This window comes from Pisolithus orientalis (assembly GCF_024613125.1).
Source record: "Pisolithus orientalis strain OTSU chromosome Unknown F5J12scaffold_54, whole genome shotgun sequence".
NCBI lineage: Eukaryota > Fungi > Basidiomycota > Agaricomycetes > Boletales > Pisolithaceae > Pisolithus > Pisolithus orientalis.
In genome coordinates this window covers 120,786-191,185 of record NW_026260835.1, presented here as the reverse complement: position 1 = coordinate 191,185, position 70,400 = coordinate 120,786, and the positions used below count along the sequence as shown (strand labels likewise).

At 46.5% G+C, this 70,400-nt stretch overlaps 11 protein-coding genes across 11 annotated transcripts; 5 read left to right on the top strand and 6 right to left on the bottom strand.

Moving 5' to 3' along the window:
- Positions 1–18,642: 18,642 nt before the first annotated feature.
- F5J12DRAFT_786335 (uncharacterized protein) lies at positions 18,643–19,573 on the top strand (the record flags this gene model as incomplete). Its single annotated transcript, XM_051743421.1, has 5 exons — positions 18,643–18,729; positions 18,790–18,915; positions 19,086–19,109; positions 19,133–19,339; positions 19,445–19,573. The coding sequence occupies 5 exons, from the start codon at positions 18,643–18,645 to the stop codon at positions 19,571–19,573; spliced, it is 573 nt and encodes a 190-aa protein (XP_051595480.1).
- Positions 19,574–20,173: 600 nt separating this feature from the next.
- Positions 20,174–22,064, top strand: F5J12DRAFT_786334 (uncharacterized protein; the record flags this gene model as incomplete). Its single annotated transcript, XM_051743420.1, has 8 exons — positions 20,174–20,300; positions 20,355–20,828; positions 20,884–20,958; positions 21,032–21,156; positions 21,249–21,410; positions 21,528–21,566; positions 21,814–21,891; positions 21,975–22,064. The coding sequence occupies 8 exons, from the start codon at positions 20,174–20,176 to the stop codon at positions 22,062–22,064; spliced, it is 1,170 nt and encodes a 389-aa protein (XP_051595479.1).
- Positions 22,065–40,812: 18,748 nt separating this feature from the next.
- Positions 40,813–41,409, top strand: F5J12DRAFT_727279 (uncharacterized protein; the record flags this gene model as incomplete). Its single annotated transcript, XM_051741793.1, has 1 exon — positions 40,813–41,409. A coding segment is annotated over one exon (597 nt), but the record flags the coding sequence as incomplete, so codon positions are not given.
- Positions 41,410–42,559: 1,150 nt separating this feature from the next.
- F5J12DRAFT_727248 (uncharacterized protein) lies at positions 42,560–42,986 on the bottom strand (the record flags this gene model as incomplete). Its single annotated transcript, XM_051741788.1, has 2 exons — positions 42,560–42,740; positions 42,793–42,986. The coding sequence occupies 2 exons, from the start codon at positions 42,984–42,986 to the stop codon at positions 42,560–42,562; spliced, it is 375 nt and encodes a 124-aa protein (XP_051595477.1).
- Positions 42,987–47,836: 4,850 nt separating this feature from the next.
- On the top strand, positions 47,837–48,151 carry F5J12DRAFT_966059 (uncharacterized protein; the record flags this gene model as incomplete). Its single annotated transcript, XM_051750006.1, has 1 exon — positions 47,837–48,151. One exon carries the CDS (start codon positions 47,837–47,839, stop codon positions 48,149–48,151), a length of 315 nt encoding a protein of 104 aa, XP_051595476.1.
- A 2,349-nt stretch (positions 48,152–50,500) lies between these two features.
- On the bottom strand, positions 50,501–54,128 carry F5J12DRAFT_466648 (uncharacterized protein). The gene is made up of 11 exons (XM_051739569.1): positions 54,112–54,128; positions 54,047–54,053; positions 52,217–53,993; positions 52,023–52,160; positions 51,583–51,973; positions 51,398–51,518; positions 51,228–51,339; positions 51,089–51,170; positions 50,856–51,028; positions 50,745–50,800; positions 50,501–50,694 (listed from the first exon to the last, which is right to left on the bottom strand). Exons 3-11 carry the CDS (start codon positions 53,981–53,983, stop codon positions 50,652–50,654), a joined length of 2,883 nt encoding a protein of 960 aa, XP_051595475.1. The 5' UTR covers positions 53,984–53,993; positions 54,047–54,053; positions 54,112–54,128; the 3' UTR covers positions 50,501–50,651.
- Positions 54,129–54,609: 481 nt separating this feature from the next.
- F5J12DRAFT_861411 (uncharacterized protein) lies at positions 54,610–56,864 on the top strand. Its single transcript, XM_051746876.1, has 5 exons — positions 54,610–54,647; positions 54,705–54,789; positions 54,841–56,459; positions 56,518–56,588; positions 56,644–56,864. Exons 3-4 carry the CDS (start codon positions 55,102–55,104, stop codon positions 56,576–56,578), a joined length of 1,419 nt encoding a protein of 472 aa, XP_051595474.1. The 5' UTR covers positions 54,610–54,647; positions 54,705–54,789; positions 54,841–55,101; the 3' UTR covers positions 56,579–56,588; positions 56,644–56,864.
- A 318-nt stretch (positions 56,865–57,182) lies between these two features.
- Positions 57,183–60,017, bottom strand: F5J12DRAFT_466558 (uncharacterized protein). The gene is made up of 2 exons (XM_051739568.1): positions 59,878–60,017; positions 57,183–59,828 (listed from the first exon to the last, which is right to left on the bottom strand). Exon 2 carries the CDS (start codon positions 59,815–59,817, stop codon positions 57,454–57,456), a length of 2,364 nt encoding a protein of 787 aa, XP_051595473.1. The 5' UTR covers positions 59,818–59,828; positions 59,878–60,017; the 3' UTR covers positions 57,183–57,453.
- On the bottom strand, positions 60,018–61,940 carry F5J12DRAFT_966053 (Mmp37-domain-containing protein; the record flags this gene model as incomplete). Its single annotated transcript, XM_051750005.1, has 4 exons — positions 60,018–60,596; positions 60,648–61,209; positions 61,278–61,777; positions 61,814–61,940. The coding sequence occupies 4 exons, from the start codon at positions 61,938–61,940 to the stop codon at positions 60,451–60,453; spliced, it is 1,335 nt and encodes a 444-aa protein (XP_051595472.1). The 3' UTR covers positions 60,018–60,450.
- Positions 61,941–62,260: 320 nt separating this feature from the next.
- Positions 62,261–64,365, bottom strand: F5J12DRAFT_727283 (uncharacterized protein; the record flags this gene model as incomplete). The annotated part of the gene is made up of 6 exons (XM_051741794.1): positions 62,261–62,542; positions 62,621–62,769; positions 62,837–63,750; positions 63,829–64,026; positions 64,112–64,203; positions 64,279–64,365. The coding sequence occupies 6 exons, from the start codon at positions 64,363–64,365 to the stop codon at positions 62,261–62,263; spliced, it is 1,722 nt and encodes a 573-aa protein (XP_051595471.1).
- A 533-nt stretch (positions 64,366–64,898) lies between these two features.
- F5J12DRAFT_897480 (uncharacterized protein) lies at positions 64,899–69,140 on the bottom strand (the record flags this gene model as incomplete). The annotated part of the gene is made up of 11 exons (XM_051748030.1): positions 64,899–66,421; positions 66,475–66,619; positions 66,677–66,858; positions 66,911–67,021; positions 67,081–67,249; positions 67,308–67,439; positions 67,492–67,596; positions 67,648–67,794; positions 67,849–68,043; positions 68,097–68,129; positions 68,181–69,140. 11 exons carry the CDS (start codon positions 69,138–69,140, stop codon positions 64,899–64,901), a joined length of 3,702 nt encoding a protein of 1,233 aa, XP_051595470.1.
- Positions 69,141–70,400: the final 1,260 nt, after the last annotated feature.

Here is a 70,400-nt window from a genome sequence, read left to right as displayed (position 1 = left end):
TGTCCTGAAGCATCCTGGTACATCCCATCCTTGTCTGCCCCCTTTCAGCCCATCCAGCTTGGACAGCATGTTCTTTTTGTCAGTATGACCTCTAGGAGGACATTCTTTGGTTGCCTCAGGTCTGTCATTAGCTTGGAAAGGTCTTCTGTGGTTGTTTCAGTCTCTCCTGTCCAAGAAGCATATGGATCCTTCCTCCCTGCTCCCTGCAACATCTTCATACCAGTCTTGTCCATCATTCTTCCAAAATTGCAACAGCTACAGTATAATCTACTGTTCTCCACTCTCCCTGATCACATCCATGACAAGTATGATGCACATCTTGCCTCCTTATTGCAAGATACAGAAGAAGATGCTCCCCCTTAATCCACTCTTCCAACAGAGCCTCATACATGAAGTTTTTATTTGCTTCACTGAGAGGACAGTTAGGAGGGGAAAGTTGCAATCCCCTATGCTCCTGTCACCCCACAGACCCCCAAAGCTTGACCCCTGTTGACATCTGACTCACCCTGTCTGCTTTTGGATGTACTATATCAGCATCAGATCAGTGCTGCCTCTCTGTCATCCCACTTTGGCCCAGCAGCAATCTCTTTGAGATGTGACATGCACAGCCTCCCCCTAATGCAATTCCAGTGCACTTTCCCAGTTTCTGACATTACATTCTGACTGTCTTTGACTCACATATTGCCAATACTTACCAATCTTTTGACCTTGCTTACTGATTCTTTGCTTTTTGGCTTACTTATCCTTATCAATGCTCACCAATGTTTTCTAAGACAATTACCCACTGCTTACATTCCTTACTTATCACTTACCAATCACTTACCAAGTGTTTGCACCTTGTTTTCCATAGGCAATGCCCCTGTACTGTATATAAATCATTGTACTTAGATAGCTGAAAAAGAAGGAGATGTCAGAGAGCCCCTCTTGCTCACATATCATCATCACTCAGTAATTCATTCAGCAGCTTTGATAGTTGAGACTTTATTAAGGGTCTAGCTATCATCTACTTTGCTTATCACCATCTATCATCAATATACTTTGCTCCAAGTCCTCCCTGAGCTCAGTGCAGCTCAGAGTATCGAATTAAGTCACCATCCATCCTTCTGTAGGCTGACAGCAGTCTACCCTATCGCATTCTATCACATTCTTGCTCCCTCTTTGTCAGGAGCACCCCTAACCCTCAGCACTTGTCTTTGAGTGTTGTAGCTTGCAAAAAACCCTCCCAAATCAAAGGTTCTACCATCTAGGTACTGCATAGGCACAGTTTGACTCACACCAGATTGTGAAAGAGGTGTTTGACCACCTCAAGGCCATCATGCCAATAAAGGACAAGCAGATCTTTCATTTGATAAGACTCTACTTTAATTTCTTGAAAATGCCAACATGGGACTTCAGGCAAAGATTCAATACATGCATGGAGATCCTTGGCAGTGTTGAATGAAACAGGGAAGTCTTTCATATATTTAACAGTGAGTATTCACACATGTGCTGGATGAGCACACTCACACATTGTAGATGTAAGTAAGCATCAATCTCCTTCTGTGATAAGGCACCACTTGCCAGCCAGTTGGCAAGTTCCCACTCACCCTTTGATGCAAATGGATAATAAATGTTTTCAGAGTCACATATATGTGTGAATTCATCTTGGTCAATGTGCTGAAGATGATTCAAGCCTCCTTTGAGGCTCTCACCCTGATTTGGATGATATGTTCATACATGCAGAGCTGACACCAAAGGGGGGAGAGTTTCAGGAGATTTGTAGTGGGTGTCATCTTCAAGGGAATGGTGAACATTTGTGCAGTTGCTGTTCTTGCTGTCATTGTCACTATCATCAAATGGGTTGTCAAAGTTCCTGTTTGTGTCAACTAGAGAATTTAAATGTTAACTGCATAAAGATTGTTGAATGCTACACACCATCATTAGCAACATCGACATCATTGAGGTATTCATCTCCAAAGGGCAACCCTACAGGCTCCATGCTGGGTAGGATTTGAACAAGCCACTGTCCACATGGCCCTGGCCCAGACAGATGCTGCATCACAGCATCCCCTGCAGTAAACAGTGTAGTGCAGTTAGGGCAAGTGAAGCCAGTATTAGCTAGGGCAGGAAGAGTGATTGAGAAGGGATCCGAGGCAGCCATTCTGATACTGAAGTCCCAGGTTACTGTTCTGCCTCTTTTTACATGGGTCATGAAAATTTAAAAATGGATAATGGGCAAACTTACTGGGGGAATAAGTGACAAGGATCATTGTAGAGATGGGGATCTGCAGTCAGTGGTTTACACATGTCCCCAACCCATGAGTAGTGATATAGGATTAGGGTTAGGAGTTGTGCTCCCTCAAACCACCTTCTACTGCTAAGTGCACTAATACTTACTGGTGCCAATATGTCCATGCAGTCATCAGGAAATCACTCAATTAGCACATCACAATCCAGTCGATTTGCCCTTCCATCGACCCCCCCTTCATTGAAAACAAATATGACAAGCCCTCCACCAACTAAGTCAAGGGAGGAAGAGGTTTTGGATCATGTTGTGTTATCACCCAAAAGTCTCAAGCACACTCACTTTCAGCTGGCCTTGCCATCTGATAAAAATAGTGGTTCTCCATGCAAAAAGACCAAGAAACTGGTCACAATGGTCAGGAAATCTTGTAAACAGCTAGACTTGATATTGACAATGAGATACAGACTACAGCCAACATATCTCCAGAGGTTGAGAACCTTTGCTCTCATTGGATGCTGCAGCTTGCTCAGGCCAGCCAAGATGCATTTGCCACAGGTGTCAAGTATCAGCACCTCCACCTTTGAGAGATTGAATTGATGCAAATGATCACTATGGATGACTTTGAGGAGGCAAAGACCTTTCTGAAAGTTGCTGACCATCAGGTTGGGGAGGTCAAGCATATCCTTAGCTGTGAAGGAAGCTTAGGATTATTTAACCCTGGCATCAAACTTTTACCAGTAGACAACAGTAACACTGGGGACAGTGACTTTTCTGGGTCAGAATGTGAAAGTTCTGCCTCCCCTATCCCTTCCAATTTTGATAATGCTTGAATTCTTCATGCCCATCATACGGTGTAGTATACTTGTTGTTTGTTCTATATGTCTATGTGCTGTGTTGTGCTGTAGCCACACAATGTCCATCTTATGTCTGTACTAAGCATTGGCATGTTGGTGTGAATGCAGTGATTTAAAGGCACACCACATGTTGCAACTTCTGCACCTCACCCCAAAGTTGGCATCCTATATGGTTCATTTAACTACAAATACTTTCTCCAGGACAAACTGAATATCAGTCATATTCATGGCCTGCCATTTGCATTTGGCATGCTTGGCCAACCTCAAATACATCATCCTCTGCCTCACTGCATAACACCACACCCCAGGAGCTCCAACACTGCTGCTTCCCATCTGTATCTTATGCCATTTGTTTGCTTGAAATCTGAAGAAACTTATAGCCCATTAAAATTCTGATATTACGAGCTCTTCCTCTTCTTCCCAATGATCTTTGATGGATTTTTCTCACAGCCAATGAATATGATAAACTAATTGAAGAAAGTTCATCAACCTTAAAGCACTGTTGAACAGTAAGGTCAACATACATTCAGACATCCAACTCTTTGATTCTGTGTCCTGTGGGATGTTGATTGACCAAAACCATGGAAGATGAGTTCCACAGTGCTCCTGTGCATTTTGGGAGAAGGCCACTGTCTGCACAGCCAGGTCTTCTTTACAAAGCTCTTGATAATGCCCTAAGATATCTGCACCTGTGCCAAGTACAACCATGGCATCTCTGCATCAATTATAAATCATGGCCTGTTTTTTTACTGAGACATTGATAGCATGGATCATATCCCAGGCCTGAGTTTTCATAGAATAGCTCTTAGCTGTGTGCACCCCCCCCCCAAAAGACAGCCACCTTGTCTGCCAACATAAGACAGAGGCCATGTAGCACATCATTAGCTTGACCTGTGTGAAGCTTCAGCTCCATTTCTGCAAGATTTTGAAGCCCTCAAGCTTGACATGCATCAATGCCAAGAGCAGATGGAAGCAGCAAATTGTCCTGCAGTCCTGCCAGGGTTCCATCTGAAGTGGGCAACTCATCCCCCACATTGTCCAGCCAACCATCATCTGAAGCATAACCCTGCTCTGAATTTGCATCAAGAAATGCAGTTTGCTGTATGGATTTGCTGGTGGAAGTGTTGGAGCCTGCTTCAAGGTGGAGCTTCAAGTAAATCATGGCATCCATGATAAAACCTGATTGTTCAGATGCAATGCAATCAGCACAGCATGCCATAGCCAATTTTTTCAATTCAGATGCCCATTCCCTGATGTCCTTTCTGTCCATGTGAAGTGAGGTTATGGCCTCTTCTAAGCATAAATCACATGCTAGCCAAATAGCTGCTCCATGTAGGCTTCTGCTGGGTCTTGGTTCCTCCAATAATACTAGTTTGATGGAATGCACTGTTGGTGCTTCTCATGATATGTCAGTCTGTTGCATTTATCCAAAAAGGCAGATGCCATACCTGCCCTTAATTGAACTTCAAAGATGTCCATGACAGATGGGTCATCAACATGATTGTGCAGTGTATGAATCTCTTGCATGTGTCAGCTGTTTTGCTGCTCTGCAGTCAAGGCTTCATCTAGTTTTATATATGCCTGCCTCACCAATGGCACTGCTGCTCAAGCTGCTTTGAGCTTCCATGATAGGCTATCCACTTAATCTTGGATGTCAGAGAGTGCACTGCAAGTGGATCCTCAGACTAACCAATCCAAATCATCTTCATGAAGTTGGAATCATTCATCTGGAAATCCAGCAGTTCTTGGCAGTGTGGTGAGGTCATCCCATGTGCAGATGCAGATGCCATGTTAAGGATGGACCACAACATTGCAATGATTTCTCCATCTACCCATCTGGCCCCCTTGATGATCAGCAGGGCATACCATGCATAATGTTCCTTCTTGTACCCATGCACATGCCATATGCCAGTTCCAGGGATAATCCAAAGTGACAATGGGATATCAATCATCTCACTTTGACCCACACACTTCTGCATATTTGTCATGTAGGAGCAGTTAATGTCATAGAAGCAAACCACTTGTTTGATCCCTTCCATATTGTATCCCAATGCATTTGCCAAAGAGTAGTCCATGTTCAACTGTCTGCAGTGCCATCAGCAGGTGTCAAAATCAATGATTCAACCTCATACCTTTCTCCTTTTCAGAAGTCAACAACACAATGTGGATAAAAGCATCCATGCTGTGTGCATGCAGTTGCCCCAATTCTGGTTGCATGAAGCTTTCCCAAGGTTGTGTTTGCCTGACTGATAGCTCTGTGGTTGTTGCAGGTGGATTTCTGTGCCTGAGCTCAGATCATGTTTTGCACAGGTTGAATGAATTCATACCTCTGCAATATGTGGAGTGGCATTCAAATAGTCTGCATAGTGCAGATTGGTCACCATATAACCTAGTCCATCCATCATCCACACTTGATCTTTGGATTTCCACTCATGCATGTGTTCTGCTTTAAAGTTTCTGTCCATTACTACTGTGTGGGTGAACTGCCAGCTGGAAAAGGTCAGCATATGAGGATTGCATTATTGGAGCTACTTACTGGTCCAAATCCTCATTGGTATCAACATTTATTCCAGGCTGGGGGCATGCTGTGCAAAATAATGCCAGTCTGCCTTTCTCTGCTGACCTGGTTGTCCTGCAGAACCCATTCCATTTAAGTAGCTTGAGGTATTGCCATTTCCATGCAACCCATAGAGGCTCATGGTATCATCCTGATTGACCCTTCAGACATTCCATCACTTGGAACCAAAATACCAAATCTTACTGGAATGAGGTGTGGAAACACACTGGATGTGATCTGATGCAACTTGCTGTAATAGTTCATACCCAATGTTCCACATTCCAGGTTGTCCCTCAGGAAGTCATCCAGAACTGCAAATGTGCATGCAGTGCTTGGCTTCTTGAATGTTGAGGGAAATAGTTTGGCTCTGAGTAACTGTATGTATTGGGTTTCTGCAGTCTCACATTCACACCAATTCACTACAATGAAATGAACACCTGTGACATCCATGATAGTGAGATATCTTGACCCCACTGGAGGACAGAGGTGCTTTTGGTTTTCTTTGATATCTTCCACATCTTCCCACTCTTGATCATCCATGGGCAGAGATTCACCTGCTGCTTTCTGGGCTTGTGTGATTGCATGGGGACAGGGTGCTCCACCATGTCCTAGGTGCAACTGAACACTAGTCTGTGGGTCTTGATGTGAATGTAATTCTGGGCAACCAACTGATCTCTCACCATGTGAAGGGCAGATTCCTCATAGAAGTCCCCTGTCCACTGTTGGATCCTGTGGAAAGGCAGGCTCTCATGACTCTTCCAGCAACATTCTGTGCAGAATAGGGGCTGATGCAAGCAATCTGGACATCTGTATACCCTGTCATTGCCACACCAGGTGCAGTTCCTTGGCTCTGGGGAGGCTTCCAGCTCCAGGAGTATCTTCAAGAACTCCCCCTTCCATGGAACCCATTCATGGATGTAATCATTCTGTGTCTGACACACCATGTGAAGTCTGCTTTTGGGTTGGTGAACTGCTGCATACCTTTTTCCACAGTAACATCAGTTGCTGGACTGGTGGGCTGATGCTTTCATATCCATCAAAGGCTGAATCCACCCATGCATCAAAGTACTTGTGGGAGCAAGACCCTGAATGCTTGGATGGTGAGGATTGGGGAGAATGGACAGGGGTTGTTGGATCTGGCTGTTTGATCATGACTTCTGCCAATCACAATCTATATCTACCTCCAGTTCTCCAAGTCTTGACTTCCAGCTACTTCACCTGATGGCCTGGGGTAGGACCAATCATTCTCATACCCTTTTGAGTGCTTCCATTGGCCATCTGGAGGTTGCTGATTTCACAGTATGAGGTCAGTTGTTAGAAATGCTACCACTAGTGCAAGTCACTTTATCATTTAGCTCTATCAATGTTGGTACCTTAACACATGTCAGGGCATAAATACAAATGAAACTACACTGGCCTTGCACAATGCATGGTGCTGCCTTCTTATTACTGCTCAATCCCTGCCCACACATTCCCTTCCTGCTGCAACATTACCTGGGTGCTTTGCCTGGATTACAATGGTGAATTTGGATGCTATATTAGCTGGTGAAGGTGAAACAAGATGTTCAGTATCAATATAAGTATGGATATGATTGGGCAAGCCAACTGACAGCCTGGATGCAAATCAGGAGCTAATCTGCCTTTGGGTGGGATCCTGTCAAAGAGATCAGCCTGATTGGATATTTCAGTCACTTCATGGAGCTCCCATCAAAGATATCAGCCTGATTGGATTTTTTGGTCACTTCATGGAGCTCCCATCAAAGATATCAGCCTGATTGGATATTTTGGTTGCTTCACAGAGCTCCCATCAAAGATATCAGCCTGATTGGATATTTCAGTCACTTCATGGAGGTCTGAACAAATTCCTTGGCATGACCACACTAGTACTGAAATGGATTGAGACCAAACAAGGGCACAAAAAAACTTAGTAGCCAACCATCCATTATACACCATTATACATCATACCACATCATACTCCACAGAGTCCCAGTATGAATCAGATGCCTGGGATCAGATGGAAAGAGATGATGCTGATGGTGAGCGAGATATAGAATGATCAGATGTGGGGGAAAGGGAGGAAGAAATGTTTGAAGTGGAAGAGTTGGAGATCCTTGGGTGCTGACACCAGGAATGGAGGCAAGCAGGGAAGAAGAAGAAGCCTGCAGTTCTGCTATCCATATTGGAGGAGATGCAGCAATTGGACAGGAACAAGGAGTTGAGAGGGAGCAAAGTCCAGACCAAGTGCAAGGTATGCTCTAAAAGTTCTGATTTGGATGCTCACAATTCAAAGCACCCTTGTAGCTAATACAAGATTGGTTGAAAAAGCCCCTCCATTCAAAGAAGCCCCACATTACCCTTAGATCCAGTTACAAATACTCTGTGTGGGCAGTGGTCTGCAAATTTTACCAAGAGCAAATACAGGAGAAGCTTGCAAAAATGAAAGTAGAAGAAGGCAATACCCATGGAAGCAAGCAGATCCAACAGTATCAAAATGCATTGACAGCTTTTATTCAGGACAACCTGACAGAGGAACAATTGGCTGCAGCTGAAGATATAGCAGAAAGGTGGAATGGGTGGGAAGGCCCCATGCCAGAGACAAAAGCAAGGTGTGATTGTATGAGGTCAACTTCCCAGTCTTCAATTTATCCTGGTTCCCAGGAATGCAGCCAAGTATGGGTACAAGTATGTCCAAAACTTTGCAATGGAGATGTGGAAGTATTGTGGAATGCACATAGTGTGTATGGCTGGGTGGAAAAATGAGGAGGGAACTATACAGGCATGCACATGAGTCCACCATATTCTCCTCTAGGCCTAGGTAAGACTCATGCAATGACAGTATGGACTTCAATAATGAAATTGCAGATGGGATCCCCTTCAATGATGTCTGCACACTGGAAGGAAGCTGGTGAGAGTACCTTGGGGAAACATTTGAGGAGCCAGGAACACCACCCAAGCATGATGGCAAGTCAAGTCCTGAACATGCTCAGAAAAAGACAGCAGCCAAAGCAATGAGGATGGGCAAGGTTGACTCCATGAAATTGGTGAAAAATGCTGATGGAGAGATTTGGATAGGAGAAATCATGGGCCTTAGCCAGGACCAACTACAATAAATGGTTTGTGGATTTGTGACTGCTCACTACTGTGAATGTCCAGAGTATTTAGTGTCCTCAATCTCTGATGAGTGCTATCAGGATTAGCATGCAGAAATCCCTTGTCAGCAGTGCTGTTCAAGAATTTTGGTCATCATCAAGCAGAAATGATAGCAGCCTGCCATCTTCCTGAAGGATTTACCTTTGACCATGACCCAAGTCACATCTGGATGACAACAGCTACCCAGCTGCTGTCCTTTTGGCACAAGCAACAGGAATCCCATCCATATGATGTGTTTGGATTTCAGAAATGGATTGATTGATCTGGTGAGCTGTGTCATAACCATGCATTCACTCTAGGTCCTTACTCACTCCACACCCTCTTCCACTGGTCATTCACTCACTCCACACCAACTCTGCCCAACTTCTGTTGGTTACAAACCATCTCCACTCCAACTGCTGTCAGACTTGTACTGCTCTCCTACCAGACCAAATGGTGTGAGTCAAAGTGTGGTTCAGTGGTGAAAACCAACCAAAACCAACACAAAAGACAAAAAGAGTGAGTGGTGGTGTGCCTATGCAGTACCTAGATGGTAGAACCTTTGATTTGGGTGGTTTTTTGCAAGCTACAACACTCAAGGACAAGTGCTGAGGGTTGGAGGTGCTCCTGACAAAGAGGGAGCAAGAATGCAATAGAAAGTGATAGGGTAGACTGCTTTCAGCCTACAGAAGGATGGATGGTGGCTTAATTCAATGTCCTAAGCTGCACTGAGCTCAGGGAGGGCTTGGAGTGAAGTATATTGATGATAGACAAGGATAAGCAAAGTAGATGATAGTTAGACCCTTAATAAAATCTCAACTATTGAAGCTGCTGAATGAATTACTGAGTGATGATAAAATGCAAGCAAGAGGGGCTCTCTGACATCTTCTTTTTTTTTTGCTATCTAAGTACAGTGATTTATATACAGTACAGGGGTGTTGCCCTTGGAAAACAAGGTGCAAACACTTGGTAAGTGATTGGTAACTGATGAGTAAGGAATGTAAGCAATGGGTAATTGTCTTGGAAAGCATTGGTAAGCATTGGTAAGCATTAGCAAGCCAAAAGGTGATGAATCAGTAAGCAAAGTCAAAAGATTGGTAAGTATTGGCAATAGGTGAGTCAAAGACAGTCAGAACGTCAAAGTATGAGTCAAGTAATGTTAGGAACTGGGAAAGCACACTGGAATCGCATTAGGGGGAGGCTGTGCATGTCACATGTTGAAGAGATCACTTCTAGGCCAAGGTGGGATGACAGAGAGGCAGCACTGATCTGATGCTGATATAGTACATCCAAAAGTAGACAGGGTGAGTCAGATGTCAACAGGGGTCAAGCTTTGGGGGTCTGTGGGGTGACAGGAGCATAGGGGATCACAACCTTCCCCCCCAAACCATCCTCTCAGTGAAGCAAATAAAAACTTCATGAACAAGGCTCTGTTGGAAGAGAGGATGAAGGGGGAGTGTCTTCTGCTGTATCTTGCAACAAGGAGGCAAGATGTGCATCATACTCATCATGGATGCAATCAGGGAGAGTGGAGAACAGTAGATTATACTGTAGCTGTCACAATCTTGGAAGAATGATGGACGAGACCAGTATGAAGACATTGCAGGGAGCAGGGAGGAAGGATCCATATGCTTCTTGGACTGGAGAGACTGAAATGACCACATAAGACCTTTCCAAGCGAATGACAGACCTGAGGTGACCAAAGAACATCCTCCTAGAGGTCATACTGACAAAAAGAACACACTGTCCAAGCTGGATGGGCTGAGAGGGCACAGACAAGGGTGGGATGTACCAGGATGCTTCAGGACAGAAGCTGGTAGGAACTCCTGGTAGATATATGTAGCCATGGTCCCTAGCAAAGGGGACAAGCAAAATGATTGATGTAGAGGTGGCCATATCAGAAGAATTTAGCAAAATGAGTGTCTTTTGGAGGGAGTTCTGTAGAAACATGTGGAGTGTGCAAATCCTTTCCAATCTTGGAAGGTAAGATTGCATGGCTGAGCACTACAAGTGAGTGTGAGAATGGTCTCGGTACCTGCAGAAATGGCAGAGATATGTCAAAAACCAGAATGCCATACATGGGTGCTTAAGAATTTTAGCCAGTGCTTAACTTGCTCCCTTTCCTTTTCTCTGGCACTGATGACTTGTTCTTGTGCAAGGGATGACTGCCAACATTTCTGGCTGTCCTTCTTTGCATGAGGGCTATGGTCTTCATCTCCATTCATCAGCTGTATCCATGTCCACCTCACCAAACACCTTCAGTGTGTGACAATGGACCATTCTCTGAGGAGTCATGTGACTACCTTTGGACTCCTCCCTGACAGCTCACAGTCAGGTACTCTGCAGCATGTGCACCATATGGTCCAGCACCTGGACTGTTTCCTTTTCTGGATGTTCTATGTTACCTGTTTGTATGTCCTCCATCTACCCTTTATTCATCATCTAGGAAGTTTTACTTGAAATTTTACAAGTCTCCATATGTCAGTGCTGATTCCGATTACTGTACCTCCATAGTAGTATAAAAGCATGTATCATACTCTGCTGTTCTTCAGTATGAATATTGACTTAGTTCCTACTCCCTCTGTCTCCATCTTCTGCCTGTCAGAGTTACCTCCAACTGTCCATCTGTACTCCCCCTCTGAAATATGAGGGCTGAGATTGTGCAAGGGGGTAGTGCATGAGCTAAACCTGATGCCCTTACCTCAGTGGATTTCATTCCTGCCAACACTCTGCCAGTTGGAGTTCTGCTCTTTCCATCAGACTTGCTTCTGAACCTCTCCCTGGACCTCATCCAGCATCAGAGTTGGTCAGAGTAGGCCCGGACTTGACAGTATATTTGTACTCACACTTGTATGATCTCGTTTTCTGTCTTCCGAAAAACTTACACCATTATGAGAACTCAGGCTCAATCCCAAAGAGAGGTCACTGAGAACCTCACTGTTGCACTAGCTAATCTGCATTGACTCCCTTCTGTTGTTGAACAGTTCCAATCATTCTCCACTCAATGCTGCTCTTGCACTGAAAGCAAAAGCACTCCACAAGCTGGTCGCTCTGACCTCCATCCAACCACTTTCCATACTCCATCTCCTCATAACTGAGATGATGGACCCGACCCTGATGACCCTGATGGTGATCCTGATGGCAGGGGCAGCAGTGATGGGGATATCCCCAAAGACCTGGCTGAGCTGCCAGATGATCCCCTCATGGCTCTTGCTAGAGCTGTCCATGTGCTTGTGCAGTCTAGTTCATGCACTGGGGACTCTGCTCTGAAAACCAAAGTCCACAAACCTGACACTTTTGACAGCTCTGACCCTAAGAAACTCTGTGAGTTCCTTGTACAATGTGAGCTGAACTTCCAGGACCACTGCTGTGTGTTCTGCTCCAACAGAGCGAAGGTTACCTTTGCTCAGTCTTATCTTAAGGGTATAGCCCTGGCTTGGTTTGATCCAGACCTACTAAACCCTGACAATTATGACTGCCCACTCTGGATGGATGACTATCATGAGTTCTTACAAGAGCTCACAACTAATTTCAGCCTGCATGATGCCATAGCAGATGCCATCCAACAACTCAAGAACCTTACTATGAAGGATAGCTCTCAGATTACCAAATATGTCATGGAGTTCAATTGCTGGGCTTCACAGGTCAAGGACTACAGTGTTGGTGCACTCTGCCACTGCTTTTATAGTGGACTTCCAGACCACATCAAGGATGAGATTGCTTGCATAGGAAAACCTTCTACCCTTGCACAACTCTGTGAACTTGCTCAGAACATTGATGTGCACTACTGGGAGCATAAAGCAGAGATCTCACACACCACCAAGTCTGCCACTGACAAGTCACAGCCTTCCAGCTCTGACAACAAGTCTAAATCATTGTCCTCTGCCTCTGCTCTGAAGTCCAATGCCAAGGGTAAGGGCAAGCAGAAAGATCTGCCCAAGTCTGATATTGCCCATCTTCTGGGCAAGGATGGCAAACTCACCTCTGCTGAATGCCAGTGTAGGATGAAGAACAACCTCTGCCTCTTCTGTGGTGAGGCTGGCCACTCTGCTAAGGACTGTCCCAAGTCTACCTCTCATGCAGCCAAAGCCTGTGCAGCTATGGCTGGAACTCTGCCTCCTCTGCCCATGGAGAAGGCAGAGCCAAAAAATTAGTCCACTCCTCCAGGGAGCTCACATAGCCTGGAGGAAGCATTGATCCCAACTGTGCACAACCAGACATCCAACTCAACATGTCCACTCTCTCCAGTCCCAATTCTTTCCTTCCAGCAATGTCAACTCTGTTTCATTTTATGTTACTCCATTGGATTCTTCATGTTCACTGGTATTAGGACACAACTGGCTCACCCACTTCAATCCATTGATTGACTGGGTACTGGGCAGTATGTCATTCAAACCATCATTACAGGGAATGCTGACACCCTGGGCACCTTTGTCACCTTCCACTGCAACCCCTGCTCCAGATCTGATACCCCCCACTCCATCTGCAGTTCCATCTGCACCTCCAACAGACTTGCTGCTCTCTGCTCTGCTCATCTCACTCATCAATGCTGCTGCATATGTCAGAGCCTGTGCTCTCCCTGGCTCTAGACAGTTCCACTTACAGCTCTCTGCTGATGATGTGAAGCTTCATGTGTCCTCTGCTTCCTCTCCACCTCCTGACCTCTCCTCAGTCCCTCCTGAGTATCATGAGTTTGCCAACATCTTTAGTAAAGACAAGGCTACTGAATTTCCACCACACTGCTCATTGAGGAAGGAGCTTCTCTGCCCATTGGCATGATCTACTCTCTGTCTCTGCCAGAGCTTGAAGCTCTCTGCACCTTCATTGATGAGCACCTTGGCTACAGTTTCATCAAACAGTCCACCTCTGCTCATGGTGCCCCTGTCCTCTTTGTAAAGAAGAAGGACAGTTCACTCTGCCTCTGTGTAGACTATTGAGGACTCAATAAAATCACAAAAGAAGATCACTATCTGCTGCCGCTCATCTCCAACCTACTTGACTCCCCAAGCTGTGCTAAAGTCTATACCAAGATCAACCTCCACCATGCCTATCATCTGGTCCGCATTGCAGATGGAGATGAATGGAAAATGGCTTTCTGCACTCGTTATGGTTCTTACAAGTGGTGAGTAATGCCATTCAGTCTGACTAACATGCCTGCAGCTTTCCAGTGATTCATTAATAGCATCTTTGCAGACATGCTCAATGTCTGCATCATGGTATACCTTGATGACATCCTAGTTTATTCACAGGATGTGGAGTTGCACTGCAAACATGTAAAAGAGGTACTCTGCCACCTTCAAAAGCATGGTCTTTATGCCAAGCTGGAGAAGTGCGAGTTTCACTCCAACTCCATCGAGTACCTTGGTTATGTTCTTTCTCCCTCCAGTCTCACCATGTCCACTGAGAAGGTTCAGGCAGTCCACAACTGGCCTGAGCCACAGAAGGTGCAAGACATCCAGTCTTTCCTTGACTTTGCAAACTTCTACAGATGATTCATTAACAACTACTCCGACATCATCATTCTGCTCACTTGCCTCATGCGAAAGGGTGCTCCTTGGAACTTTTCCAAGGAGTGTCACTCCACCTTCCTCCACCTGAAGGATGCCTTCAGCTCTGCTCCTGTCCTCACACACTGGGTTCCTGACGCTCTGCTTACAGTTGAAACCGACACCTCTGACTATGCCATTGCTGGTGTTTTGTCAATCACCTGCTCTGATGGTGAACTCCACCCAGTTGCTTTCTACTCCTGCACCATGGTCATGCCAGAACTCAACTATGATACCAATGACAAGGAGCTGTTGGCTATCTTTGAGGCTTTCTGCCATTAGCGGCATTACCTGTAAGGTTCTGCCTTACCTGTTGACGTGGTGACAGACTACAAAAACCTTGAGTATTTCTCCACCTCTAAGGTCCTCACTCATTGACAGGCCCACTGGTCAGAGTACCTTTCACAGTTTAACCTTTCCATCTGCTTCTGACCTGGCCACCTGGGAGCCAAACCTGATGCACTCACATGATGATGGGACATCTACCCAAAAGGGGGGGATAGGGACTATGCACAGGTAAATCCTCACAATCTCCACCCTATGTTTTACACAGGAGCAACTTGTGTTGTCCCTCTGTACCACTACCCTCATGGCACCTGTGCTCTGCACTGCCATGGTCTTCGATGTTGAGTGCTTGCATTCTGACATCACCTCCACCCTACCATCTGACCCTGTCTCTGCCAGCCATCTTCCAACTCTGACTAAGCCTCAGTGGTCCCTGGACTCCGATGGTCTACTCCACCTTGATGGTTGCATCTTTGTCCCTGACATTGATGACCTCCACCTTTGAGTGCTTCAGTTCAAGCATGACCATCCTCTAGCAGGCCATTTTGGGCAAAACCACACCCTAGAACTTGTCCACAGGGACTATGTGTGGCCTAACCTCCACTCTGATGTGAAAGAATATGTCAGGTCCTGCACCACCTGTGGACAGAGCAAAACTCCATGTCACCACCCTTATGGTCTACTGAAGCAACTCCCTGTCCCAGAGAGACCTTGGAACTCCATCTCCATGGACTTCATTGAACACCTCCCCAACTCTGATGGCTACTCTGCCATACTTGTGGTAGTGGACTGCCTCTCAAAGCAAGCAGTGTTCATCCCCACCCATGACTCCATCACCTCTGCCAAACTCACTAAGCTCTTCCTTACCCATGTCTTCTCCAAGCACAGAGTGCCAGCTAATGTCACCTCTGACAGAGGTCCTGAGTTCATCTCACACTTCTTCCACTCTCTAGGAGAGGCCCTTGATATGCATCTTCACTTCACTTTAGGTTACCACCCAGAAGGCAATGGCCAGACCGAGCAAATGAACCAGACCCTTGAGCAGTACCTTTGTGTCTACTGCAACTACCAACAAGACAACTGGGCTGAGCTGTTACCTCTAGCAGAGTTTGCTTTCAACAATGCACCAAGTGTGGCAACTGGGGCTTCTCCCTTCTTCACTAACAAAGGATACCACCCAAACCTGTCTGTGGTCCCTGACCAAGACTTCACCTCTCCAAGGGCTCATGACTATGTCATTGAGCTCTCTGCCCTTCATGACTTCCTCCACTCTGAAATGTCTGCTGCTCAGCAGTGCTATCAGGGTCCAGTGGATGCCAGATGCATACCTCCACCTGGGTTTAAGGTTGGAGAGCAAGCCTACATCAAAGCCAAGTACTTCCACTCCACTCATCCTTCAGAAAAACTCTCCAAAAAGTACCTAGGTCCATTCACCATCTTGGCCAGGCCAGGTATGCACTCTGTCACCCTTAAGCTCCCTGATTCTATGCACTTGGTACATCTGTCTTCCATGTCTCACAACTGGAAGCTGCAGTGGCTAACCCTTTCCCAAACCAACAACAACCTCTGCCTCCACCAGTGGATGTTGATGGTGACCTTGAGTATGAGGTATTGGAGATACTTGACTCTAAGGTGGACCACCATCACTGCCACTGTCAACTCCTGTATCTAGTCTGCTGGGCTGGTTATGAGAACACTGATGAAGAAACCTCTTGGTTGCTTGCAACTGAACTAGGTCACACTTCCAACATAGTCTCTGCTTTCCACAAACGATATCTGCACAAACCTGGCCCATGTCAACCTCCACCATAGTACTCTGCCTGTACAACCTTCCTCCATGGGCCAGCTCTGCCCCTTACTGAACTACCTTAAGTACTTTAGAGTTTTCTCCACTTATCTGTTTCACTTCTCAGAATCACAAACAAGGTTACAAGTCTATTTCATAGTAGTACAAAAACATACAAACTAAAATAAAATAAAAAATAAAATAAAAAAGAAAACTACCCTACTCTTCCATTGCTTGTTCTCCACCACCTCCCTGCTCTCCTCTGACTTCCTCCTCCTCCTCATTGTCCCCCTCCATGCCCTCATCCACTTCCTTGTTCCTGTCTTCTGCCACCTCTGACTGAGGCCTTTTCCATCCTCCTCCTGCATGCTTGAACTCAGCCATCCTGGCCTTGTGCACATCCTCCCTCCTCCTCATCTCTGCCCATTCTGCCCACTCGCAGTACAGCCCCCACTCATGGGCTGTCCACTCTGCAGCCTCCACCATCTGCTCTGCTGCCCTTGCCATCCTCTTGAAGGCAGTCGCAGCCTTCTTGTGTGCCTCTGCATACCTCTCCATGGCCTGCAGCTGCTGCTCCCACTCCTGCTCCACCCACCAGGAGGAGGCCCCCGCTCCTGAGGGTTCCTTGCACAGTGTCTCTGGCTCCTCCTCATCTTCTCCACCTACCTCCCACTCATCATCCACCTCTTCTGTCTCTGTTGCTCTCTCCTTCCCCTTCCCTCACAGCTTCTTCTTCTTCTCCCCTCAGGAACTCCCTGTTCCCACTCTCTTCCATGATGGTCCCACCACCACATCCTCCCTCATCCAGCTACACACCTTTTTCTTCTTGTGGCAGGGCATGCAGGCCCTGGTCTTGCCTTGTCCTGGTTCACACTGTCCTGCCATCAGACTCGCTACACAGCAAGTGCAGGGGGGCCACCTGGTCATGGTGACCACCACAGAGGTCCCTGGGACCCTCTGGGCAGTGTTGATGTCATACACCATGCCACATAGTCTAAGAAAAATGAGGCTGCAAGTCAGTTCCGCCTGACTCATGGTACTCCACCACTCACCTTTGTGTGGCCTCATCCCATCTGGCCTGGGCCCTCTGCCTCTGTCTTTCTGCCTCCTCCTCTGCTGCCTTCTTCCTTCGAGCCTCCTCTTCCTCCTCTGCTCTCTTCCTCCACTCTGCCTCCAGTCTCTCTTCTTCTGCCTTCCACCTCTTGGCCTCCTCATGCTTGGCCTTGCACTCTTTCTCCCTCCACTTGGCCTCCTCTCATTGGCACACCTTCTCCATGGACTTCTCTCACTCAGTGTTGGTGGAGTTGTCAGTCAGGACAACCAGCTCTTCATCCACAACTTGGGAGTAGTCACAGACATGGCCAGGGGTTGGTTGGGGGTTTTGCTCTGGTGCTGGGAAGGCATGATGATGGGAGGAAAGGACAAAGGTTCAGTATCCTGACACGTGTCTTTTAAGTGGTACTTTGAACTCTGACAGAGCTCCACTGCAGCTAAAGCCATTATCCTCGAGGCATCAAAATGGTTTCAAATGATCAACTCGTGTTGATCCTGTCCCATACATGCAGCCTTCAGGGGTTCAGGCCCTAAGGGGGGGGGCACTGTCATAACCACACATTCACTCTAGGTCCTTACTCACTCTGCACCCTCTTCCACTGGTCATTCACTCACTCTGCACCAACTCCACCCAACTTCTGTCAGTTATGAACCATCTCTGCTCTGACTGCTGTCAGACTTGTACTGCTCTCCTACTGGACCAAATGGACCATTCTCTGAGGAGTCATGTGACTACCTTTGGACTCCTCCTTGACAGCTCACAGTCAGGTACTCCACAGCACATGCACTGTATGGTCCAGTGCCTGGACTGTTTCCTTTTCTGGATGTTCTATGTTACCTGTTTGTATGTCCTCCATCTACCCTTCATTGATTGTCTAGGAAGTTTTACTACCCAATGCCCTCACTTCACTCTGCCCTTACCTCAGCAGATTTCATTCCTGCTCACACTCTGCCAGTTGGAGTTCTGCTCTTTCCATCAGACTTGCTTCTGAACCTCTCCCTGGACCTCATCCAGTGTCAGAGTTGGTCAGAGTAGGCCCAGACTTGACAAGCTGCAGCCACCAGTGGATAGAACTTTGGCACCCCTCCAGGTTGTGAGGCAGTAGAAATACCAAAAGACACCTGCCCCCAAATGCAAAAAGAATCCTGGAAGGATATATGTCAAGGGAAAGGGTAAAGCACAGGAAGAGGGAGTGGTGGATGATAGCATGGATGACAGCATGGATGACAGTTTGGATGATCATGGCAAGGCTGAGGCAAGTGATGTTGGAACAGATGGTCCCTCCACTAAAAAGGTGTGCCATATGTGATTTTCATGCATGACAGATCAGCACTAATGTGATTCTGGTCTTCAGGTATCTGGTGGGAGGCAAAACCATGCCAAGACACCATTCCCTTCTCATTCCCACTCAAATCCCCCACCAGCTGATGGTTCCCATATTGAGCAGCTCTCTGCACCTCCAGCCCATGCAAAGACCCTGGTGCATCATCCATGAAATAAAGCACTAACTGATGATAATGGGAGGGAAAGCAATGGCCATGATTCTAATGATGAAGCTGATGAAGACACTTATTTGCCCACCCTATCCAATTCAAAGAAATCAGCAACATCCCTGAATAGTGAGCTTCCTGCTGTAACTTGTATTCACAGCAAACCCTGATCTGCACTCAGGGAGTGAGTACACAACTGAACTACAGGACCACTCAGAATATGCAGATGAAGATGGATTGGAGAGCATTCTTTTCACTGACCACCCAACTGAGGAGGGGTCAACAAGCAGAAAAAAAGGTGGAAAGCTGAAATCTGCCCTGAAGTGCACACACAAGGCAAGTTCAGTCATGTTGAATCAGCTGTTATGGCTAACAAGTTTGCACTGTATATTAAGCAGGCTCTGTCAGAATCAAGTGAGCCAGACATGAATCGATGTCGACCTGGGGCCAAATACTTGTCCAAGTCCAATCATAATGGATCTGTGACCACCAATGCAGCATCTGTGAACATGAAACAAGGTGTCCCTGGGAGCACCTGGAAGTCACCTCATGTCAGAAAGGTCCCCTGCAAGGCCAGATGCAGATGTTCTATCTCCTGATGCACAGAGATTGCACAAGCAAACAGGCAACAATCAGAAGCAGAAGTAGTTGTCAAATCCCTCAAACAGTCAGAGCAGAAACCTTTTTTGGAACTCATGTATGGTCTATAGAGGGCTTAGCCTAGTGTGACACATTAGAATACAAGTGTATGGCATGTACAGTAGCTCATGACACCATGGTGGTTGTGAGAGGCATCTTTGATATCAGAGAGAGGGATAGTTAAGCAGGACAGTTGAGCAGGACAATTGAGCAGAGAGCTGAGTGGGACAGGTCTACATATTGGCCATGTGGAAGCGACTGGTAGCTATCTATATAGGGAGATATTGCTGCTCATCTCCCATGTATTGCTGTTACCCAAAATTTGGCTCCATCTTCCAACCTTGCTGAACCAAATATGGCTCTGTCTGCCATTGTCCAACCTTGCTTCCCACAGTGTGAATGATATTCATGCCATTGTTCCTACAAGTTTAAATCTTGATTGATCATTGACCTATCAGTGAACCCATCATCATCAAATATGTCCACTGAACAGTCCCACCAAGTTTGTTTCTGTCATCAAGGTGAGGTAGTCATCATTGTTGGATCCAGCAACCTAAGCCATCCACAGCTAATGTAAGACCAATCAAGCCAAGGCGATCTAGCTCCCACATGAAGCAGTCCAAAAATCTGGAGGAGATGCTAGTACAATTGCATGAGTTGCAAGAGCCAACCCCTCCACCAATTGTCTCAAGTGGAAGGGTGGATATGGCAGGGTCAAACATGGATATTGCAGCCAGTGAGTGAACATGATTTCTCTCCAAGCTCAACAACAAATGTTCTTTCACTATAGATTCATGCAAAAGCTTGCTGGATCAGTTCCTGCAGGAAAGGGAGCCAACTGCTCCCCCAGCAGATGGTATGAATGTGGATCTACTCAAGCAATTGCTGAATGCATGGGAACCATTGGCACCACCAGTCACACATGAGAAATTAAACAGGATGGATGGGTCTTCAACACCTGCACAAGATATTACTATGCAGGTTGATTTTCTGGAAGACTTGCAGAATGTGCAGGAACTGTCTCCTCTGCCCATCACCTGTGAATCATCAAATCCAAGGGACCAATCTTGTCAACCCAATTCTCCAACTAACCTGCTTGCTCAATTGCAGGATATGAGGGAACCAACACCTCCCCCACTCATTTCAAATGTACCTGTCAATTCTTCTGACTTGGCAGTGGATAAGGACAATGGCACAAACCATTTGACTTTTGGCATGCCCAAACAATCAGAGATGAGGGATCTTTTCAAAGAAATATGCAATGGTGAGCATTTATTTGGTTCTATTCATGTGATCGGTGATATCCATTGATTATGTAGGTGAACTTCCATCTACACAGCAATCTCTTCAAATGGAACAATGGGGATTGGCACCTGTTCCACATTGTGATCAAGGTATGGGCATGAGCTTAATCTGATACACCATTGACATTGATAATTTTAGTCCTGCACACCTTACATGCCACAGTATCTCACTACCACAGACACACCACTCCCAGTGACACACTGTTCAATCCAACCTCAATAGGCACCTTGTGTGTGCTGCAAATGCCATTGCAAGAGCATTGGGCACAGCTGAAAGGGACCAGTATGGTGCAGCCTCTTAGGGCCTTCAACTTGTCAATATGCTCAATTTGATGGAAGTTGTTCATTATCTGCATTCTGCCTTTGAAAATTGTCCCAAGCCATTCATTGCCAGCCAATCACACCCATCTTGCCAGTCTGTGGTAGAGATGGGTATCCTCTACATGGCATGCCAGATTGAGGTGGCCTCTGTACATCTGAAGCAGACTGCCAATATTGCAGGATGGCCCATGCATTGGTTTGCAAACCTAGCAATGGACTTGGTAGGTTTTACATCAATTTTTCACAATGTGGGACTGATATATAATTCCTTCAGAATCAGCTTAATAGCTTGATTCCAGTGACAGTGTTGCATGCCAGTTATACTCCTCCCCTCCCAGCATGCTACCATGCAGTACCTCAGACACCAAGATGATGAGGTTAGCTTCCATGATCAAATGCAGCTAATTCCCCTTAGCACATTTTGCATAATTGATGATATCAGCACCATCATCCTGCATTGGACCCCACACACAGCTGATCCCAATTCTGGCTTTGCATTCCCTTGGTGGCTATATCATTCTGAGTAATACACAGCAGATTCCCAAAGATTGCAAGGAAAGGGATTGTTTTCTGCAGCCTGGGATTTTTTTAAGGTATGCCACTTATTCTCGTTGCTGCAAATAGTTGATGATGGCCCAGGGCTTATGGCCATTGCCTGAGGTGCCAATTGCAGACCATCTTGATGGCCATATCAAGGAGCAGGTAAACTACTGCATTGAAAATATTTGGAAATATGCTAATGTTATCAACAGTCAGGGTTGACAAATTGACCATTTCTATGCTAGGTGGTGGGCATTGCATGGGTTGTTGGGCATGCTGCTTCAATAGTTTACATGTTTTTGACTGTGGAGTTGGTTGTATATACATCACTGTGAATGTCAATCATGTATGAGATACCACCCACTCACATGATGTCTGAACCCCCACCCATCTGCATGATGGCCTGAGTAGGTTTACTTTTGTTGCAGTTTATGATGCACACCCTTTAGCTCTGAGTACCTGCCCAATCTATGATGTCAAAGCACCTGCCCATTTGCAAAATCCTGGCAACACCACCCATCCAAAGTTCAAGAGCCAGCATATCCTAATAAAATATGAGATCCACATTGCCTACTAAGTCTTACATTAAATTTTGCAGCTTCAAATCAACAGTTCTCCAGTTGCAACTGGTCTAGGTAGTAGGTTGTCCATCCATGGTGATTGACACATGGGAATGTGCACCAACTGATGTACATTGGCATGCATGTAGTATGCCAGGCATGCTCTGTCACTATCTACAGCTCCCACCCCATGCTCCAATGCTGAACCTGAAAATGCAATGATCATCCCTGGGTTGTAGCACAGCCACAGATTCAACATTGGAATGACAAAGTCCAAGGGCAGGTAGTCACCCATGGTTACCAGCATGTCATACCATGGATCCTGTCCATTGATATCCCTGTGGTAACAAGTTGCCCAATTCACCATCATGGACATGCTGCTATGTGTGGAGCTCCATATCAGCAGTATGGAGCTTATATCTGAATCTGCCTGCTGTTCTGCCTGTTTGCCAAGGAAGATCAATGCTTCCCTGCCATCTGCATACATTTGTGGATGGATGACATGCAGGATCACAGATAACAGGGCATTGGTGTCAGATATTTGGTTGACCCATTCCCTTGTAGAAGTGTTTTCTGTCCTGGATTTGAGCAGCTGTGAGGCTTCTGGGAAGCCATTTTGGGGCTTCAAGACAGATGAGCACTTTATTCACAATGCAAGAAATGATCACCCACCCCATGACCCTGTTGAAACCATGCAGGTGACAGGTTGATGGCACCTTTCAACTCAGCATTATTGTGGAAATATGACTTGTCCATCCACCATGCCTGTGGGGAAGCCTTTATGCTCTCCTGCAGTGGTTCCCTCAGAAGATGAAGGTGGTTCCATATGTCAGCCTGCCATTCCATTAACTCAGTAGAATATGAGATTCTGCATTTCCTTACCCTTCTTTTTGGGCTGAGAGCATCTGGCAAATACCATATGCAGATGGTGTTTGAGTCAGTCACCAGAATGGATGGCTCAGTCACTTCTGCATATCTCTCAGCAGCTTCTGCATTGCAGGTTTTTCCACCCCAATTTTTCCTGACATTGACTGCAGAAAGATGAAAACTTCCATTGCACCATTATGATGGACTTACTTGGGCAACAATAGGCCTGTGAGATTACTAATGATATGTGATCCACTTCACATAACACTGGAAACAGAATCAATATATCTGGAAGGGCCTTTCATGTATGACACAATGCAGTCTGTTAGTTCCATTCACCATCTGTGGGGGGTTTTAGATGTGTCTTGCATAGTATTCATGCTTGAGGTGGATGAGGTCAGAGTTGTATAGCAGGCAAGCCACTTTTAGCTTGTTGGAAAATTACAGCATGTCAGGATGCTTGCCTCAATATTTTACTGTGATCCAATCAATATGTTGTGACACTATATGTGCTATTGGTGTTGGGCCTGTCTCATGTTGTGACAGGGGTGGATCTTAGTAGATGGACCCATCCTTGTTGTATGGCAATATAAAAGATATTACTGAAGGGCCTGTCCATACACATTATGACCATATAAATAATACTGCTGAAGGGCCCATCCTTATGTTGTGACCACATAAATGATACTGCTGAAGGGCCCTTCCATATGTTGTGATGCTATAAATGATATTACTGATGGGCCTGTCTTAATGCTGTGACTGGGATGCATCTTACTAGAGGGGCCTGTCTATGTGTTGTGACACTGTAAATGATATTACTGATGGGCCCATCTTTATGTTGTGACAGGCATACATGTTACTATTGACAGGCCTGTCCATGTGTTGTGACCATGTGATTGATATTACTGACAGGCCTGTCTATGTGTTGTGACACTGTAAATGATATTACTGACAGGCCCATCTTTATGTTGTGACAGGCATACATGTTGCTATTGATGGGCCCACCCATGTGTTGTGACCATGTAATTGATATTGCTGAAAGGCCCATCTTTATGTTGTGATGTGGGTGCATCTTACTAGATGGGCCTGTCTATGTGTTGTGACACTGCATAATGAAATTGCACACACTGAAGGGCCAGAAGTATAAAGCGATGGCTCATTACCAGACAAAGATGAAGGATGGTCAGTGAGTACACTGGGTACCAGACCAGCTTGGACAGATGAAGTGGAGGAGGCCTGTAGAGAAATGATGAGCACAACATGAGGCTTAAAGACAGGGAAAACTCACAATATTAGAATTACTCATAGAAGGCAAAGCATTGCAATGCCTCTGAGGCTTTGGATGGCAAACAGCCATCTCAGATTGTTCTGGAAACTGTGACACAAAGCCAACAGCAGTACACCTGGGACTCAAAGTCAACAGGTGGTGGACAGCACAACATGAAGTCAGCAGGGGGTGTCAGTCCAAGGAGATTTTGACCAGATGACAAACCTCTGGAAGGGAAAAACTATGCAGAAAATTCATCAGATCACCACATACAGCCAAGTAGGATCCTACTTACCAGAGCACAAGTCTTGAGCAGTTAAAAACAAAAGTTGCTATCAATATCACAGTGAGCAGGAACCCCATCATCAGGATGTCATACATACTGAGCAGAATGAGTCTCAAAGAATTAAATGGTGCAGACCTTGATGCAGATAAAGTGTCAATAACAGTGAAGGGGGATGGGAACATTCCTTGCCTGGCAGTGGGAGTGTCAGTGAATAACATGTTGCTATCAACAAAAAAAAAGCAGTGAGCACAAAGCATGAGATTAAGGTTCAGTCACAGGCAACATTCTGAATCATTGAATTGATTCAGCCTGCTTTATGACATGGTACATACTTGTACTAAACAAATTTGGACAGAAAAAAAAAGTATATGCAGCAGAGGATGTCAGACAAAGGTAAAAGTGTGGGGGAGGGATGGCTGATGCCCAAGATAATCAAATGCAGTTTGGATGTAGAATTTGCAAGCCAAGATGAAGGCTTCATATGCTGCTTGGTTGCCAGAGCCATCCAGCTTGATTGGGTACTTCAAACAAAAGGGCACTCCTAGCCATGCAGATAGCAACTGACAGAACTTGTTCAGATAGGGCAATGCCACCTCCATCTCACTAGCAGTCAACCCCAAATCACATGGCTCCTGAGGAAGGGGTGCTGACCAACTTGAAAGACCACATCCACCAGGGAAGATAGACCAAAGAAGTGATTGGCATGTATACTTATCTAGGCTATCAGGCCAAAGCTGTGGGACAAGGGCCTGATCAAGTGCATGGAGTTCATAGCAGAAGTTGAGTTTGTAGAGTTCCCATAGAAGGGAACATTTGAAATGAAGGGGTGGGTCTGAAAAGCTCAAAGCCTGGACCTGCACAAGATAAGTATGAAGAACAGATCTAAATAGGATGAAATACTAACCTGCATTCCCCTCCACTCAATCTCTTCTGACATACAAACAGGATCATCATGAGCTGCTTGAATGATGTCCCCCAAAATCACCTGAACCACTGTGAGTCAAAGATGTACCTTGTTGAAACATAAAGATGGGCCCATCACTAATATCATTTAATAGAGTCACAACATATGGATGGGCCTGTCCACAGTAAGATGTACCTCTGAACAAACATAAAGACAGGCCTGTCAGTAATCTCATGTATAGCATCACAACATATGGACAGGCCCTTCAGTAGTATTATTTATATTGTCACAAGCATATGGGCAGGCCCAGCCCCAGTAAGATGTACCCTGTTGAAACATAAAGATGGGCCCATCAGTAATGCTGTTTAATAGCATCACAACATAAGGACAGGCCCTTCAGCAGTATTGTTTATATTGTCACAACATATGGATGGGCCCATCAGTAATATCATCTAATAGCATCACAACATAAGGACAGGCCCTTCAGTAGTATCATGTATATCATCACAACAAATGGACAGGCCCATCTAGCAAGATGCACCCCTGTCGCAACATAAGGATGAGTCTGTGTATGGTATTCTTAGGCAGCAGAAAGGGAGCTCCAAGCTATCTACATAAGGATGGTCTGTGTAAGCCATTCTCAGGGAGATCAAAGGGATCTACATAAGGACAGGCCCATCCATGGTATTCTCAGGCAGCAGATATGGGAAAACAAAAACCAGTGTTACAACATAAGACAGGCCAATCCATCCATCACAGGATTACAAACCCTTGGCACTGCATAAGACAGGCCAATCTGTCATATCATAGATAGCTCACCACAAATGGACAGGCCTATCCATAATTGGGTTATCCCCCTGTCACAATAGAAGATGGGCCCAGGAAGACAGGAAATGAAGAAAGTGGAACCTCATGCACTATAGAGTATCTGAATTTCCCACTATAAATTGTGTTTCATGTTGGACAATTTGCCTATTTAGTTGGAACCTCAGGCACTGGTCTATGTAGCTGCGAGCCAGGCTCCACCATTGGAGCAGATGGGAAACATGCAAAACAAACAGCAATGCTATTCCAGAACAATGCATCATATTTTTATCTGAGCCTCTGCTTCATATATGCATTCAGGATTATTGACTTGTACTGGTATTGCCATCATGCCATGGGAATCATTCATAGGCAGGATAAAAAATGTGACATCCATGTATCTCATCATCCATCTTTAACCTCTGACTCTTCCACTCTCCAATCACCATCACCACTCTCACTGTCAAACTACTCCATCATCTCATCATCAGAAACATGTCATTGTCATCATCTTGCAAGCTCTTCAAGAAATCACCTGAGCTCAATGCTGCAGCCAACCACATCCTTCAAATTTACTTCAAGGATATCATGGAAAGCAGCAAGCTGGGAAAGCCAGACAAGATTGCGAAGTGGAGAGGTGCCATCAAGGCAATAAATGATCAACTAGTGTGTCATAGCATCCTCACATTTTTTTCACTAACTGATGTATTCAGGATGCTGTACACGACCTCATTGCTAGGACAGATGAGATTCTGACAACCCTCATCAGCATCAACACATTCTTAAAGTGGCATGAAGACCTCAGCTCGATTGAGCACCTGTGGCCTGAGTGGAAGACTGCCCTATCCCCTTCCAAAACTGACATCACCAACCACAAGTGGCTCAACATCATCAAGTGTCAATACAACCACCACTGGTTGGGCCTCCCTATGCCCTGTGTGGTGCCAACACCAACACCACCTGCTCAAGAGACCAAAATGCCTATGAGCAACAAAGGAAAATGGAAAGTGACCAAGGCAGAGGTGGAGCAAATGATAGCAGATAGCTCACATAGGATGGAGGTGGACAATGAGGGTGAAGATGAGGTGCCAGAGAAGGAGGATGACAAGGAAGAACTAGCATGAGGCAGGCAGAAGCGCAAAGCTGCTGTGAAAACAATGTCCCATTGATCCAGACATTGATCCCACTCTAGGAAGGCAACAGTGGAAACTGATGATGATGAAGATGTTCCCACTCAAGGCCAATCAAAATGCAAGCCTTGTCCACCATTGGATGGACTATACAGTTGTGCCTGCCATAGCTGCCAGAAGGATGCCTTCCCCTGACCCCCATTCCTGTGAGTCATGCTGCAGACACAAGGTCCAATGCTACAAGAACCCAAGGAAGTCCTGCTTCCCATGCAACAGTTGCAAAATTCAATGTAGCCATGCCAAAGGTGGGATTGCTGCTCCAACTTGACAGAATCCATTATGAGCCAGGGGAAAAAAGTGAGCTTGAAGTCTGTCCCCAATGATGGAGGCCCAAGAATCCCAAAGCCCAAAGGAATGTCCCCCAAAGTGACACATTTCAATGGCTTCCAAAGCCATCAACACTGGGGTTGGGCCCTCCAACCAGGGAGAGACAATCCCCAAGGGATCTTCACTCAGTATGTTCACAATTTCATGTATTTATGCTGACTCAAATTTTATTTAGAGATTCATATTCCTGTATTCAAATTCAGGGCTTCCTGCCCAATCCCAGCCACTGTACAAGCAGATTTGATTGTTGAGGCTGGCCCATCTGTTGCACAGGGGGTAGAGGGATCTATGGCAGCAGGTATATTTAATCACTCTACATTTTTGCTAATTATCATGGTTAACCCTTGTATTCAAAGCAGACACCCACCCATCAACAATAGCAGCACCCATCCAACTCACAACCACTGCAACTCCCAGCACACTGTCACCCATCTGTGCCCCAATTGCAGAGGTGTCACAAACATCCAACACAACTGAAGAGCAAATCAAAGATTTGGAATGTTGACTCTGTGATGCTGAGGCCCACCACCAATACTATGAGGATCAAATGTATGATTTCCAAATACAACAGGATGAAACCATGCAGACACTGGACAGGATGGCTTGCAAGCTGGAGGCTCTGCATATTTGGGTATATGGATGAGCATTGGGTGACAATCTCATCGATCTCTTAGGGCCTCTGGCAGATGAGACAAGGGCAGATAGGACAGCAGGGTGAACAAGGCCATCTATCATTTTACTCCTCCACAGTACATACAATGTCATTTTGTATTTCCATTTTAATTGGCCACTCATGCCACATTGTATATTCAACCTTTATTTAAGAGTGGGAAAAAGACAATAATGGCTAGACAGCCAACAGAATTGCAAAGGATAATCTCATTCTACTAAAACAACTGCTAGTGTGTCCCAATAGGTGGAAGCTTAGTGAATGCATGGCTTTGTGATGTAGAATAGTTAACTTGAAACTTAAAAAATGAGATAGTGGGATGGTCTCATTCTGCTAAAACTGGAGCTGATGGAACCTGATAGACAGAACCTTTGCAAATGAACAGACTGTGCAATATGCAATAGCAACCTGCCATCTGACCCAAATACAATTAATAGTCTGATTTGGCCAACACATCTGAGTCTGCTAATATGGCCACTGATGAATCCCAATAGACGGACACCTGGCAAATGAGCAGGCTATGCTATTTACAGCATTCACTTGAGAGTTACAAAACAAGATAATGGCTAATAATAGATAATGATGCAAAGAAAGATGTCAGCCTGCAAAAACAGCATTCCATGGATCCCAATAGACAGAACCCTTCCAAATGAGTGGCCTGCACAATATGCAAGGTTGATATGGACTGTCTTGACCTGCTAACATGGCATTCAATGGATCCTGATAGATGGAACCCTTCAAAATGAGTGGACTGCATGAGATGCAAGGCTGAGAGCAATCAGTCATCAGATGCAAATGCAAAGCAATATTCTCATTGTGCTAATGTAGGATCCAAGGTATGCCCACAGGTGGGACATGTGCAAATGAGTGGATTGTGAGATTTGCAAGGTTCAATTCAGGGAAAACATTGCATTCTGCTATTGCAGGAGCCAATGTATTTCAATAGGCAGAAGCTTGGCAAATGAGCAGATAAATATTTCTCAGCAGATGGAAATACAACCAAGGGCATTCAGCCAGTCACTAGTGACCAATTCACCCTCTGCAGTGAGCAATAAATATTCTGTTTCCCAACAATGGTTTGTTGCTGTTCATCTCAGCCCACAGATGCATGAGCCTTTCAAGACAAATGATATACATACTCATGTCATACCAGACACATCCACAATGGAAATAAAACATGCAAAAGGTGAATGAATGGGCTAGCTTGCCACTGGATGTCTCCTGCGAAGTACCCACTGACCTGTCCATCAGCTACAGGGTGGAATGCAAGGGCAGGGAACAGAAACTGCAGGTTCACATTAAGCTAACATTTAACTACAAATCTTTCTCCAGAACAAACTGAATATCAGTCACATTCATGGCCTGCCATTTGTGTTTGGCATGCTCAGCCAACCTCAAATACACCATCCTCTGCCTTGCTGCATAAAACTGCACCCCAGGAGCTCCAATAGTGCTGCTTCCCATCTGTATCTTATGCCATTCTTTTGCTTGAAATCTGAAGAAACTTATACCCCATTGAAATTCTGATATTACAAGCTCTTCCTCTTCTTCCCAACAATCTTTGACAGATTTTGCTCACAGCCAATGAATGTGATAAACTAATTGAAGAAAGTTCATCAACCCTAAAGCACTGTTGAACAGTAAGGTCAACATACATTCAGACATCCAACTCTTTGATTCTGTGTCCTGTGGGATGTTGATTGACCAAAACTATGGAAGATGGGTTCCATAGTGCTCCTGTGCATTTTGGGAGAAGGCCACTGTCTGCACAGCCAGGTCTTCTTTATGAAGCTCTTGATAACATCCTAAGATATCTGCACCTGTGCCAAGTACAACCATGGCATCTCTGCATCAATTATAAATCATGGCCTGTTTTTTTACTGAGACATTGATAGTGCAGATCATATCCCAGGCCCAAGTTTTCATAGAATAGCTCTTAGCTGTGCACACCACCCCCTGAAAGACAGCTGCCTTGTCTGCCAATGTAAGGTGGAGGCCATGTAGTGCATCATTAGCTTGACCTGTGCAAAGCTTCAGCTCCATTTCTGCAAGATTTTGAAGCCCTCAAGCTCAACATGTGTCAATGCCAAGAGCAGATGGAAGTGGCAATTTGTCCTGCAGTCCTGCCAGGGTTCCATCTGAAGTGGGCAACTCATCCCCCACATCATCCAGCCAACCATCATCTGAAGCATAATCCTGCTCTGAATTTGTGTCAAGAAATGCAGTCTGCTGTACAGATTTGCTGGTGGAAGTGTTGGAGCCTGCTTCAAGGTGCAGCTTCAAGTAAATTGTGGCATCCACAATAAAACCCAATTGTTCAGATTCAATGTGATCAGCACAGCATGCCATAGCCAATTTTTTTCAATTCTGATGCCTGTTCCCCAATGTCCTTTCTGTCCATGTGAAGTGAGGTTATGGCCTCTTCTAAGTGTAAATCATGTGCTGGCCAACTAGCTGCTCCATGTAGGCTTCCACTGGGTCTTGGTTCCTCCAATAACACTAGTTTGATGGCACACACTGTTGGTGCTTCTCATGATATGTCAGGTCTGTTGCATTTATCCAAAAAGGTGGATGCCATACCCACCCTTAATTGAACTTCAAAGATGTCCATGACAGATGGGTTGTTGACATGATCATGCAGTGCACAAATCTCTCATGTTTCGCCAGCTGTTTTGCTGCTCTGCAGTCAAGGCTTCATCTAGCCATATATATGCCTGCCTCACCAGTGGCACTGCTGCTCAAGCTGCTTTGAGCTTCTGCAATAGGCTATCTGCTTAATCTTGGATGTCAGAGGTGTGCTGCAAGTGGATCCTCAGACTAACCAATCCAAATCATCCTCATGAAGTTGGAATCATTCATCTGGAAATCCAGCAGTTCTTGGAAATGTGGTGAGGTCATCCTGCATGCAGATGCAGATGCCATGTTAAGGACAGACTACAATGTTTCAATGATTTCTCCATCTACCCATCCAGCCCCCTTGATGAACAGCAGGGTATACTGTGCATAACATTCCTTCTTGTGCCCATGCACATGCCATATGCTGATTCCAGGGATAATCTGAAGTGACAATGGGATATCAATCATCTCACTTTGACCCACATGCTTCCACAGATTTGTCATGTAGGAGCAGTTAATGTTGTAGAAGCAAACCACTTGTTTGATTCCTTCCATATTGTATCCCAATGCATTTGCCAAAGAGTAGTCCATGTTCAACTGTCTGCAGTGCCATCAGCAGGTGTCAAAATCAATGATTCAACCTCATACCTTTCTCCTTTTTGGAAGTCAACAACACAAGGCAGATACAAGAATCTGTGCCATGTGCATGCAGTCACCCCAATTCTGGTCGCATGAAGCTTTCCCCAGGCTGCATTTGCCTGACTGATAGCTCTGTGGTTGTTGCAGGTGGATTTCTGTGCCTGAGCACAGATCATGTTTTGCACAGGTTGAATGAATTCATACCTCTGCAATATGTGGAGTGGCATTCAAATAGTCTGTGTAGTGCAGATTGGTCACCATATAACCTAGTCCATCCATCAACCACACCTGATCTTCAGATTTCCACTCATGCATGTGTTCTGCTTTCAAGTTTCCATCCATTACTACTGTGCAGGTGAACTGCCAGCTGGAGAAGGTCAGCATATGAGGATTGCATTATTGGAGCTACTTACTGGTCCAAATCCTCATTGGTATCAACATTTATTCCAGGCTGGGGGCATGCTGTGCAAAATAATGCCAGTCTGCCTTTCTCTGCTGACCTGGTTGTCCTGCAGAACCCATTCCATTTAAGTAGCTTGAGGTATTGCCATTTCCATGCAACCCATAGAGGCTCATGGTATCATCCTGATTGACCCTTCAGACATTCCATCACTTGGAACCAAAATACCAAATCTTACTGGAACAAGGTGTGGAAACACACTGGATGTGATCCGACAGAACTTGCTGTAATAGTTCATACTGGATGTTCCACATTCCAGGTTGTCCCTCAGGAAGTCATCCAGAACTGGGAATGTGAATGTGGTGCTTGGCTTCTCAAATGTTGAGGGAAATAGTTTGGCTCTGAGTAACTGTATGTATCAGGTTTCTGCAGTCTCACATTCACACCAATTCACTACAATGAAATGAACACCTGTGACATCCACAATGGTGAGATATGTTTAGCCTGCTGAAGGACAGAGGTGCTTTGGGTTTTCTTTGATATCTTCCACATCTTCCCACTCTTGATCATCCATCCCTCGTCAGTGGTGCTGTTCAAGAATTTTAGTCATCATCAAGCAGAAATGATAGCAGCCTGCCATCTTCCTGAAGGATTTACCTTTGACCATGACCCAAGTCACATGTGGACAACAACAGCTACCCAGCTGCTGTCCTTTTGGCACAAGTGACAGGAATCCCATCCAAATGATGTGTTTGGATTTCTGAAATGGATTGATCAATCTGGCAAGCTGCAGCCACCAGTGGATAGAACTTTGGCACCCCTCCAGGTTGTGAGGCAGCAGAAATACCAAAAGACACCCGCCCCCAAATGCAAAAAGAATCCTGGAAGGAAAAATGTCAAGGGCAAGGGTAAAGTGCAGGAAGAGGGAGTGGCAGATGATAGTGCAGATGATAGTGTGGATGACAGCATGGATGACAGTTTGGATGATCACAGTGAGGCTGAGGTGGATGATGTTGGAACAGATGGTCCCTCCACTAAAAAGGTGTGCTATGTGTGATTTTCATGCATGACAGATCAGCACTAATGCAATTCTGGTCTTCAGGTATCTGGTGGGAGGCAAAACCATGCTAAGACACCATTCCTTTCTCATTCCCACTCAAATCCCCCACCAGCTGATGGTTCCCATAGTGAGTGGCTCTCTGCACCTCCAGCCCATGCAAAGACCCCAGTGCATTGTCTCCAAAATAAAGTGCTAACTGACTATAATGGGAGGGAAAGCAATGGCCATGATTCTAATGATGAAGCTGATGAAGACACTTATTTGCCCACCCTATCCAATTCAAAGAAAATGGCAACATCCCTGAATAGTGAGCTTCCTGCTGTAACTTGTATTCACAGCAAACCCTGATCTGCACTCAGGGAATGAGTACACAACTGAACTACAGGACCACTCAGAATATGCAGATGAAGATGGATTGGAGAGCATTCCTTTCATTGACCACCCAACTGAGGAGGTGTCAACAAGCAGAAAAAAAGGTGGAAAGCTGAAATCCACCCTGAAGCACACACACCAGGCAAGTTCAGTCATGTTGAATCAGCTGTTATGGCTAACAAGTTTGCACTGTATATTAAGCAGGCTCTGTCAGAATCAAGTGAGCCAGACATGAATCGATGTCGACCTGGGGCCAAATACTTGTCCAAGTCCAACCATAATGGATCTGTGACCACCAATGCAGCATCCATGAACATGAAACAGGGTGTCCCTGGGAGCACCTGGAAGTCACCTCATGTCAGAAAGGTCCCTGCAAGGCCAGATGCAGATGTTCCATCTCCTGATGCACAGAGATCGCACAAGCAAACAGGCAGCAATCAGAAGCAGAAGTAGTTGTCAAATCCCTCAAACAGTCAGAGCAGAAACCTTTTTTGGAACTCATGTATGGTCTATAGAGGGCTTAGCCTAGTGTGACACATTAGAATACAAGTGTATGGCATGTACAGTAGCTCATGACACCATGGTGGCTGTGAGAGGCATCTTTGATATCAGAGAGAAGGATAGTTAAGCAGGACAGTTGAGCAGGACAATTGAGCAGACAGCTGAGTGGGACAGGTCTACATATTGGCCATGTGGAAGCGACTGGTAGCTATCTATGTAGGGAGATATTGCTGCTCATCTCCCATGTATTGCTGTTACCCAAAATTTGGCTCTGTCTGCCATTGTCCAACCTTGCTTCCCACAGTGTGAATGATATTCATGCCATTGTTCCTACAAGTTTAAATCTTGATTGATCATCAACCTATCAGTGAACCCATCATTGTTGAATATGTCTGCCAAACAGTCCTGCCAAGTTCATTTCTATCATCAAGGTGAGGTTGTCTTCATTGTTGGATCCAGTGACTTAAGCCATCCACAGCTAATGTAAGACCAATCAAGCCAAGGCAATCTAGCTCCCATGTGAAGCAGTCCAAAAATCTGGAGGAGACACTAGTACAACTGCACAAGTTGTGAGAGCCAACCATTCCACCAATTGTCTCAAGTGGAAGGGCAGATATGGCAGGGTCAAACATGGATATCATGGGCAGTGAGTGGACATGATTTCTCTCCAAGCTAAACAACAAATGTTCTTTCACTATAGATTCATGCAAAAGCTTGCTGGATCAGTTCCTGCAGGAAAGGGAGCCAACTGCTCTGGCAGAGGGCAGAATTGTGGCTGGTGAGTTGGCACAATTGCCCTTCAACCTAATGAACAAACTAATTTTCTAGTAATAGATCCACACAACAACTTGATCAATTGGTTCCTGAATGAATGGGAACCAACTGCTCCCCCAGTGGATGGTATGAATGTGGATCTACTCAAGCAATTGCTGAATGCACAGGAACCATTGCCACCACCAGTCATGCACAAGAAATTAAACAGAATGGATGGGTCTTCAACACCTGCACAAGATGTTACTATGCAGGTTGATTTTCTGGCAGACTTGCAGAATGTACAGGAACCATCTCCTCTGCCCATCACCTGCAAACCATCAAATCTGAGGGACCAATCTCCTCAACCTGATTCTCCAACTAACCTGCTTGCTCAATTGCAGGATATGAGGGAACCAACACCTCCCCCACTCATTTCAAATGTACCCATTGAATCTTTTGACTTGGCAGCAGATGAGGACAATGGCACAAACCATTTGACTTTTGGCATGCCTGAATGATCAGAGATGAGGGATCTTTTCAAAGAAATATGCAACAGTGAGCCTTTATTTGGTTCTGTTCATGTGATCAGTGATATCCATCAATTATGTAGGTGAACTTCCATCTGCACAGCAATCTCTTCAAATGGAACAATGGGGATTGGCACCTGTTCCACATTGTGATCAAGGTATGGGCATGAGCTTAATCTGATACACCTTTGACATTGATAATTTTAGTCCTGTGTGCCTTACATGCCACAGTATCTTGCTATTGTGGAAACACCACTCCCAGCAACATGCCATTCAATCCCACCCTTGATAGGCACCTTGTGCAGGCTGTGAATGCCATTGTGAGAGAATTGGGCACAGCTGCAAGGGACCAGTATGATGCAGCCTCTCAGGGCCTTCAACTTGTCAATATGCTCAATTTGATGGAAGTCATTCATTATCCACATTCTGCCTTTGAAAATTGTCCTGAGCCATTCATTGCCAGCCAATCACACCCATCTTGCCAGTCTGTGGTAGAGATGGGTATCCTCTACTTGACATGCCAGATCAAGGTGGCCTCTGTACATCTGAAGCAGACTTCTGATATTGCAGGATGGCCTGCACATTGGTTTGCAAACCTAGCAATGGACTTGGTAGGTTTTACATCAATTTTTCACAATGTGGGACTGATATATAATTCCTTCAGAATCAGCTTAATAGCTTGATTCTGGTGATGGTGTTGCATGCCAGTTATACTCCTCCCCTCCTAGCATGCTACCATGCATACCTCAGACACCAAGATGATGAGGTTAGCTTCCATGATCAAATGCAGCTAATTCCCCTTGGTGCATTTTGCATAATCAACAATATCAGCACCATTGTCCCACATTGGACCCCACATGCAGCTGAACCCAATTCTGGCTTTGCATTCCCTTGGTGGCTATATCATTCTGAGGAATATGCAGTGGATTCCCAAAGATTGCAAGGCAAGGGATTGTTTTCTGTGGCCTGAGATTTTTTTAAGGTATGCCACTTATTCTCATTGCTGCAAACAGTTGATGATGGCCCAGGGCTTATGGCCATTGCCTGAGGCGCCAATCACAGACCATCTTGATGGCCATATCAAGGAACAGGTAAACTACTGCATTCAAAATATTTGGAAATATGCTGATGTTATCAATGATTGGGGTCAACAAATTGACCATTTCTACACTAGGTGGTGGGCATTGTGTGGGTTGTTGGGCATGCCACTTCAATAGTTTACATGTTTTTGACTGTGGAGTTGGTTGTATATACATTGCTGTGAATGTCAATCATTTATGAGATACTGCCCATTCACATGATATCTGAACCCCTGCCCATCCATGCAATGTCTGACAATCTGCCCATCTGCATGATGGCCTGAGTAGGTTTTTTTTTTGCAGTTTATGATGCACACCCTTTAGCTCTGAGTACCTGCCCAATCTATGATGTCAAAGCACCTGCCCATTTGCAAAATCTTGGCAACACCACCCATCCAAAGTTCAAGAGCCAGCATATCCTAATAAAATACAAGATCCACATCGCCTACTAAATCTTACATTAAATTTTGCAGCTTCAAATCAACAGTTCTCCAGTTGCAACTGGTCTAGGTAGTAGGTTGTCCATCTGCAATGATTGACACAAGGGAATGTGCACTGACTGATGTACATTGGCATGCATGTAGTATGCCAGGCATGCTCTGTCACCATCTACAGCTCCCACCCCATGCTCCAATGCTGAACCTGAAAATGCAATGATTGTCCCTGGGTTGTAGCACAGCCACAGATTCAATGTTGGAATGACAAAGTCCAAGGACAGGTAGTTTCCCATGGTTACCAGCATGTCATACCATGGATCCCATCCATTGATATCCCTGTGGTAACAAGTTGCCTGATTCACCATCACAGACATGCTGCTATGTGTGGAGCTCCATATCAGCAGTATGGAGCTTATATCTGAATCTGCCTGCTGTTCTGCCTGTTTGCCAAGGAAGATCAATGCTTCCCTGCCATCTGCATACATTTGTGGATGGATGACATGCAGGATCACAGATAACAGGGCATTGGTGTCAGACATTTGGTCAACCCATTCCCTTGTAGAAGTGTTTTCCATCCTGGATTTGAGCAGCCATGAGGCTTCCAGGAAGCCATTTTGGGGCTTCAAGACAGATGAGCACTTTATTCACAAGGAAAGAAATGATCACCCACCCCATGACCCTGTTGAAACCATGTGGGTGACAGGTTGATGGCACCTTGCCACTCAGCATTATCATGGAAATATGACTTGTCTGTCTGCCATGCCTGTGGGGAAGCCTTTATGCTCTCCTGCAGTGGTTCCCTCAGAAGATGAAGGCAGTTCCATATGTCAGCCTGCCATTCCATTAAGTCAGTAGAATATGAGATTCTGCATTCTCTTACCCTTCTTTTTGGGCTGAGAGCATCTGGCAAATACCAAACATGGATGGTGTTTGAGTCAGTCACCAGAATGGATGGCTCAGTCACTTCTGCATATCTCTCAGCAGCTTCTGCATTGCAGGTTTTTCCACCCCAATTTTTCCTGACATTGACTGTGGAAAGATGAAAACTTCCATTGCACCATTATGATGGACTTCCTTGGGCAACAATAGGCCTGTGAGATTACTGACAATATGTGATCCACTTCACATAACACCAGAAATGGGATTGATATATCTGGAAGGGTGCAAGGTCCACTGAATACCTCCTCTTGAAATCTGGCTTTCATGTATGATGCAATGCAGTCTGTTAGTTCCATTTGCCATCTGTGGGGGGTTTTAGATGTGTCTTGCATAGTATTCATGCTTGGGGTGGATGAGGTCAGAGTTGTATAGTGGGCAAGCTGCTTGCAGCTTGTTGGCAAATTATGGCATGTTGGGACACTTGCCTCAATATTTTACTATGATCAAATCAATATGTTGTGATGCTATACATGCTATTGGTGTTGGACCTGTCTTATGTTGCGACAGGGGTGGATCTTACTAGATGGACCCACCCTTGCCTTATGGCAATATAAAAGATATCACTGAAGGGCCTGTCCATACATTATGACCATATAAATAATATTTCTGAAGGGTGCATCCTTATGTTGTGACTGCATAAATGATACTGCTGAAGGGCCCTTCCATATGTTGTGATGCTACAAATGATATTACTGATGGATCTTTATGTTGTGACAGGGGTGCATCTTACTAGACAGGCCCATCTATGTGTTGTGACACTGTAAATGATATTACTGATGGGCCCATCTTTATGTTGCAACAGGCATACATGTTGCTATTGATGGGCCTGTCCATGTGTTGTGACTGTGTAATTGATATTACTGACAGGCCTGTCTTATGTTGCAACAGGGGCATATCTTACTAGATGGGCCTGTCCATTTGTTGTGACAATGTAATTGATAATACTGACTGGCCCATCTTTATGTTGTGATGTGGGTGCATCTTACTAGATGGGCCCATCCATGTGTTGTGACCCTGTAAATGATATATATTGAAGGGCCTGTCTTTATGTTGTGACAGGTACATCTTACTATGGACAGGCCTGCCCATGTGTTGTGATGGTATAAATGGTATTATGGAAGTGCCCATCCATATGTTGTGATGCTATAAATGACATTACTGACAGGCCTGTCTTTATGTTGTGGCAGGGATGCATCTTACTAGATGGGCCTGTCTATGTGTTGTGATGCTGTCAATGATATTACTGACAGGCCCATCCTTATGTTGCAACAGGCATACATCTTGCTATGAACAGGCCCATCTATATGTTGTGACAGGGGTATATTATCCCAAAGATGGGCCCTTCCATATGCTGCCAACTCTGTAATCTATCATAGAGGGGGCCCTCTTTATGTTGTGATCCTATAAAGCATATGATGGGTGGGCCCATCCTGATATTGTGACTGGGGCACACCCTACCATGGACAGGCCCATCCATGTCTTACAGTAGCTCAGCATACTTACTTGGTCATGGGCCCATCTATATGTTGCAGCATCCTTACCCTCCACAGGCCCTCCCATATGTTGTGGAATTGCACTTACAGGCCTGTACATATATTGCTCTCACTATGGGCCCTCAGGCCTGTCCATGTGTCATGGCTAATCTATTTAGATGGGCCCATCGTGGGGTCTATATAAGTGTTGGCATTTTGGCATGCAGGCTACCTATATGTTGTGACTAAATGGACTATATGGGGTCAGAATGGTGTCCTTGGAAAGCCACTGTTGGGCAGGTACTGAAGATACCACATCCACCCAATACAGATGGGCAGAAGGCTGGAAATAGTCTGATTAATGCAAATACACCAATGGTGTAGCTTGTGAGGTCTGGGTCACTCAAATCAGCTCCAATTCATGCTGGAATGGTGTCCATGGCAAGCCACTGTTGAGGGGGTGCTGGGGATGCTGCATCCACTCAATCCAGATGGGCAGATGGCTGTCAATAGTCTGATTAATGCCAAATACATCCAGAGTGCAGCTTGTGAGATCTGGGTCACTCAAATCATCTCCAATTCATGCCAGCATGGTATCCATGGAAAGCCACTGTTCAGTGGGTGCTGGGGATACCACATCCATTAGTGACAGGCCTGTCTTTATGTTTCAACAGGGTACATCTTACTGGGGCTGGGCCCACCCATATGCTGTGACAATATAAATAATACTACTGAAGGGCCCATCCACATGTCATGATGCTATACACAAGATTACTGACAGGCCCATCTTTATGTTTCATCAGAGGTACATCGTACAGTGGACAGGCTTGTCCATATGTTGTGACAATATAAATAATATTACTGAAGGGCCCATCCATATGTTGTGACTCTATTCAATGATACTAGTGATGGGCCTGTCTTTATGTTTTGACAGGGTACATTGTGATGCTATACATGAGATTACTGACAAGCCCATCTTTATGTCTCATCAGAGGTACATCTTACTGTGGATGGGCCCATCCATATGTTGCAACAATATAAATAATACTACTGAAGGGCCCAACCTTATGTTGTGACTCTATTACATGATATTAGTGACAGACCCATCTTTATGTTTCAACAGCAGTACATCTTACTATTGACAGGCCCATCCATATGTTGTGACAGGGGTATGGCTTATTATGAACAGGCCCATTTATATGTTGTGACACCATAAATGATATTCCTCCTGGGCCCATCCTTATGTTGTGACCCTCTCCATGTTATGATAGGCAGGCCTGCCTTGATGTTGCAACAGGGGTGTAACCTACCAGGACAGGCCCATCTCAGGGTCTATATAAGTGTTGGTGTTTTGGCACACAGGCTGCCCATGTGTTGTGACTAAATGGACTACATGGGGTTGAAAAACAACAGTTTTTCCAGGTCTTCACCATGCTCAAGATGGCAGGTGCACCTCTTATCAATGAGATGCTGTATGAGGCTACACAGATGCAGATTCACTACCTGGAATCAACTTGGATTTCTAATGTATTGCCAAATGAACAGTACATGGGCTCTGTAGCACCCAGGAAGTCTATCTTTGACAGTGGCAAGTCTTGTATTTCTTCTGACCACTCCACTGCATTTCTCCTTACTGCCAAGCCCCACTTTCCTAGCATCCCTGTCGATGATGCAGCTCCCCTTTTGATACATGACCTGCAACCTGTGTTTGGAGACTTCTTTTTGGGCTGGTCATACACAAGCCACCATGGCTGCCATCTCTCTTCACCCAATTCTCCCCTCCCTTTCTCGCACTTTCATGCCTGGGACAAGTTTTGTATTCAGCAGCATTTGGCACAGGACCCCCTCTCCCTGTCACCACCTCAAACAACTCAGGCTTTCCCCCTGAGCACCAATATGCCATGGGGTCAGGCAAACACTATCCTGATATGCCACGAGAGTGGTGATGTTATTTCAGCCGGTCATGTGGATGAATGTATGCTCAAACTTAATGAGATTAGGCATGCATGAGTTACTTTTTCTTGGAAGCCTGCAAGCTTGATCTCCTTGTCATTGTTTCCTTGGTTTGCACCTTACTCTGATCCTTAGTCTTCTTGGAGCATCTGCCATGTCCCTCCTTTGTCATCTTAGAAGGCTTACTCACAGTGGCCTTCCTACCCAACCACAAATCACAGTCCATTAATGGACTACTCTGTTTGCCAGTGGAAAATGTCACACTGTGCTTGCATTTGAGTTGTGGCATCTGATCAGTGAGATTGTTCACCTGCTTCACAGGTGAAGGATCCAGATTTGCTCATAATTGCCTTCAGGCACAGCATTCTGGTTCTGAAGTAGAAGGCTGTGGTGAGGGCACTAGGGGACAGCCAACTAAATGATGAACCTGTATTTTTGGGAGACTGGACTGGAGATGGAGGACTTCCTGGCAATGCCCTGCAGCCATTTGTGTCATTTTCTGAAGCAGATTTTGGTGAGCGAAAGGAGGATAGCTGACTGAATGAAAAAGCTGTATTTTTGGGTGACTGGACAGGAGATGGGGGACCTCCTGGTGACAGCCTGTGGCCATTTGTGTGACATTCTGAAGCCAGGGGCTGTGGGGTATTTGGGAAGGACACCTGAGTAGGCAAATGATTTTCAGAAGGGCAAGTCCCAGAAGACAGGCCAGACAAACTGGCAAGATGTACAGCAATTTGTCACCTCATGATGGCAAGGTCATCATCATCATCATTGATATTGACATCATCACCTGTGGTGCCACAAACATTGTTAAACAATACTCTATACCTTCATGTCAGTATGCACTCCACAAGAGCCCCCCACACACCTGTTGTAATGAGAGAACAGCTCTTCAACCCAAGCCTTGTCTTCATTGTTGATGATAAAGTCAATAATTCAATAATACAACTTGGAAAAAGAGAATTGCCCATCAAATTCAACAAATTTGTCTTGCGAACAGATGCTGAAATGTGCCTGTGGAAGAGGGTAACACATATCATTCTAACACCATATCACTTACATGTACTGTGGCATATGTGATATGGTAAGCTTCTACATGGGTCATGTGGTGGATCTTCGCATTGCTGGCACATGTGTTGTGCACTTTGCTACCAGGCAAAGCAGAAGATGGCAAAGTGAAGATGTGTTTGAGGACCTGATTCTTAAATTAGTAGTTGATACACATGCAGTAGTATACACTTACTCGTTCAACAAAATATCCATGGAGGAATCCTTCATCACTCTTCTCAGGATTATAGTCCTTACTTGGGATGTCACCAGAGTAAAGAAATGCCAGCCACTTTTGGGTGGTAACAAGGATGCTACTGTTCTGAAGCTGCTTCCTCACTCTATGGAACAGTGAATCAGCTGATTGATAATGTCAAGTGGAATGGTACATACCCAGTTGCATCTGCTAGCAAAGCCTGCAGGCTCCTCACTGGACAGAGGAGCTGAGTGAGCTCTGCATGGTTGAACCCAAGCCTGTCTTTTGAACTCTTGGTGTTGACAGGTGGATCAATGAGTTTCTTGTCTGGATGGGGAGCTGCATAAGCTGAAATCATAGGCTTGAGATGACTGGCATCATCAGATCGCATCCAGCTGATCACTTGTTGCATCTGAAAGAAAGTCACTTGTTAGCCACATGATGCACTAGACTCGAGTCACCATTGACTTACCTCACACATGAGAAGCATGGTTTCACCACTCTTCTTCTTCTTAATGAGATCTATGAAGTACGGTGCCTGCTCCTTCAGGTAGTCATATATGTGCTTGTATCATTTGCTTTTCTCAGGGTTGCTGTGATCATAAGAACATCGCATATATGCTGTTAAATGTTGTACTTATGCTTTTCTAAGGATCTTATCATGGGCCTTTCTAGCACTTTCATCATTGGGTCATCAGTACTACTCACTGTATTGTCTGCTTCAAGGACACAGGAGACTGGAATGACTTCATTCAGGTTACAGTACATATCAAATGCACAGGGAATCCATCTTGCTGCATGGAGACACTGATCTCATGGGGTAGAAACAAGGCAATCCTGTGATTTCTTCAACTTTGACCTATCTGTAGTCACATCAGCTGGAGAGCACTGCATCAACAGGGTTGGAACTTACTTTGACTTATTAATCTTCCCATTATGGTGGTGTCTCGAGGATGTTTGAGCACTATCAGATTGATTGCTGTTAGATTCAGAACTATCAGAAGTAGGGTCAGGCTTGCACAGATGTCACATGGACATTGAGGTAGGACAGAAGGAGCAAGTCAGCAAATGCCAAACTCACTTGGCCCCCTTTGTACACTGATCTTCATGACTAATGTCACCATTAGCTCGTTCTTTTGAAGTTTCTGGGATGCATCATTGAATGCTCCTCAAGTAGTTCAAACTTGGTACATTTTTGTTCTTGTCACCCATCTAAGTTGACTGACAGCAGTTCACAGTAATTTGTACTGGAAATATAACTATTCACCAATGTCTCTGGCATTCATTTTAATCCATTCAAGTTGCCCGAAATCCCACTCCCTCCTTCTGAAAATTCTGATGTATAGCTGCTTTGGATGTGATGCTTTCTTCAAGACTCAGAAGCAGCTCTCAGCACACACACCCCAGTGTCCCAAGTTCCATGAGGTATTGCACCAAATATTCCATCTTGAATGCATGAGACATCTGAAAAGAACTTGTCAAGCTGATGCTGAACCCTGCTTACTGGCTCCCCCTGATGACATACCAGCAGGAGACTTGGATGACTATGTTGCATTAGCTACTAATATCAATGTAAGTTATTGTCCATATATCTGAATCTATGACAACTGTCATATGCACAGTTTATGATGGAGGTTGCCCCAGGGGTGGACCAACCAGAGCCAGTTCTGTCCCATTGGTCTGGTTGGCATATTTGCATGCCAGCTTGCTTCATTGACTTCCTTCCTGGATGTTCAACCCACCTTGCACACATGCCTCTCTCAGCCACTCAGCTACATTCTTTGAGACCTGACTCACCAGTTCTGTCTTTGCCCGAGTCCACCCAGTCCAATACACCTGCCACACTGCATCTCAAGCCATTCACAACTGACCCAGACACATTTGGACTATACTGTGTCTATGCCAACCAGCCAACTCATATACCTGATGAGTCACTTGGGAGTGTTTGCAATGCTCCAGGCCTGGATGGCTCATTTCCACCTACTTGCACCACTGACCCAGCATCTATGGGAGTTCCAGGTGTTGAAGGTGGCTGCAAACATGCAGCCACATTTGCTCCTTTCACCAACCTCACATGTGGTATTTTGATGGCTTGGCAGTATTGGGAACTAACCAGAAGTCCACTGCAGAACTCAACTGGTTGGCCCAGTTCCTGGCTCACCCCCTCTGCAATCCAAGGGAGCTCACTGGTTTCCACCACTTGCATGAGGCCAAACTACTTGACAAGCTCCTTGGCATGAACAACCCATTTAAGGAAGAATATGGATGGCATTGATCTGCTGTCATGGTTCACCTACCAGATGAAAAGTTGAAGTGGCCATCTGAGTCAGCTGCCCCCAAAATGATTATTGATGGAGTCTGGCATTTGGACCTCATTGACATCATCACAAGCACCTTTCCAAGCAAACAGTTCAAGACATTCCACACCATGCCATTCAGACAGTGCTGGCAGGTTAGTGATGATTGTGTAATTGACATACTTTCAGAAGCCTACTCCTCACTGGAAATGCTTCATGCACACAAAGACATCAATAAACTGCCTTGTGAACTGGATGGAGACCTAGAACATGTTGTCACATGCCTGATGCTTTAGTCAGACTCAACACACCTTACCAACTTCAGAGATGCATCAATGTGGCCATTTTATATGTATTTTGGGAACCAGTCAAAGTACCTAAGAGGGAAGCCAACAGCCATGGCATGTCACCATGTTGCTTTCATTCCAAAGGTATGGTAGCTCCTGTAGCTGGTACATCACATTTGTGCTTATCCCTCACAGCTTCTGGACAACTTTCAAGATATCTATAGGGGACATTATGGTCAAGCATCCTCCAGGGAGATTCTCACTCATTGCAAGCATGATTTATTCCATGCCATTTGGGACTTAATCCTCGACATATGGTTCATGGATGCTTACCAAAGTGGTATAGTCATATGGTGTGCTGATGGGATCACATGGCAGATATATCCCTGCTTTTTCTCCTATTCAGCTGATTACCCAGAAAATTCAGTTTCCTGTTGGTCACTGGGGTGCCATACTAATGCCATCCTAAGGGTCTTGGTAGCAGGAATCAAATTTCTCAGTAAATGTGCCTGTCCACAATGTCTTGTAGCAAAAAAGTCATTTTCAAAGATGGGCATGGCACATGATATGTGACACCATGTCAGGCATGTTCAGATGGACAGTATTAAATGGCAGGGGCACATCAGTCAGGCATGCAAGCTCATATTCCAGAAAGGTGCAGCTGTCAATGGAAAGCAAGTGGGATATCAACTGAATGAGCACTCCTATGTTCCAATGATGGTCAGTGTTCAGTGTAAACTACATATAGAAGACTGCTGAATGGAATCTATTTAAGAATGCATTCTCTGAATGCCTGCTACAATTCATGGTTAACTTTTTCCCCCTTCTGGTCATGGACCAGCTCCATGAATTCAAGCTTGGTGTACAGAAGGCGATTTTCACACACCTACTACATATTCTCTTTGTGGCAGGAGGTGATGGTATACAAGAACTCAATAAAAGGTAAGTACTTGTCTCATAATGATTTGACCAATCCCAATCTCCACTTGCATGTTCATTACTCAATACATTCACCAGATTTTGGAACATCCCTACTTTTGGTCATGGAATGATTCAGAAATTTGCCTGCAATGTGTCAGCCATGAAGAGACTCACAGCACAAGACTTTGAGGACATATTACAGGTTCATGCGAGCCAGAGACAAACATCATCTACCTATTTGACTTTGCCTGGATTAGTGTGCTATGCCTCCCTTCGAAAATTTGCTGCTGGAGCCTCACAACAGTCATGTACTCAACCTACTATTTGACCTTGCTACTTGGCATGCATATGCAAAACTTCAGCTCCATACATCTGACACACTAGACTTGTTTGACTCTGCAATGGTCTCTCTAGGTCAGATGGTCCATACTTTCATGAAGATGATGTGTGAGTACTACAACACACATGAACTACCACAAGAGACAGCTGTCCACAGCTGCCATACTGCAGCAATGGCAGTAAAGACCAATATATTGAGCTCAGCTGAATCATCTGGACCCAAACACAAATCCCTCAATCTGCAAACATACAAGTTCCACACCCTAGGTGACTATCCAAACACAATCCAACAACATGGTACAACAGATAATTTCACAATGCAACCAGTAGGATTGTTTTTGCACAATTGTAAAATACTTACAGATGAATTTCATAGGGAAAATTTGAACACAGGCAGTTGAAGTGGCAGTACCCACAAACTTCAAAGAACCATGCTACAACAATGGCATCCATGAGCAAACACAAGGCTCAAGAACAAGTTATTGACTGAATAGTCAAGTCTCTTGATAAATTGGCATGCGACAACACTGAAGGAAGTGAAAGCAGTGGTGAAAACCACCCAAGGCAGAAACATGAGGTCTTCACCTTCTCAACATTATCACATTGCAGCGTCATTGCAAATTCCTGTGGACATCCCTGGTTGGCTGAGTTCATTGGCAGGTGACAGAGCCACTGAGGTATGTCATCTGGTGTGCATGGCTGCATGTGACCAACTAACTCTTTGCAGGACTTTGTTGACCACCTCAAAGACCATCTCCTTGAATGCATTCTTGGAGTGGACTACACTGGTGACCCACCAAGCTTTTCCGATGCTGACTGCAACAATCTTATCATCTCACATAATATGATGTACAAGCATCAGACATTGCATGTCAACTATATGACCTATGACCTCTGCCAAGAACAAGACACCATTAATCCATGCACTCATGCTGATATCATGCTCTTGTCACATGAGACAGATGATTGTCATCACCCATATTGGTACACACATGTCATTAAAATTTTCCATGTCAATGTACAGTACTACTATGATAACAATGCCTCATCTGATGGGATAAAGCAGATGAACGTGCTCTTTGTGCAGTGGTTCAGCCATGATAACAGCAGACCAGGGGGATCAGGGTTTGCTGCATGCTGACTGTATTGGGTAGGATTCATTTCTGATGATGACCTGGATGTGTTTGGGTTTTTGGACCCAGATGTAGTCATTCATGGTGTCCATCTGATTCCAGCTTTCTCATTTGGACAAACATCTGAATATTTAGGGCCATCATTCATGCAGCCTGATGAGGACCTCCATGAGGACTGGCAATATTTTGATGTTAACATGTAAGTGAGGAAATAAATCAACATGGATGCATACTTAAAGCTCAGATAGGTTTGTTGATTGAGATATGTTCATGCAGTTTCAAGGTGGCAGCATTGGGCATAAGGTATCCAGGGAGTGGGATTCATTCTTACAATCAGACTGTCAAACTGCTGATGAGGAGGTCAGTGGCACATGCAAAGAAGCTGATACAGTACAAGGAGCCAAGGAGGACAACAAGATGAGTGGAGAAGAGGAAGATGATGATACAGACCTGGACAAGGATGAGGGAAGCTCCAGCAAGCCTGATGACAACAAATCAGATGATAATGACAGTGAAATGGTGGCAGGCCTCAATGATAATGAGAACTTGTATGCCCAGGAGGGATATGGGATGCTTTAGTTACTCATCATTTTCATTCAAAGTTGATGATTTTGTCTTCTTAGATGCCTCTCAGCTTGAATGTGTACACATATATTCACATTAAATCATCATATATTCAATGTCATTTCTCAACAGATGCAATTATAGTTACTTTGTAATTCGCATTACCAGAATTTGCCAATCTGCTTCCAAGTGGCAGTGGCCATTTTGCTTCTGACATGGGGCCTTACTACAACAGGGTAATAATGGCAGGCGAAATCAGGGCAACAACCATCAACATGCTTCAAGATGTCATCTACCTTGAAATCAATGGCACCCTTTCATCCTGGAACATGCATTACTTCAATGTCAACCTCACCACCCCTGGCAGGAAATGAGTCATGTTTCATCTGAAAGATGTCTGCAGTAGGTAACACAAGCTATCCTTTTACATTTAAATGTGTATTCTAATTGTTCCCCTATCCCAGGAAGCCTTGTCATGATGTTGCTATACAAACAGACAGCAAGGAGACAAAGGAGCAGGCCACACAAGCCAGTGACCCCTCCCTCACCCAAGCTGATGATACTACACTCACAGTAAAGTGTGAGCCTACATTGCAAGACATGGAGAATGTAAAGTTTAGGTGCACTGTAGGGTATTCTTTGTGGTTTCTCTACTGATGTCTGCTCACAGCCCATGCCCTGCAACTCCCTGCCAGGTATTCAAGCAGCACTCACCCTCTGAATATTTTGTCACTCCCCTTGTTCCTCCAGTCATTGTCAACAAGCTTGCTATGGCATGCAAGAAGCTTAAATGTTGCCAGAGCTCCTCTTAGGCTTTCAATTTCCCTCTCAGTACAGATTACTGTAAAGTGTAACTATGTTTTACTACCGAGCATGTCATAGGAGTGCATTCTAATGAAGTGATTGGCAAGGCCCGGAACAATGCACTTGTGGTGATATATATATTCGTTGATATGTACAGGCATGTGTGGTAGACGCAAAATACAGTAACCAGCGCACGCTGGATGTTGATGTAGATCGATAAATGCTATGTCGTTGCCTCAGCAATCGACAGGACATGCAGGGGTGCACAGTATCACGAGACCGACTCGCAGCGCGTCAGCGGCACAGCCATTCGAAAATATATTCCTTATCAGGCAATAGTGGAGTTTGACAATTTTGGTGATGGATAAAGAGGTTTTCCATGCCATTCTTAGTTACCAGTAGTTGCTGCACATGATTACCAATGGCATTCTGTTTAATCTTACAATGCACTTGAGTCATATCCTTGCGAACAGCTAATCAGGACTTGATCATCATGATTGCCACCACTTCCTGGTCAGATAACTGATAGTCCATGTACGTGATTACACCCGCATCTTTAGAATGGTAATTTGCTACCACGTGCTACAAGCTACTACAACTCGCTACAAACTGCTAGTTCGGCAGTGAGTTGCTACGAGCGGTTACCTCGGCTGACCGTTTCACTGATGATCTTCAACTTCAGTGTCTGAATCCTTCGGACCATCCTCTTCACCCCACCGCCCTGGGCACGGGAATTTAGAGGACAAACTGGCAATAATGAAGTCTTTCATTCCTATTTCTTGTCTTTGAGCAACAGATGCCCGCCAGTCTCCAAACATGTCTTTGTCCGCCCTCGTTCTACCGTTACCCGTACTTCTCCCTCAATAGCTTCATCGCCGTACGTACAGGCGGCCCGCGCAGCGGCGAATGTTAAATAGATGCCAAGAAGCGGTGACAAGTACGCATGCTACGATCAATCATAATAGAACCGTACACAATCTTATCCTGAGATATCTCTGGGGTGGGTAGTATTCTGCGTGAACTTTGACCATGGATCACCGATCCCTCCATCCCTCCTTTCTTCACGAGCCCCGTGGTACAGTTCATACATCGATACCCCTTCCCTCGCATTCGCCATGAGCCTGATTAGCAAACGTAAAAGGGCTGAGCTTTAGTGTGATGACGTGGACTAAATCATACCAGCACGCACCGTCGCAAATGAGCCACGTTATCATGCGGTACCTCAGAGCATGCAGCCCGGAAAAATTCACCAGCGATTGTCAAGCACTGAAAGGGAAATCGTAACTGTTAGCCGAATGTAGTGTACTACACGAGGAATGCACCTACTTCAAACCTGACTTTTTTTTCTGGTAGATCCATGGATCCATCTGTCGTCTTGTAGTGCAGTATTTCATGTACAACCTACTTCGTGTTAGAACATAGTAAAGAGGAGAAATACCCAACTTTCCTTCACTAGTACGTGCTGGATTTCCAAAGAGATTCCACAACGAAATGTCTCTAAGATCTGTGAGAAAATTGTCAATCAAGTAATCAATATGATCTATGTCACTGTACCTTGCCAACAATATCTTCCTCCACTGCTAGCTGCTCTGAAGAATCCTTGATTCTGTAGTACTTGTCATGCAGATCCTCCACCTGTTTCACCAGTGGTCGAATACTGTACATATACAATAGCATTTTGCACGGCAAACATGCTGCGGTACACACCCACTCACCTGTCAGCAACGTTGTAGTTACTCTTTCTCTCCTTGATACTGAGGTACCGTCAACCGTGCACACCACGTGCAAAATTCTACTTACTCACAAACTGTCAAGTGATTGCCCTTTTTCGGGGAAAGTGTTACAAATATCCTCAAGGAACTATTGCCAGGATGAGTAAACAATGGTTCTTACAGACGATACCTGAGCCACTTACCTCGAGGGCAAGGGTGTTAGTGAGCTTCTTCATCGTGCTCACTAACTTCGTTACTACTGAGAGCCACGTGTCTCCTCGACAGTGTGTGACCCCTCTCATCGCTCCAACCAACTCCACCACTAGTTCCTTACCACGGGATTCTTGTAGGGTTTTCGGCAGGTCGCTTGGTGAACCTGACATGTTTTTCATAGTTATATATCGAGAAAATAGATGACCTTGCAAATCGTTCTCACTATCCAAGAACGTCGTATTTGGCCCTTGAATGTGCTTGCCTGAAATCGAGGCCAGGTGTTCAAAGAAAGTTATGTTGCCTACCTACTGGAATCCTCAGCCTTGCACGGACTAGTAATGGACGGACACAAAAATACGTACAAGATCTTCGAGGTGCACGACACCAAATTTAGCCTTGAAGAACTCCATTGCTTCATGTCTGAATTCGCTGCGGTGTGCTGGTGGGTAGTTCTTTATGACGTTAAAGCGTTTCCTACATGCAGAAGGACGGTGTCATCTATGGCATAGCTGTACAACTTAAGTAGATTTACCTGATCTCATGGTATTCACTTGCCACATCTCTGTTTAGCTCACCCTGATACCAAACCCACGGAGTCGCAATAGTATACAATGGAGTGACCGTTTGTGGGTTAGTCGTGACATTACGAGCGTCTGCCACAATGTGGTACTCGAGGTAAGAAACGACGGTTAATGGTGGCACCGGCAGCGAACTCACAACCCTGCCAGCTTTCGGGGTATCGCCGCATTTGGGTCTTAATCCGTCCTCTGAAGTCATCGGTGAGGGCGCATGCTGAACATTGCACTACCGATGTCACCAATGAGTAGTCTCTCATCCGAGTAGACAACTGTTTCAGCAGATCAAGAACACGTGGAGTGTTTAGGAATGAGATAATTTTTGGTTCATTTAGAATTAGCCCCGCGTTTTCCGAGGGACGCGGGAGAGAAGTACCATAGGCTACAAGCCTGCTCGTGACCACGGGCTTGAGAGGTAAATCATTAGTATACAACCTAAGCTTCAAGTTGGATGCCTCCTGTTCTTCAAAGATGTTGCCTAGACGTTTAAAATTCCCAGTGTTGTTGCTGACGATGACACCATAGTCACCCACCTAATATATCCTTAGGCTTCGCAAACCAGAGTATACGCATTGGACTTACTTTGATCGATTGTTGTATGGGAGCAAGGGAAAATACCTCATGAGTGCCCTCTACCCGGTGATCGTCAAGGCGGCCACCGAACCATAAAGTTTCTCTCATGAGACAAGGGATTTCAGCCTTTATAAGACCTTTGGTGCCCTAGAAAGAATAAGATTTTGACGCCGCACTCACAATAGGAAGTGAAGTGTACTGACATACATGGGCTCCCATGTGAGTGTCTTGCAACGACCGCCCGGGAATTCGACGACATCAACTGCAACAATGCGATCGTTTGATTTCTCCCATCCTCCGCAAGCAATTCTGATAGCCCAAATGGTGCCGAGGAGGTACCCATGTTTGACGTGGTAAGGCTGAACTACTTTACCAGAGCACGCCTCAGTCATAAGGCGGGCATATTCCGCACCTCTGTTCCAAATCCGTTTGTAAATCTCCTCGGGATTGGCAGGAAGTTTGTTCCTTGGTTCATCGCAAATAACGTGCACCCAGTCCTGGCCAAAGCAGTAGCCGCATGCGACGGCGAAGAAAGTGTTCGAATCATTAGCGTAGACCACTATTGCAAGGGGATTGGTGCTTGACAATTTGAGCGAACCATTTCCGCATGTCGTGTTCGGGGGGAAGATGAGACGGCGGCGGAAACCATGAAGGGCTGTTGTTTCAACGAGCTTAAATGTGATACCACGAGGAGTCCCGTCTTGGTATGCAAGGTCCAGTTTCTGGCTCCGTGGAAATGGCTGTATGGGTCCGTCTGCACCGGAGTACCTGTAATAGACATGTCCAAAGGCTGCCAAATCAATCGTCAGCGGCATCAAGTTGTTCTTCCTGCGGCACGTCAATGCCACCTGGAAGATCGATGGACAGCCATAATAATCCGTAAGAGGAAGACGTATCCGTATTCCAAGATTGGTAACAGTGAATGCAGGCAGTTTGCACTCTTCGTCGGCACCGACTCCAGCGAGTACTTTTGCGCCTGACTCCCACTTTTTTGAAAGCAGTCGGTAGAATTCCTTCGGCTCCATTTGAATAATGTCGTGGCATCCTCTGAAGGCGATGGGACCGTCAGCTAAGACGCTACTGGTCCAACCCATCTCTTCTTTGGTGCTCCCACCGTCAGAACTCTCCTCTGCCCCGGTACCCCCAGCCTTATTGGCCCTCCAGGCAAAGACGCTCTGGTCATTCGACATCCGCATGAACTCGAGTTGCAGACGTTGAAACGCCTTCTTCCCCTCTCCATATAACATTGGCATGTGGACACCCAACAAACCTATTAGCGAGTATGCTTCGTCTTCGGCGAGCGTTGTCCTCCTCTCAGCAGCCCAGGACATGACCTCGGCAAAGCTGGGACTGTAGGAAGATAATCCATCCATCAAGACACGTGCCGGAACTCCTGTGATCTTCTCCAACTCGGTGGCCCTGTTTCGTTTATCACCGATTTCTTTCCAGTCCCTGTTAAAGAAGTGGAGTTCGGCTGGAGCTATCAACTCCTGCAGTGTCCATCCCCGTGAGAACCACTCTGGCCAGCCATTAGAATTGGTAAAAGTCGCAGAGTCAGCTTGGGTGGGAAAGTCAGAAGTATCGTGAAGGTAAGTGTAGCATTGCGTTGAGTTCTTGTACCAACGAAACATGGAATTGATCGCTTCAGACAGTTCCGAGCTGTTCCGCTTATCAATGCAGCACGTATCAGCCCATAGATATTCGAAGTGACCGTCTGCCACATCGCAAGCCTTGAGGATCTTTTGGTAACCATGCAGGTTCAGTATTTCGAACGCGTCATCCAATTTGGCGAGGTTCATCATCTGCACATAGTCGACTTCGTGCCCAGCAATCCACCGATGTGATAATATGCAATACTTTGTTGTGGTATCATCACAATTCGTGAAAATCTGGGTTTGAGTATCGACATCGGCTTGTTGTAGAACTTGCCTATGCCTGGCCAGGAATTCCTTTATTTTGATCAATCGCATCGCTTGCTGGCTAGCGAAGGTGCATCTCAACACAAGGTCAACGATTCAACCGCTGGTACGTACCGCAGGTCTACAGCAATGAGTTAGTGATTGGGAAGGAAAGCACAGATGAGGGGGGAAGTAGAGACCCAAGCAGTGAAAGAGATACAACTCAGAGAAGAAGTACGGCAACCACCATAGCTCAGTGCCAAGGGCCCTGAATAAAAGGGAAGTCTGAGCGCTCGTAATGCTGTAGATTAAGGTTTGGAGACCTGGTTGGCGACTTGATCATATCAGATAATGTTACCACCTACGTGAGGACAATAATCCAAGAAAGGGCACAATTACGTCCATACAACGGCCGCCGAATGCTGAGAATTTACTGATGGCAGCCACTTATTGGCATTGCCACACGATGTTACAGCTTGTTTCAGAACACTAAATCCAGTTACGACTACATACAAGTATCAGCTCTCAGCGCTGACATTTCGCTGATGGGTCGCGGGCACTCACCTAGAACCTCTTACTCCGCAGTGTCCGCCATGTCCAAACATGGCTTACATGTCATATGCATATGATAGGTGCATTTAAAGATTCCCCTGAGCCGCAATGACACCTACATCATCTTCCTCCAGAACCTCCAAGGAGGACGTTACTACGGAGGACCAAAAACAAAGATGTTCGGCTGCCAGGACATCAGGAGTACAGCATGAGTACCTAGCCTGCCATGCCAGTTGCTTACCTGGGATGAAGAGAGCCATCAACGTGGCTCCTATTGCAGGCGACTTCATGTAAACACCCTCAAACTTATTTCTATAAAGTGCAACCTTACTTCAAAAGTATGACATGAGTTACGGCCTGTTGTGCCGGTTACATACCTGGAATAAGAAAGTCACCAGCATGCTGGTTCTTGTTGCAAACGACTTCCTGTGGACACCCTCAATCACATACCTATAAACGACAAGCTTGCTTCAAAAGCATGACATGAGTCACGTGGTTATTACAAGCCACCTCCTGTAAACACCATCAACGATCAATCATAGTTACTCAGTTTGTTTCAGAAGTACAACATGAGTACGTAGCCTATTGTGCCAGCTGCTTACCTGGGGTGAAGAGACGTGGGTACAGCTCGTGTGGTGATGACTTCCTGTAGGCACCCTCGATCAAGTCGCTATAAACACCAAGCTTCTTTCCACCAAGTTCGGCGACGAATCACATACCCGCCTACGAAACGTCAACCACTCCCTCACTATATGTACCTCCTGAACATTAACACGCAGCAGTTAGAAGACATCCAAGAACGACGTCCTTATGCCATCCTATCGCACGCGTGGCGAGTAGGGGAGACACACTATTTTGAAGAAATTGGGACTGAGAGGGTGCGCACCCAACCCGGTTACGAGAAGGTTGAAATGTGCTGTGAGCTTGCACGGCAGGATGGTTTGGACTATGTCTGGATCGATATCTGCTGTGCAAATGCCAACACCAGTGCCGGCCAAACTGAGACGACGACATCAGCGTACACTTGGTTTCAACAAGCACAAGTATGTTACACATACCTGGATGACGTTGACAGCAGCGAGGACCCAAGGGAGGGGCACAGTACATTCAGGCGCTCCCGGTGGTTCAAACGCACATGGACCATTCAGGAGCTTTTGGCCCCAAAGCATGTGTTCTTTTTCGCTAAAGATTGGACAATGATCGGAACAAAGGCTGGCCTTTCGAGCATAATATCTGGGATAACAGGCATCCACGAGGATGCTCTCAAGTACCCGGAGCGCATCCCCTGTTTTAGCATTGCGACTCGGATGTCCTGGGCCAAGGGACGGACGTCGACCAGGGAGGAAGACAAAGTGTATGCGTTGATGGGACTTTTCGGTGTTAACTTGCCGATCTTGTATGGAGAGGGCGAGACGAGGACATTTCTGAAGCTTCAAAACAAAATCATGAAGACAACGGATGATCAATCTATTTTTGCGTGGCGCTCCGCCTCAGCTTCAGCTTCATCCGAGTCCCATGCCTCCGACTCAAGTCTCTTCGCCGACACTTCCAAATGCTTCGCCGACTGTGGTGATGTCCAACAAATTCCTTATGACCTGTGGTCAGAGTACTGCGCCAAACATTTCCGTTCGGAAAATGTAGCATATCCTCTGCTGGACAAAGTTCCTTCTTGTAGGGGCCTCCGCGCTATCCTGCCTGTGCGACAACGAGGAGATGGACTCGATGCACTTCTAGCCTGTGCACGAAGTCCTGCTGTCTGGAATGGCTCCGAATACATGGCGAACGTGGACAAAACAGATGCAAACAAGGCAGATCTAATTCAATGTATCCACCTCCGGCAATCCTATCATGGTTATGAACGGGTAGACAAAAACCATCTGGAAAGCGTCGGCGTCGACAATTTCCGGAAATTCAGCCTTCAGGACATCCATATTTGTGCCTCTCGATCGTTCCTGGGTGCTCCATCTCATCGGAAATGGCTCGTAAATAGTCTTCTGTGAGAATTTGCTTTTCTCAGCTGTTTCGTTTGTCTTGCTAACTTTCCTTCCGCTCAGCTATATCATTTCACCTTCGATTTTGTTCCTTCTGTACCAATCGCGTAAGGCTTCCCTATGATCTCTTCTTCCTTCACCAGGTAGGCGCTTTGTCTTTGCCGACGTTGACTGTTCCTGATTTTCCACCCGCTCCAGTGTTATGTCGTTGCGGACTTGTTTGTTTTTCGATGTGGATGTAACATCAGGCATGGGATAGTGTAGAGTGCAGAGCGATCTGCTTCGTTTCTTTCTAGACTGGCGCCGTGTCTAGGTGCTTTCTGTTTCTGAACTTACATCCCCAATGCGATGGCCTACTCATGTCTCCAAGACACCCATGATCATACGAGTCGAGATTATCGAGGCTGAGCTGGTCCAGGATTTCGCCTCAGCCAATTCTTCGTTTATGCGTGAGCTGGCGTTTATGAATACTCCAATGAGTGAATCTTCTGTTTGACTGTCATCAAACGCCGAAAATCGGTACCGTGGCCTACTTCCAATATACGGCAACAACCCTACGAAGATCTGCCGTGGTGTCCACGAGCAAGGGGGCGCAAGAACGCATATGAAAGACACTCAAAGGCGCACGCGGACATCGGAGGGCCGATGCAATTAGTGTGGCCCATCAGCAAAGCCGCCGCTTCCTCCGAAGCAGCGTGAGGGGAATTTAGTCCGGAGTATCCATTAGTCCGTGTTCCACTCTACATAATGTAATTTGTTTCCTTGTATAGTCACAGGTCATTCAGAACTACATGCCACGTACCACAGATGGAAGTCAAATGCTCTACAATTGGCTTCGGTTCACTACCTGTGTGTGCACTGCTAAATATTAGTCTATACACTTCACACTCGAATTCGAACCTGCGAATCAGCCCGTTCCCAAGACAAAGAAAAAAAAGAACTAACAGCCCAACCTACACACGATTTTACGCCCTTGTTAGCATGCAGGGGGCGACAAATTCACACAAAAGCGCCACGCGAAACCTTGACCAATTTCATCGCGTCCGCCGTCTCCCCCGCCCCCAACCGCAACATCTCCCAGTCTACCGGGTCGCTAATCTTCCTCGACCGTCCGAAATCGATCAACCTAAAACTATTCTGCGGCTCCATTTCGCCGATAGAGTTGTCACGCTGGATAGGCCACTGTGTAGGTAAGCCTCGCTGGACGAGGACGTTCCGCTCAAAGATCGACTCGTGTAGCCATCCAGCATCATTGAATCGGAGGAAGAGTGAGGCACATTCTTCGCGGTCGTCTTCTGAGAGGGTGGAGGGGTTGATGGGCTGGCCGCAGTGTTCCAAGAGGAGGATAGGGCTTAAGTAGGGTTTTCTAGTGGTAGCCTTTTCCTTGTCTACGTTCATGGTATTTTTGTCCGACAAAGCCACCTCTTCGACAGGTACATAATAGCCGTAAAACTGTGGCACCAGTGCATGCAGGGGAACCGGACTACAGATCGGTTTGATCAGATTATATCCGTTCCAATGTTGAAAGAAGTGATCGGGAAACTCCTGATAGTTCGCCGCTTCGCACGTAAGGTGAGGGTCATATGGAATCGAGAGTTTAGCTGCAACTTGGAAAACAGATGTACGCGGAACGGGGCTTTCACGGAACACGAAATGTGAACATTTTGTGGATGGATCTGACGGGGACTGCCAGCGTAGGTTGGGGCAATAAACCCGGAGAACGGGTATTTGGTCACTGGAGGTGGACGAACTTGGGGTCGTCTGCTTTTGTCCAGATTTGGATTGCGGTCCGAGTACCGTGATACGTTCTGAGTCGAACTCCTCATTGGGATCTGGTGAAACAAACATATCATCCTCCGGTTCTTCAGGCCCACCTTCTTCCTCCTCTTCCGCTGTCGGAGGTACCTCGCGCCCCGCCTGACGCATCATCTCGCGCCACCGTCCGGACCGCTTCAACTTGCGCACTTCCTTTTGGAGTTCCTCAGAGACGCAACTTTGGCATAGCTTGGGCTCCGTGAACAAGTCCCGAGGCAACTTCCACTCGGCTTTGTACACGATGGAATGATGACCCTTGCCAAGTTTCTCCACTGGTGAGAGGTACAGATGCGCCTCTTCAACACGGGTTGGTGCAGATGGTTTCGTTGGTAATGCCACTTCGTATGCAGGTTCGCCCCGGGCACACCCATCTTCCGTTGGCATGAACCTAAACACATCCAGTACCCTCTTATTCTTCCTCACACTTTCTTCCGCTGTCTTTTTGGATTCTTCGACGGCTTTGAGCATTGATGACCCAAAGCTGAGTTTATAGAGATAGACCCTAGGGCGCATATTGATCCATGATGTTTTGTCATCGCTTCTATCTCGGCATTGGTCAGTGTTGAGAAGAGAATACGGGTCGTGGACGTAGAGTGTTTCGGGTAAGAGGTGCATCGGGATGCGTTCTTGGAGTAGGACGGGTGGATAGGGGTTAGCAAAAGGGATGAATGGCCATGGGGGAGGATAGTGTGAAGGATGGAATGGCGACGAGAGAGGTCGGTCAGGCATGAGGACAGAGGATATACCATAATCCGGTTTTTCTGCTTTGTCGGTTCCCGTCTTTCCATCCTCTTCATCCTCTTCATCGTTGTCTGCGTCTTCCTCATCTTCATTGTTGTCTTCATCCTCTTTGTTGTTGTCTGCGTGTTCCTCATCTTCTTCATCGTTGTCTTCATCTTTCTTGGCAGCAGCAGCTATGGCAGCGACCCTTACCTCCTCCACTGCCGAATACACCCCAAACAATGGTGTGCGCGCCTCATAGCACTCAATCAGTTCTCCCGTGCCAGCAACAGGGATCTCACACGGGCCCTCCTCATTATCCGCCCATTCCAACTCATCTTTGCAATGTTCGACCTCGCCGTTCTCGCGCATCGCAGCGGCGATCCTACTCCCGCTGAGATAGGTGATAATACCGGGTTCACTGGGAATTGGTTTGATGGAATAAAAGTCGTACAGAGTGGCTCCCCATGAGCGGATACCGTTGGGAGCTACTTTGCCCCCTGGCATAAAATTCGCCTCGTACCAAAAGAACACCTTGCCTTTTGGGTCACGTGGCCAGACGCGGAATACGGCACGTCTTTTTTTGGAGTGGACGATTGAAGACGGACGTGTGGCGGCGGCGGGGACGGTGTGAAGGTTGGTGTTAGAATTGACGTAGTGCACGCCATTGATGTGGACGGGACCATCATCGTTCTTGTCGCCGTTCACTGTGGCAGCCGGCTTGCTAGCATCTTTGTTGTTGCTGGCTTGCTCAGTTTTGGTGTTGGCGGTGGGCTGATCATCATTCTTTTCATCGGCTTTTTTATTTTCCGTGACAGCTACTACCATATCGCGATCACCTGTGACAAGTTCATTGTCGACATCACCGATCAGGAACATTTTACTCACCGTCGGTGTCAGGGGCTTTCTCGGTCCCCGCCACAGTAACATGTGTGGCGTTGCGAGTGGCGCCGTCATCGTCGATACCAATGGATCTGCATCTGTTCGAGCGCGTCAAACAACGAATAGAATGGCACACTCGAAAGCGTACCCTTTGTTGGTATCAGCATCAGATGCGTGTGTACCAGTCAACACAGCCTTAGGCTCGGACGACGCGCCCACATCTCTACCAGATTCTTCAGGGACCCCTACCGCGGGTGGAACGGTGGGCGAAGCGCCGTCGTCGGTAGGGGTATTGGCATGGACACCAGTGGTAGCAGTGGTACTAGGGGTTGCGCTGCTAAGTGGCGCAGCCAGTACTCGTCGTTTTGCAGGGTATTCCTTCTCCAAAGCACGCTTGGCTCTATCGGTAGTAAGAAATCCGCGTTTCATGGCGTATTCGAATGTGGTTTGTACTATTGTCAACAAGTCGAAGGAAACGAAACGAATGTAGAGGGGGTTAGTTGGAATAGGAGTGGCGGCTTATGTCAGTACAGGGGGTACACCATATTAGTGTTGGTATATCGAGACCTGGTCAAAGCACTACGACGACGAAGACGATGATCGAACACCTTTCCACCATTTGCCCACCTTGGCAGCGGCGTATCGTGTACTCTTGGATACACCTGCACTCACGACCCCTTTCAGGGTCTGCACCGTCGCAGGGTACCGCACGATCTTGCACATCTCTGTACATGCGTTCATTAGCCACGCAAGAGAAACAAGAAAAGAACACACACCCTGTTGCAAAATCACTGGCATAGACTCATCGCCTGCTACACGTATCCAATACGCAAGCTCATCCGCCTCTCTCGAGACACCACTTCTCTCCTTCATACGCGCATGCACGCGATCCAACAGTCCCTGGGGTAACTTCTTCATGTGTGCTACCCTCGCTTGTGGACTGACATCCTGCTCGACGACATCCGACCCTGCTGACCACCTCACCCCCGGTAGTCCCTGTGCCAACCTCCAATACAGCTCTCTGAACTGTCCCTCCTGTCTGTCCACCACGTTCTTCACCTTGTTCCTATTCTCGGCGGGTAAGACCATCCGTGGATCGCCCATATAACTAATGGACGCGATGCTCATGAACAAATCGCGAGATGCAAATTGCGATGGGAGCATTAGCAGAGCGGTGCGTAGTGCTGAGGTGAGGTTGACTTGTTGCGTGAGACGTACGCGGGCGTCATCTTTGATTATTCGGAGAGGTTTGTGCATCCGACCAGCAAGATAGAGCGTTCTCCAATTGAGGAGATCGGCACAGAGTGTGTCGACAGATGTGACGCCGTACTTGATCGTCTGTGCATTCGGAATGACACATACACCGTCGTCGCATGTTACATATTCAGATATGCGGAGGGACTCACCACATCGTGCATTGGCACGTAAGTATTAAACCATACTCCTGGTCCCATCTCCTGGACCTTGGTAACGAAAGACGACCCCAACATCCGCGCATGGAGAGGGTAGTGACCAGGGTACTGATGCATATTGATAGAATGCCAATGGTCTGGATGGTTCACCGCAAAGATGAAATCGAGCATCGGTTTGTCCGCTCTGCTCTGCTTGCGTTTGTCCTCGTCGAGGTGGTCATATCCAACCTGTCCAAATACGCCTGAGCCATATGCAAATGCATACCGCACGGGCGCATCGAACGAGCGTACTATCTGCTCGAGAAGCGCCCGTGTTGAGTCTGAAACGGGGAGAAGCTGGTTCCGGCCAAATGTAGCTGGGAGGCCGAGACCCCGGCCACTGAGGTGGGGATGTGTGGGGTGCCGGGGGTGATTTGGGTCCGTGCGTGCGTAGTCATTCGACGAGTGGGTTGGGGTGCGACGTGGAATAGGGTATGACAAACGTGATGGGCGGGCTTTGGTGTCTTGTGAGGCAGGCGGAGGTGGTGGACTCGGCTGGGATGACGACGCCGGTGGGATTGGTGGACCCACTGCAGACTCTGACGTCGTCGTCAGTGTTCGCCTAATGTAATAACTACGGGCCACTGCCGTCAACGACGACGCTCCCAGTCTGGTCATTCCTTGTTGTTTCCCCTGCTTAGATTCCTTTGGTTGTCTCGGAGTGAAAATGAAGGAGGTACTGGCACGTGATCTTGGACAATGAGTGATATACAGGCTTTCAGCATACAAAATATGTAACTCGGTATATAAAAGATTTCAACATGTAGAAACCCTGTCCTGCAGAGAAAAGAGAAAGAATACAAGAAAGAAATACATGGTAACACATATATGACCACATAAACACAACAAGAGTTCACCACGAGAAGAAAAAAAAAATCATACCCCAACCCTCCCACTCCACAAAACCCAGAATGGATTACAACACAGGGGGAACCATCCTACCGCTTTGATGCATTCGCATACGGACTCTTCGGTTTCGCAGCATCAGCAGCAGCTTTCTGAGCGCGTAGAGCAGCGCTTTTATTGACGCGAGGGGCAATCGTCGGCGCTTGAAGACTGCTTGGACGACGCGAGCGAGATGTAGGCGTAGGCGCAGTGGGGCTAGCCGCGTGCGGATCGTCAACGTCTACAAAATACGCATCGGGATCGCTGAGGTAAGCATGGCTGTTAGAGGGAGAGGACGTCGTGTTCGAGGTGCTCTGAAGACCGTTCGTGCCAATCTCAGAGCCAACCCCGACTCCGGGAACACGAGACGCAAAACCCGCTTTTGTTATCGCGTACCCCCCGACTTGAGAAACCCTGGAGGACGCCCGAGAAGGTGGAACCGTCGATTGAGATCGAGCTGAACCGATATTGGTGCGGGAATCCCTATAAGCACTCATCACAGACGAACTGCGTGAATATGCCGACCCCGATCCGGGGGTTTTGGGTGCCGTAGGTGTCCGGACTTCATACCAGGCATGATCCATCAGAATAAAGCAACCAGTGAAGAAATCTTAACGACAACCACTCACACATGAAACTACTTGGCGGAGGCGCACCCTCTTTCCTGAGCGCTGCACTCCTATTCGTGCGCGGTAAAATGGAAGGCGGTTGGGAGACGCTACAGACCGAAATCGTTTCACTACGTTTATGACCCGGAACACCCTCGAAGATGGCCTTCTTCGGCTGCGGGGCTTCAACTTCAATTTCGGCTCCGTTGCCCTCTCCCGCAGGCGTAGTGGTGGAAGCGCCTGTATGTGGACTAACAGACGCTCTCGACAGATGTGACCCATTTCCTCCGTTCACGGCTTTACCACCGCTTCCGACAGAAGAGGGACCCTTTTTACCAGGTGGGGTAGCAGGCCTCTCCAGACCCAACCTCAGGGCTGCCGCCTTCGTCAATCTCGGGGCTACCACAGGTGGTCTTGTCGATGCTACACCAATCGTCTCGGCTCGCTTGTGACCGGGTACACCTGCAAACGTCTTCCGTGCTCGCTCCTGTGCATCATTACTCACGGCATTCTCTTTGTTCGTGTAGGTAGGAAGACGGCCTGTGCTAGCCGTTCCCATGGTACTAGGTCTGGGTCTAGGTTTGCCAGGTGAGCCGGAAGAAGTTGCCGCCAGTGATTGTCGTAGGAGAGCTGCTTTAGTAAGGCGAGGAGTGATGTCGGGCGTGAGATGCGTTTTGGGGAGTGCACGAGCGCGGAAGGGTGACTTTCCCGCGCCGTTGGAGGAAGAGTTGGTGTTGGAGGTGCGATCGCTGAGCGCGAGGGTTGAACGAGCGTCCATAAATGCAGGTGCGCGCGTGTTGGATGGTCCAGCGGCACTGCCGTCAAACGTGGTCGGATCTGGTAAAGCAAGACGGGCTTCTAGACCGAATTGGAGTGCTTCTAGCACACCAGAATTGATCGAGCGTATAGAACCTGCATCGAACTCTGGCACCATCCTATGAGCCTGTCTATATTCATTTGGTACGTGTTGTCTCGCTATTTCAGCGTGTCCTCCCTCATCTACGAGCGTCAACCCTCCTTCCTCATCCGGTATGGGCGGTAGTTCAGTTGGAGGGAAGGGCGGGCTCGATGCGAATAGAGCTGCTATCTGCATCTCGACTTGGGCATCTGTACGTGCGGCGATGAGGTCATTGTCGAAGGAAGAGAGGAGAGTGAGCAGGGTTTGGACGGCGGGACGAGAGTGGTCGAGAACATATACCCAGACTGGACCCCTGTGTGCGTAGTGGTTCTTCAGTTGAGCATGGACACACGGACGCGAGATGGAGACGGAAGAGAACGCGGGGAATTCAGACTCACTCGCTGAGAAAGTTGGCGTCCGAGTCGAACAGTTCGTAGAACGTTTCAGGATCGGTTTCAGTATCGAATTCCATTGGGCGCTCTTTGACAATCTACGTAAGAGTATCGAGTGTCAACATGTCGTATATTCGAATTTCGGGAGGGGGAAGGAAGAAACGTCAACGAACCTCAAATTTGGCCTCCAAGAGACCATGTTCGATGTCCAGCCTGCGCGGGACAGCGTGCGTCTTGATGATGGCGACCGTGCGCGACATGGCTGCTAAAGTATGACTTAGGGAGCGGAGGGCGTTTGGGAAGGGAATAGGAAGACACGTATACACAGCAACTACGATGGAAAAGAAAGAGAAATTTGAAAAGCGTGAATGTTTTGATTGAGTCGAGTGTCTGTTGAAACGTTGATCAGCCGGTTGCGATGGCACCGCGACGCGACGCATATTTGACGCGACAACCGCCATCTCACGATCATGTCGAAAGCACGGCACCGGGACTGATGCTGATAATAATGCTCCCTGCAGTCCTAGTGTCGAGCCTATAATCCGTGCACGTCGTCCATGTTGACTTACCCCCACCTCGTATCACTGGTATGAGTTAATATTGTGTATTCATGACTGCAACGATCATGATGAACGATGAGCAGGCGGGTCTCGCAACCGACTGAAATGAAGGTACTGAGCATCGCATTATGATATCACTGCAAGTATTCGTCGGAATGAATATGGTGACCCGCATCACGGCAACCCTACTTCATTATAAAACATTGAACTCGGATATAATACAGCTCGGACTATCACCGGATCTCCAGTACCTTCATACCAATATCCGTCAATGACATCACCTCCCGTCGGGGAATGAGAATCTCCTCGTCAGTAGCCACTCTCTTGTATGTATCAACGGACTGTTTCATAAGTAGCAACGCTCTGAATGGATGTTCGAGATGGACGACTAGTCGTAACGCCCGAGTGTAATTGTCCCATTCCGGTCGACTTGTCTGAGCGAGGAGTTCACGAATCCAAGGGTATACAAGCACTACCTCACTCTGCGCCGTGAATGCCGTGCATGAAGTTTTGAACTGAAATTGGCATAATGCTGTTGCCTGTGCTTGACAGACGATATTTTGACTAGAAGCTGAAGAGGCTTCATCATTTCGCGCGGTGTATACTGAGACAGAAAATATGATGCATGGCAGGGTAAGTCGCCGATGAGTGAAACCTATCGAGCCAAGGGCGGAAAGACTTTCGAAAAACATGGTGACATCCCGCTGCGGTAACAGGACCTGCAGTTTCGCAGCTCTCGCTTCCATCTCATTCTCTGGAATGGGTGGGGGAGTGTAGGGGGGATTTTGGTAAGCCGAGATCTGAGCAGGAAGGCAACTGTTGAACTGCGACGACTTCCCAACCCAGTCTAGCACAGCTTTGGCGTCACCTTCCCGGTGCACAATCTCCTGCAAGAGAAGCCCCAGCGCATCCTCAGGGTCGCGATACTCGGGAATCAAATCACTGCTGAAGATCCCAATCAACGCGTATGCGATATCGGCTTTCTCTGTGGCTTCGCGAGTCGAAGCTAGACGGAGCTTAGTTCGGATGCTAAGCGAATGCGGGGAGAAGTCAACGAGGGTGTCTTGGGTAACGTCAACAGCCTCCGCCAACTCCCGCATGATGTCAGGTGATTCCTTGTGGTTGGGCCGAGTGTCCTCCCCATAGAGTTTCCAGTCCCTGTCGTAAAAACGGACGGATTTGGGTGCGAGGAGTTCTTGGAGTGTCCAGGCCCGTGTCATCCATCTATTATTCTTGAGAGTGGACGATGTGGGTGCACGAGCGAGGAGTATGATAGTAAGAGCGGAATCTCTGTACCAGTTGAACATAGAACGTATTGACTTCCTGTAAACAGTTTCGATCGTCTTATCGATGCAACAGGTATCGCTCCACGCCCATAGGTATCCTTCGGGGTCATCCCGAGCTCTCTCGTAGAAACAACGAAGTTTATGCTTTAGCGGGTGCGGATCGAGCTCATAGACTGATTTTTCAGAGAGGTCTTGAAACGTGGGTTCTTTCCCTTCCCAAGTATGCGAAAACATGACGTAGCGGAAATATCTTGCTACCACCTTCTTGATGCGATTGCTGTCTAGCTCCGTGGACATGGACGAGACAAGTTCATGGAAGGTGTCGTCTGCTTTGAACATCCGGACACGAGCGGTCGCATCGCAGAGATTTCCAGTTTTGACATCGATGAGTACGAGCGGAGATATTTCGCAGATGGCTTTGATCTGCCCCTCAATTGTTTTGATTGTCCCAGCGTAATTCGAGCGCAACTCTACTGAAAGTAGTCAACACCCGGTTTTCAAGATGTACACCGAAGAGACTTACGGCGGATACTTGGATCGGCTGACTCTTCCACCTTTGTAACCATCTTGTCCAATATTTCGGTCGCCTCTCGATAACGGCGAAGAGCACGCAACGCCACATATCTTCTCTCATACCCCCACGGACACAACTTATCCATGTCGATTGCCTGCGAGCGTCGTGGGTTTAGGACTGTCTGACGAGGATTAGGCGAAGAAACCTATACCTGATTGGCATCTTCCAAAGCACCCTGCCAAGACTGTTTGAATGCTCTTGCCTTGCTCCGCTTGACAAGAAGACGAGCAGAACCGGGCGGGTAGCGAGCCATCAAGGTCAAGTCCTCAGTAATTGCCTCATCCACCACATCGCTGGCCAAATCTATTGCCGAGAAACATCTCTTTGCGAATTCTGGGACATACCATTTGAGTACATGGAGTGAGCAAGTCACACCCGAACCCACCCGATCCACAATCAATAACCCGAGCTTCTGGGCAAAGGTCTAGTGACACAGAGTACCAAGTGATGGCATCGTCATACTTCTTTCGGCACATGGCTTCGTCACCTAACTTCTCTAAAATTCGGCGGTAGCTATCAAGCAAGCGTAGCCACTTTTGAGGTCCAACTACTCACCGCAGATCCAACCAAGGTCCGCTTTCCTTAATTCATTCTCTTCGTCGAGGTGATTGTCGTTCATTTGGAGAAAGTTCATCACCTCTTGCGTGCGTCCGGAAGCAAACAGGGCTTGGCACATTAGGTGCTGAACCATGTGCACTAGATCGTAGATGTCCCAACCGAATACCTGTCAAAAGTGCATTGATGTGTTTATCATACATCAAGCACAGGCGGACGTGTCTTACTAGTGGTAGTGTCTTTGCTTCTGGAACTTGGAGAAACGGGCGAAGATCAGGTGCTTTCGCTAAAAGCCGTAGACCCTCGTTGTATTCCCCTCTCTGCATGTAATGCTCAACCAGGAGGAGTAGCTTGCGTGTCTGCCCAAATACATGGGATCCTACCAACCGAAAACTTTGCGTAAACACATACTTTCACCCACGGACAGGAGCAGGCGTCTTCCAGCGGCAAAAACTCAGCGACCTCTGTCCCATGATTTAGTTTATCACGAAGCTCCAGCTCGAACAAGGTGATGAACTAGAGCCAAGAAGTCAAGAACTGAAAGAAGTCACAGGACACGCTTTCTACCTTGACGCACTCGACAAAGTTCTTGGCGTCACCATGGTGGACAGATGCAAAAGCGGCTATTGTTTCCGTTCGTTTTCCCTGCCCAATAAATGCCATAGCCTTCGCGATGTGAGCTATGGGTGGGATCTGAGCACCATTATTCTGTCCCTACGCTAGAATCAGTGGTCACGTCTTAGCTGGAGGGATGAGAAACTGACTCACAATGGCCTCTCCAGCATCATCCAAAGCTCCATTCAAGTCCCCCCGCCGCACTCGAACGAGCGCGCGGTTAGCACGGGCATAGCAAACGAAATGCTGGTATCGTTTGTCTTCAATTTCCCTCGATAGGATGTGCTCTACTTGCTGTAGTTCTCCAACTTTCCAAGCTCGGTACGCCGCGGGACTGACATATGTGAACTGTCCAAGGTGTGACGGGTATCAGTAGACCAGTGTCGAAGAATCAGACATACAGGTTCCGAGTCACTCAGCAAAGGAGCGAGACGCTAAGGAAAGAAATGATACGAGATGAACTTGTGAAGGTTGTGTCTGCTTACGTGGAAGAAGTAGGAAGCCTCAACGAGTTTGGAGAGGCTTCGTATAGATATCTTCCTGTCAATTCCACTGCTGGCCAGATAGAGGTCGTCTGGAGAAATGGATGCTGAAACACATCGGTTGTACGAGCGAATGGGTGTGCATGCAGGGGTATTACGGATATCCCAGATGTCAACCGTTCGTCCAGGAGCCGAGAAGGAAACAAGGAATTGATCACTGTTGGAGATGCGAAGAGAACTTATAGCATCGTCCCCGGGACGAGGTTCCACGACCTTCGAGGATTTTTGAGTGACCGTATCAAAAGAACTAATTGAACCGTTGGAACAGCCAGCAAATAATCGTCGACCATCACTAGACCAAGCGAGTGAGTGCGTGGGTGAGCCATCAATTCGGATAGGTGCTAATTGATGCCCGGTACGAGCGTTCCAAATCTTGACACTACAACCCCAGTGAGCACAGGCTGATGCGATGTGGCTGCCGGCTGGCGAGAACTTGACTGATGAGACTGAGAATGAGTCGTGATGCATCAACGGGCCCGGCACAGGAGGAAATCCAGGTTCCCCCAATTTCCAGACTAGAATCGTCCCGTCGCTTGATCCGCTTGCGACGTGCAGTGAGGATACGTCCAGGGCTGTTATCATCCTTCCATGCCGCTCTGCTGCCTCGCAACTTTTTTGAAGGCTTGTGTCCCAAACCACCACCTTTCCATCCACGCCCCCAGCGACAATCAAATTTCCGTCCTTGGAAGAAGTAATAGCATTCACTGAAACGCCAAGATTCATCAGTTGCTCCTCCCCGTGGCCTTCTATGTTCCACATTCGAATCGTTTTTTCGGCCTTGCAAGCACATACTACACGCTTCCCGTCAGCAAGGAAGACCAGGGACAATATCTGCCCTCTGGGACCGTCGATTTGACATAACGCATCATCTTTTCTCAAAGTCAAGATCACAACCGCTAGCATTTGCGAAGTACAGGATTAGGCTCACCAATCGGCCTCTCTGAACCGTAATCTGGCGCTCTATCCTGTAGTATGGCGCCATCGTTAAGAGTGTGGTATCTCGGTTCTGGAATTAGTATATCGTCGTGGTCAGCTTGGAATGGGGGAACGGGTTATTTAAACTTTAGATTACCCTCAAGTGGTTTCCGCCATTTGTTACTCAACTTGAAAAAATAGAGACAGCAGATAGTAGCGAATAAAGTGCATATGAAGGTTCGGGGTGAGTCGTCCTCAAGTCGTCGAGTGGGGCACTCGGCTTGTTCACAACCTGGCCTCGGCTCGAGCCCCATTACTGCAACATGAGAGCGTACGTGCTAAATGCATTTGGGCCTCGTTGAATCCATGCTTCAAGTTAGCGTCAATAGACTGTCCCACGCGGGCAGTCGGACAGCTATATTTCCTCTCGCCCAACCACGGGGTCTGGATTCCTTCACCCTTTCCAAGCCTATTCTAGTTGATTTCCTCATCAATCTTTTTGATCATATCTCTCGAGAACGCAGTCAACGCCCGGCTTTCAATAGGCGTACCGAAGAGACTTATGGGGGGGGTACTTGAATAAGTACTAGACTCTTCCGTCTCTGTAAAGAGTGCAACGCCACGTATCTTCTCTCATACCCTCACAGACACAACCCATTCACACTGATTGCCTGCGAACGGCATGCATTTAGGACTGCCTGATGAGGATTACGCGAAAGAAATCTTGACTTGGTCAGTGTCTTCCAAACCATCATCCCAAAACTCTCTACATAAGTACTCTTGCCTTGTGTGATTCCAATGCAAAGTTTAGGACTTGCAATGTAGGCACAGAAGAACCTCCTTAGACATGCTACAAGGTTATCAAGATGTTGGGGTCTGTTATTTGATGTAGGAAAAGGAGTCCCCATAATCTATGTTTTACAAGCCCTTTTATACTGTAGACAGTAGGCATGAAAGTGTCAACATAGATGAATGGGATGAATAGGATCAACAAAAACTTCTGAGAACTTAGTGAATCTGTCATAGAACAAATATCACATGAGAAAAACACAACCAATCACTGCAGAAATGAGATTCTGTCAGTACAGTAACACAGTAGTTGTTTCAATGTTATCAGACACTTGAAAGAGTATTCTAAAGTGAAAACAAAATATTTTCTTATGATTTGAATTACAAGCATGTTATAATTTTTAATCCTGAGGGTGGACTCACAAATTTTGTCTAAAGTTTATATGGTAACAAACATTA

What these genes read in the sequence shown, in the direction of transcription:
- F5J12DRAFT_466648 (XM_051739569.1), bottom strand. Translation starts at nt 53,983, where the DNA reads ATGCGATTGATCAAAATAAAGGAATTCCTGGCCAGGCATAGGCAAGTT. An exon ending in CCATACAACAATCGATCAAA is followed by an intron (nt 51,974 to 52,022) that starts GTAAGTCCAATG and finishes AGGATATATTAG; the next exon opens with GTGGGTGACTATGGTGTCAT. An exon ending in AAATACGACGTTCTTGGATA is followed by an intron (nt 51,029 to 51,088) that starts GTGAGAACGATT and finishes AAAACATGTCAG; the next exon opens with GTTCACCAAGCGACCTGCCG.
- F5J12DRAFT_861411 (XM_051746876.1), top strand. Translation starts at nt 55,102, where the DNA reads ATGACTTCCTGTAGGCACCCTCGATCAAGTCGCTATAAACACCAAGCT. An exon ending in TGGCTCGTAAATAGTCTTCT is followed by an intron (nt 56,460 to 56,517) that starts GTGAGAATTTGC and finishes CCTTCCGCTCAG; the next exon opens with CTATATCATTTCACCTTCGA.
- F5J12DRAFT_466558 (XM_051739568.1), bottom strand. Translation starts at nt 59,817, where the DNA reads ATGGTAGTAGCTGTCACGGAAAATAAAAAAGCCGATGAAAAGAATGAT.